The 71007-nt window shown below is 42.9% G+C and overlaps 1 protein-coding gene across 1 annotated transcript; it reads right to left on the bottom strand.

The window, feature by feature from the left end:
• Nucleotides 1–18319: 18319 nt before the first annotated feature.
• LOC108552103 (GATA-binding factor 2) lies at nt 18320–40776 on the bottom strand. Its single transcript, XM_017906507.1, has 4 exons — nt 40367–40776; nt 35356–35810; nt 23498–24745; nt 18320–18477 (listed from the first exon to the last, which is right to left on the bottom strand). Exons 2-4 carry the CDS (start codon nt 35537–35539, stop codon nt 18320–18322), a joined length of 1590 nt encoding a protein of 529 aa, XP_017761996.1. The 5' UTR covers nt 35540–35810; nt 40367–40776.
• Nucleotides 40777–71007: the final 30231 nt, after the last annotated feature.

Genomic DNA, 71007 nt, shown 5'->3' with positions numbered 1-71007 from the left:
TTTTCGTTTCTTACAGTTTCCTTCGTTTCTTATGGTTTCGTTTAAAGAGAATAGTGAATGGGGAGTTAGCATGATTTGAGAAATTTATTTATTTTTGCTTTTTGTTTCCTGTTTGCGAGGACGATTGAGATCCTGATGAAGGCCGCAGGATCTCTGCGAATGACGAGCTTTCGATCACTGCAAACTTCATGGATAAGTATTAGGGTGTCCCAAAAGTTTCTTCCTTTTTTTTGATACGAAATTAATAGACAATATTTGTTGTTTAAGGTTGATTTATGCCTGTATGGTATAATTATATACATTATGGTATGATGCCATAAATGGAGAATTGATAATCCTGCATGTTTACAAACATAGTCTGCTCGAGGACATACATAGCGTGACATGGAAAGAACTTATGGGACAACCTAATATATCAAAATTGACTTATGGTTTTTCTTTCAAAAATTCTTATGGTTTCGTTAAAAGAGAATAGTGGATTGGGGAGTTTGTGGCAATGGTTACATAGAGTTTGAAATATATATGTATTGGAATGAGTGGAACAAGTATGCATGGGATGGAAATATCTAACGAATTCAGGTTATTGTGATAAATAAGTATGCGTGTAATGATCGAGGTGTTAGGTGAATTGTGTATGTTAATGTAATGTATGAAAGAAGACAGAAGAAAAAGAGTTATTTGGAATATGTCCATTGCAATTGAGTATTAATAGTGAGAAGACGTGTGAGCATGTGATAGTGATAAGAATTATTATATTTCAACCCAATATTTGTGTTTGATAATCTTTGTGATTAAATAAATTATTGTTCTTATTGTTATTAAATTTCATCTACCACTAACTGAGTTAATATGGTTTGAGAAATTTCTTTATTTTTGTTTTCTGCTCCCTGTTTGCGAGGACGATTGAGATCCTGATGAAGACCGCAGGGTCTCTGCGAATGACGAGCTTTCGATCAATGCAAGCTTCGTGGATAATTATTTCAAAATTAACTTATGGTTTTTCGTTTCTTATGGTTTCGTTTACAGAGAATAGTGGATGAGAGGTTAGCATGATTTGAGAAATTTCTGTATTGTGGATAACTGTTCCAGGATTGACTTATGGTTCTTCGTTCTTTATAGTTTCCTTTGTTTCATATGGTTTCGTGAAAAGAGAATACCGAATGAATCATCTCTGCGAATGACGAGCTTTCGATCAATGCAAGCTTCGTGGATAATTATTTCAAAATTAACTTATGGTTTTTCGTTTCTTAAAGTTTCCTTCGTGGTATGATGCCATAAATGGAGAATTGATAATCCTGCATGTTTACAAACATAGTCTGCTCGAGGACATACATAGCGTGACATGGAAAGAACTTATGGGACAACCTAATATATCAAAATTGACTTATGGTTTTTCTTTCAAAAATTCTTATGGTTTCGTTAAAAGAGAATAGTGGATTGGGGAGTTTGTGGCAATGGTTACATAGAGTTTGAAATATATATGTATTGGAATGAGTGGAATAAGTATGCATGGGATGGAAATATCTAACGAATTCAGGTTATTGTGATAAATAAGTATGCGTGTAATGATCGAGGTGTTAGGTGAATTGTGTATGTTAATGTAATGTATGAAAGAAGACAGAAGAAAAAGAGTTATTTGGAATATGTCCATTGCAATTGAGTATTAATAGTGAGAAGACGTGTGAGCATGTGATAGTGATAAGAATTATTATATTTCAACCCAATATTTGTGTTTGATAATCTTTGTGATTAAATAAATTATTGTTCTCATTGTTATTAAATTTCATCTACCACTAACAGAGTTAATATGGTTTGAGAAATTTCTTTATTTTTGTTTTCTGCTCCCTGTTTGCGAGGATGACTGAGATCCTGATGAAGACCGCAGGGTCTCTGCGAATGACGAGCTTTCGATCAATGCAAGCTTCGTGGATAATTATTTCAAAATTAACTTATGGTTTTTCGTTTCTTATGGTTTCGTTTACAGAGAATAGTGGATGAGAAGTTAGCATGATTTGAGAAATTTCTTTATTGTGGATAACTGTTCCAGGATTGACTTATGGTTCTTCGTTCCTTATAGTTTCCTTTGTTTCTTATGGTTTCGTGAAAAGAGAATACTAAATGGGGAGTTACCATGATTTGAGAAATTTCTTCGTTTTGTTTTCTGCTCGCTGTTTGCGAGGAAGATTGAGATCCTGATGAAGATTTCAGAGTCTGGTTACAGAGCTCGAATATAAGCTTGATACTGGTAACTGGCAATTGCGAGGTCTCTGATTAGAGAAGCGGGTATGTGTGCGTTGAGAGCGTGTGTGTGACGAGTATGATTGTTTGGAGGGAGTGTGTTCAGTTAGGTTCTGATTGTGCATTTTAAGAGCAGATGATCACTGGATGTTTGTATTATTTGGTGGAATAAAGACAGATCTGATATGTATAGACAGATTGAACATAAATTCGATATTAATTTGGTGGAAATGGTTGTTTAACATATTAGAAGGAAGAAGTATGTTATATTGGGTCAGTATGATTGAAGATTTGAAGGGAAGAGGGTTTAAAGGGGTGATAATAATTTTTCCTTTCTCGAAGCCAGGTTTTGGTTTGAAAAATTTTTGAATGAGATTCTTTTATGTGGAAATGATTGCGAATTTTAAGAATAAGAGGTTAAAAGAAATTTCGGGTCTTCTAGATGGAAATTTCAAGATAAATTGGGAAATTTTCAAAGGGATAATTTTATACGATAAGAATAAATGGAAATTTTTGGAAAAATAATAAAAATTCATGAAAATAGTCAATTTTCCTTGTTCGAAATTTTTAGGTCAGTTTTTGATTCGAGTATTTCTTGAAATGAAGCAGAAATTAAAGGTTTGTGGGGATTTTTATGTTCTTTATTGGAAATTCTAGAGTTAGGCTTTAGTACAAGGACTTGGAATAAAATGTTTAAAATAAAAATTAGTCGATGAAAATTTCAATTCTTTTCAATCGAAATTTCAAGATCTTAAGGTTTTGATTAGAGGAATTCTTAGAACGAAGCATCTTAAGTCAAAATTCAAGCAAATATTAGAGAAAGGAAATTAAATGTGTGAGAAAATTTAATTTTCTTTGGAAAATTTACAACCCAGAGATTGGTTCAAGAAAAACGAATCCTTTTGAACAAGTATTTCAAATAAATATTGCAGATAAAACATAGGGGTCTATGAAAATTTCAACTTCCTAGCATTAGAGCTTCAAACTCGAACATTAGTTCAATAAACTCAGAAAATAAATGTCTCACAAAAATTCCAACAAATTTCATGGAAAACAGGTATAGAAACCTATGCAAATCTCAACTTCCTTCCACTAAATCTCCAAACGTAGGTTCAAGAAACTTCAAAAACATATCTCCCACATAAGTCCCACAGAGAAAGGTTCCACAGATCCACGAAAATCTCTGCTATCCCTAGATCAACATATCAAATCCAAAAAATTGGTTCACGAAATCTCTAAAACGAATCATTTCACATAGAAATCCCATCAAATTTCACAGAAAAGCGATACAGAACAAACATCAAAAACAAACGCCACTTTCATTCGATCGAGATATCAATCTCAAACATTTGGAGTGTCATAAAACTCCAAAAAATATATCACGTAAAAATCCCAGTAACTTTCACAAACAACTTGTTCGAATACCCAGAAATATCTGCACGGAAACATTACCACAAGAAATCCACCAAAAAACACGATATTGGGAAAATAAAAATACAATTATTTCTAATCAGAAACACAACTTTCCCACCAAAAATTTAAATCCTTCGAAAAAGGCGACACCTAAAATCCAAAATCCAAAACACCGTAAAACAGGACCATATGAAATCCTGCACAACACATTTTCCCACAATATTAGCAAAATAAAAATAGAATTATTCCTAACCACAAATATAATCGTCTCGCCGAAAATTTAAATCCTTCGAATAAGACGTCACTCAAAATCCGAAATCCAAAACACCGTAAAACAGGGCCCCAAGAGATCCTTCTAAAAACAAACATTTTCCCACGATATTAGCAAAATAAAAATACAATTGTTCCTAATCACAAATATAATCTTCTCACCGAAAATTTAAATTCTTCGAATAAGACGTCAGCCAAAACGCAAAAGCGAGGAAAATCCGTAATTTTCCGCGAACGGAAATTCGAAGACCATTACGTCTATTTCCGCGGAGAGGATCGAGAGGGCAGGCCGGTCTTGTTCGGGGAAAAAATTCCTCCGGGTGGATTAACGGGTCCCGCGAGGGACGCTGGCGCTTCTGTTGCCACTGGAATGTCCAGGAACGCCCGGAGGACCGTAACTCGACGAGCAACGCTCGGCGTTGCACGGCGTGGCATGGCGCGCGATAAGGATCTCTCCCGCCCCTGTTGCGTCTCCGCCAAACACACTCACTCTCTCTCTCTCTCTCTCTCACACACACACACATCAAACCGGAATAACAAAAAAAAAAAAAAATAAAAAATGAAAAAATCTACACAAGCAAAATGGAGGGGGAAAAAAGAAGTTCCCAGCTGTTCCAGCCTATCTCCGCGAGGAATCAAAGATGGCGGCGGGTCGGTTGAGCGGCGCGCAGCGACGGAGAAGGGTTTCAACCCTTGCTATCTGGCCCATCGGGGCTTTCGAGCACGTCAGACCGTGGCCCGTTCATAATAACGCTCGGCTGGAATTTCCGTGGAAGAGACACGTCGGCACAATGCGTTTTCACGTGGCCCCGATATGTGCCACGACTTTATTATTTCGCCGACGGGGAGCGAGAGGGGTTGGCTGCATACCTGGTGGTGGCCGCCCTTTGTTTCGCTGATCGTATCGGGCGACCCTCTTTCTCTCCTCTCGTCACATCTGCGACCGGATTCGCTCCCATGGCTCTGCCCCGTAAAAACGCGACATACTGCGCGAAAAGCATATGGCTCCTCCTATCTCTACCCCCTTTGCACCGTAGGGGGGTCGTTCGTTCCGGGCGGAAATTAGAGAAATTCGAGAAATTTCCTCCATCTTTGTTATCGATTGTATTTATGGCAGCCTGATTTTAATTTCGCGAATTTTTATATGCATGAAAACAGCAGAATGGAATTTTTATTTTTAATTTCACGAATTTTGAGAATAATTCGGAATTTTTATATCTCGCGGCTACAGGTCTCGCGGACTTATCCGTAGGCTGCCAAATTTTTCCGGAACACGAGTACTTTAAGGCTTTTATATCGTTCCTTAGTAAGGCCTATACTGGAATACGGTAGCATAATCTGGGCACCTTACTTTAAATCGCGAATTAGCTCTTTGGAAAAAGTGCAACACCAGTTCCTACGTTTAGCTTCGCGACATATTGGACAATCTGAGTCAGTTACCTCTCGTAACTATGAATTCATACTCCCATCGCTTAATTTAACAACGTTAGAAAGAAGGAGAGAAATCTCTGATATTCTTTTCGTATATAAAGTGCTCGATGGTCTTATAAATTGTTCCGATATATTAGAAAAATTCTCAATCAACGTTCCAACTTTTCATTCAAGACGATACAACTTTCTTCATATACAACGACGTAAAACCGTATTTGCATACCACTCTGGTATCAACCCTTTGCGGTCGATGTCCCCGCAGCGGGGACATTCGCAAGTGGAAAAATACGGAAAACTACAGAAAATTAGGGAAATTAAAAATTTGGTATATTTGCGTATTATAAGTAGTATTAAACACAAATCAGTTGCAGCAAATTCTGTGCGTTTTAATATCCATATATCGACTTTAAATCCTGTACAGAAAAGCAACTGCGAAACGCTAAATTTGCTCTGTTAACGTAACAGTGTGCGAAATATCGAAATCGAGTAATTCCGTGTATTAATTATTACACAATTTGTTATTTACTGCTCAAAAAAGTATCGTCAACTTTATAGCAGAAAATGTTTGGACTCCTACTCTTCGTTAACCAAAAAATCGTCGAGTGAAAAGGAGAGTGCAACTCGAGAGGCCCACTAGCTTAGGGATTTTGCAATTTTGCGTTACCACTCGGCGCCAAAAATATATTTGGTAAGCCTGACAGTTTAGTTTTATTCTATATATATCAGTCAATATTGTACGTAGCAAAAAGTGTGTATTCTGTGCTTCGTTTCTATACAACAAGCGAACAAATTCGAAACTCGCGCGTAAGTTGAACGGAACAGAATTATCATATTCGAAGCATTATATTTTTGATTTGGTTTTTATATTACAATAAAATACCGTACATAAATATGTAATTTAGAGGTTACAGTAACGATTTGTTACTTACTCGGTCTTTTGTTTTTTATTAAAATGATTTTATTGATCATTTTATAACGATACCCAGTCTGGGACTTCATCAAAAATGTCAAATATTTTCGAAACAAAACGTAATTCGAATATAATTATACTGTTACGCAACCCATTGTGCATATACATAACTTATCCAGCCAAAAATTTCGGAAAAGGAAATTTGGCAGTTAATGATTTTAAAGACGGATGTTAATTGGCCACGTTGGTCATATATGAACGGCTACACGGTTTCTCCTGTGACGCCACATTGGTCATCGGTTTGAGCTACTTCAATATTACAATTGTGAAAATTGAAGGAAAATTGACAGTTGGTGCATCGTAAATATAAGGGCTAATTAGAAGACACTTTAAAATAAAAAGTGCCACATTGAACGATTAAAAATTTTTATTAGAACATCGATCAAAAGAATATTGGAACAAATCTTGCATCCAGGGGTGCACTCCAGTGGCGTCCTGAGCGAAACACGTGATTTCAGCGTGGCAGTGAAAGGGTTAACTCGTCATTGCACTTGCACTATCTGTTTCAATTTATGAAACCCAGGGCGATATAGAATATTGCGTGTGAAAGTGATTTTGAAGATTGGATTACAAAATAATAGCTATTGACATGACAGTTTCTGTGTAAAATTGCCGGTCAACAGAGTGTTAACCCTTTGCACTCGAGAGGTGAGCTTCAGTCACCATTTCATAAAATTTGGAAGATCGGTATTAATTAATATACGTGATTTCGGCGTGGCAGTCAAAGGGTTAATAAATACCCGAATTCTATTTCGGATTCGATCGTTCGAATTGTTCCATTTCGTCTGTCATAGAACCCGAAGAAGTCAACGAGGAGAACGAACTGGAGGACGCACCTCTGCCTAACTCCGACGCAGAAGGGAACACTCAAGTGTCCAGTGCCAAGGCTCCAGCTAACTCCGAAAGACAGACACGTGATAGTGCTGAAGAATACGACGAAGACGAGGTTAGTTTTGTCGAAATCACGTGTTCAAATACCTATAATTCGTTTAAAGAAACAAGGTAGGGGAGACTGGAGTTAAAAGCTGCGATTTTGAGAAAATACAAAAGGTGACTAAGAAATAATGTAATTATTCTTCTCCCCATTAGCTAATTCGTTAATAAATTTATTGTATTTAAGGTTTTAAGCTAATATTTAACAAGTTGTTGACCGGTGACGAGTTAACTCGCCATTGCACTTGCATTATCTACTTTGATTTACGAAATTCAGGACGATATGGAATATTGAGTGTGATAGTGATTTTGGAAATTGGATTACAAAATAATAACCGGAGACATGAAAGTTTCTGTGTAAAATTGCCGATCAAGGAAGTGTTAATATATCAAATTTACAATTATCCAACGATGCGTGGAATATCGAAGTAAAATAATTCTACGTCTTAATTTGCATACGATTTCTTATTTATCGTTTTAGAAATATTGTCGATTTTATGGCGGAAAGGCTACGAATTACTATTTTTCTGTAACGAAAAAATTGCCGAAAGCAAAAGACTAAAAATGTCTCACCATGCATTACGGTGTATCAAAAAGGTGGAACAGTTTTAATCCCAGCGTGCCCCAAAGAGTTAAATGGAATTATCAAAATTATTGATTTCTGATCACTTTCTCTCTGGAGGAAATTCAAATTGGTTGAACGTGATCGTGGTGTATATATCTTTATGGTGTAATTTTATTATTATTATTATCCATAATTAAGTGTAATTTTATTATGTGCGATTTTAATTATTAATTTTAATTATGGTATCTATACACATATATATAATTATTTCTATATATATATATATGGTGTCATGATAATTATTTATCGCGTATTATTTTTCTTTTTCTTATTTCTATTTTTTACGGAATTACCATGCTTCCTGTGTAATACAAATTTCCGTAATTATCTTCAGACATATTGGTTTTGATCGCCATCTTCTTGGAAATCGTACGAACCTATCTACGTATTTTTCTCATTTTCCTATCACCTAGTAATCGACTGTACGATTTAATTTCGCTAGAATTAATATTCCTTTATTACAGCATTTTCTGTTTTCATTTAGTTTGGGGTGGATGTGGCAATTATCGCGTGCGCTCAGGGCCGTAGCCGATCGCGCGAGTACCCGGGACCAGAGGCTTCGCGACGGATTATTAAAAATATTCGGAGGGGGCCCGAAATTACAGCGTTGGGGCCCGCAAATGTGACACGCGTGCCGGTGATAAAGCGACGCCTACCGGTTTAAACCGATACATATTTTATTGGAAGCCTCGGACCGATGCCCGGTTGAGTGATAGTTGGGCGTGCGCTGTCATAATGTTTCAGCTGACGTCGTTGGCCGCGTTTCCGGGAAAGTCGAGGGTGGCAAGAGGAGTAATTAGAGGCGCGGGTGCGAGCGAGGTGAAAAAGCTTGAATGCGATCAGCTTTGCTCTATCGCGCACGGGAGAAAGCGCAAGAGAGGGATAGTGAAACGTCATCGGCCGGCTATGCGCTTTTGCATCCGCGGAATGCGGTCCAGAGTCTTCCAACGCTGGCTTCGCGGCACCTGGTCTGAGAGGAGGAACTGGGCACTTTCCCTCTGGAGCGGACGTGGTGCACGGCTGGTTCAAAATCGAGAAGGCTCGCGGAATGTAGTCGGGATCATCGCGAGAGAAGTCTTGATCGGAGCTTGATTATGGTGGTTGCCGCGGATGGAAGAGCGAGAAGTCGGGGATGTTTGCATTCGCGGAATGCAGCCGGGATTCCTTCATACAAACTGCCATCTTTCTTCTTGGACCGAGTATGATGCTTGGTTCAGTTGACGAAGAGAAGTTTCGTGGAAGATTCGGGGAATTGTGCATTCTTCGAATGGAGTTAGGGTCCCTTTGGTTAGAGTATGAGTTTTGACACTGAGTTGACTATAAAGGTTGGTCCATTTGACATACCCAAAGTTCGTTGGAGGATTGGTAAAATTGTGCATCCTTGGAATGGAGTTAGAGTTCCTTTGATCAGAGTATGAACTTTGACACTGAATTGACTGTAAAGATTGGCTCATTTGACATAACGAAAATTCGTTAGAGGATTCGAGGAATTGGGCATTCTTAGAGTGCCTTTATGATCATTTGACGTAGAGAAGTTACATGGAAGATTCAGGAAATTGTGCATTTTGAAATGGAGTTAGAGCTCCTTTGATCAGAGTATGAACTTTGACACTGAATTGACTGTAAATGTTGTCTTATTTGGCATAGCGAAAATTCGTTGGAGGATTTGAGGAATTGGGCATTCTTACAGTGTGGCAAGGATCATTTGACATAACGAAAATTCGTAGAAGATTCGTAAAATTGTGGGTCTTTGGAATAGAGCTAGGGTTCCTTTGGTCAAAGTATGAACTTTGACACTGAGTTGACTGTAAAGATTGGTCCATTTGACATTGCAAAAGTTCGTTGGAGGATTGGTAAAATTGTGCATCCTTGAAATGGAGTTAGAGTTCCTTTGATCAGAGTATGAACTTTGACACTGAATTGACTGTAAAGATTGGCTCATTTGACATAACGAAAATTCGTTAGAGGATTCGAGGAATTGGGCATTCTTAGAGTGCCTTTATGATCATTTGACGTAGAGAAGTTACATGGAAGATTCAGGAAATTGTGCATTTTGAAATGGAGTTAGAGCTCCTTTGATCAGAGTATGAACTTTGACACTGAATTGGCTGTAAAGATTGGCTCATTTGACATAACGAAAATTCGTTAGAGGATTCAAGGAATTGGGCATTCTTACAGCGTGGTAAGGATCATCTGACGTAACGAAAATTCGTAAAATTGTGGATCTTTGGAATAGAGCTAGGGTTCCTTTGGTCAAAGTATGAACTTTGACACTAAGTTGACTGTAAAGATTGGTCCATTTGACATAGCCAAAGTTCATTGGAGGATTGGTAAAATTGTGCATCCTTGAAATGGAGTTAGAGTTTCTTTGATCAGAGTATGAACTTTGACACTGAATTGGCTGTAAAGATTGGCTCATTTGACATAACGAAAATTCGTTAGAGGATTCAAGGAACTGGGCATTCTTACAGCGTGGTAAGGATCATTTGACGTAACGAAAATTTGTAAAATTATGGATCTTTGGAATAGAGCTAGGGTTCCCTTGGTCAAAGTATGAACTTTGACACTGAGTTGACTGTAAAGATTGGCTCATTTGACAGGGCAAAAATTCGTTGGAGGATTTGAGGAATTGGGCATTCTTAGAGTGTGGTTAGGATCATTTGACGTAATGAAAATTCGTGGAAGATTCGTGGAATTATGCATCCTTGGAATGGAGTTAGGATTCCTTTGATCAGAGTATGAACTTTGACACTGAATTGATGGTAAATGTTGTCTCATTTGACACAACGAAATTTCGTGGAATTATATACATATCTTTGGAATATAGTTTATCCAAACTATGAGTTTTGGTTCTGAACTGGTTATAGTGATTGTCTCATTTAACATAGCGAAAATTCGTTGGCGGATTCGAGGAATTGCACATGCTTAGAATATAGTTAGGATTCTTGCATCCAAACTGGGGTCTTTCCTTCTGAACCAACTATAATATTTGTTTCATTTGACATGGCGAAAATGGGTAGAAAATTCGTAGAATTATGCATCCACAGAATGCACTGACAATTTCTTCATCCAAACTATAATCTTTCTTCGTAACTAACCATAAAGGCTGTCTCATTTCACACTGTTGAAGAAACAGAAAACCAACAGCCACGGTCAGTAGAAACCTATTGTCATCCATATTTCCGCGTCGATCAGTCAGTCGATTATGACAATCCAGTATACACTTGTCCATTTTAAAAATAAATCTGTGATTTCCTAGTATCGTACTAACCTGCGTTAGTTTATTATCCGATTTCAACAGACATAGCGAAAATTCGTGGAAAATTCGTGAAATTATGCATCCTTAGAATGTAATTAGAATTCCTTTATCCAATCTATGAGTTATCCAAACTATGAACTTTAGCTCTGAACTGAACATAAACTCACTCTGTACTGCTATAATTGAGCATTATCTTATTCGACATAGCGAAAATTCGTGGAAAATTTGTGGAATTATGCATCTTTAAAATATAGTTAAGATTCTTTAATCCAAACTGTCAATTATAACTTTGAACTGATCACAAAAGTTATTATACATCCTTAAGGTATAGTTAAAATTCTTTCATCCGAACTGTGATTTTTCCTTCTAAATTGATCATAAATGTTATCTTATTTGACACGACGAAAATTCGTGAAATTATAGTTGTCTCTTTTGCCATAGCAAAAATTCGTGAAATTATGGTTGCCTCTTCTGCCATAGCAAAAATTCGTGAAATTATAGTTGTCTCTTTTGACAAAGCAAAAATTCGTGAAATTGTGGTTGCCTCTTCTACCATAGCAAAAATTCGTGAAATTATAGTTGTCCCTTTGACACCGCAAAAATTCGTGAAATTATGGTTGCCTCTTCTACCATAGCAAAAATTCGTGAAATTATAGTTGTCCCTTTGACACCGCAAAAATTCGTGAAATTATGGTTGCCTCTTCTACCATAGCAAAAATTCGTGAAATTATAGTTGTCCCTTTGACACCGCAAAAATTCGTGAAATTATGGTTGCCTCTTCTACCATAGCAAAAATTCGTGAAATTATAGTTGTCCCTTTGACACAGCAAAAATTCGTGAAATTATGGTTGCCTCTTCTACCATAGCAAAAATTCGTGAAATTATAGTTGTCCCTTTGACACCGCAAAAATTCGTGAAATTATAGTTGTCTCTTTTGCCATAGCAAAAATTCGTGAAATTATGGTTGCCTCTTCTGCCATAGCAAAAATTCGTGAAATTATAGTTGTCTCTTTTGACATAGCAAAAATTCGTGAAATTGTGGTTGCCTTTTCTGCCATAGCAAAAATTCGTGAAATTATAGTTGCCTCTTCTGCCATAGCAAAAATTCGTGAAATTATGGTTGTTTCTTTTGCCATAGCGAAAATTCGTGAAATTATGGTTGCCTTTTCTACCATAGCAAAAATTCGTCAAATTATAGTTGTCTCTTTTGACATAGCAAAAATTCGTGAAATTGTGGTTGCCTTTTCTGCCATAGCAAAAATTCGTGAAATTATAGTTGTCCCTTTGACACCGCAAAAATTCGTGAAATTATGGTTGCCTTTTCTACCATAGCAAAAATTCGTGAAATTATAGTTGTCTCTTTTGACAAAGCAAAAATTCGTGAAATTATGGTTGCCTTTTCTACCATAGCAAAAATTCGTGAAATTATAGTTGTCTCTTTTGACAAAGCAAAAATTCGTGAAATTGTGGTTGCCTCTTCTACCATAGCAAAAATTCGTGAAATTATAGTTGTCCCTTTGACACCGCAAAAATTCGTGAAATTATGGTTGCCTCTTCTACCATAGCAAAAATTCGTGAAATTATAGTTGTCCCTTTGACACCGCAAAAATTCGTGAAATTATAGTTGTCTCTTTTGCCATAGCAAAAATTCGTGAAATTATGGTTGCCTCTTCTGCCATAGCAAAAATTCGTGAAATTATAGTTGCCTCTTCTGCCATAGCAAAAATTCGTGAAATTATAGTTGTCTCTTTTGCCATAGCAAAAATTCGTGAAAAATTCGTAGAATTTTGCGTGCCTGGAATATACTTAAAAATTCCTTCATCCAAACTATGAACCCCTTTCCTGACCTAGCTATAAAATATATATCTCTTTCAAAATCAGGAAGATTCGTGAAATGTTATAATCACGCAATCATAAGCACCTGGTGTGGTCCTTCTAACTATGCTGGTACCAGCAGAACTGACCACGATTACCTGACATATTAAACCCAGCGAGAATTTATGGAAGATTCGTGGAAATTTGCATGCAAGGAAAGCAGTCAGACTCTTTCACCGTGATTCCCATAAACACTCGATCTGATCGGCCGATCTGAATACTTTCTCCTTGAACCGAGCTTGATAGTCGTCTATCCATCCATCAACGAGACATGTCAGGAATGAGAAACAAACCTCCAACTGACGAAGCAGATAAAACATCGATATTCACAGTCGTCGAATAAAGACAGATTCTAACTCGTCTCATTAAGCAAACCGCAATTCAAAGTCGGAAGATTCATAGACGTTCACCGAGACTCTTCCACTTTGATCACCAGGAACACCTGGTCTCAACGTTCAAACTGCACATTTTCTGTTTATATTAATCACGGTGCACGTCTAGTTCAAAATAGCGAAGGTTCGCGAATGATTCATAGCGATTCGTAGATATTCAGTCAAATTCTGTCACTCTGATCTCCAGGAACACCTGGTCTCTACGTCCAAACTGGACACTTTCCGTGTAAATTGATTACGAGACACGTCTACTTCAAAATCGTGAAGATATGACAATGATTTATAGTGATTTATAGAGATTCAGACAGACTATTTCACTTTGATCTTCATGAACAACCGGATTTGAACGTTCAAATTGGACATTTTCTGTTTAAATTGATCATGGGACACGTCTACTTCAAAATGGTGAGGATTCGCGAATGATTCATAGCGATTCATAGTGATGCATAGACATTTAGTCAAACTTTGGTCTCTAGGAATACCTGGTCTCTTCTGTGTAAATTAACAGCCAGGACACATCTACTTCAAAATCGCGAAGATTCGCGAATGATTTATGGAAATGCTGTCAAACTCTGTCAATTTAAATCTCACGAACACCTACTTTGATTATCCAAACTATGAACTTTCAGTTTGAAGAAATCACAGTACATGTTTAATTCTAAATCACAAAGATTCGTGAAAAATATCTAGAAGCTCCGTGGAATTTTGCATCCTCAAAACACTGTCAGACTCTTCTACTTTCATCCTCATGAACGCCTGGTCTGATTATCCAAACTATGAACTTTCAGTTTGAAGAAATCACAGTACACGTTTAATTCTAAATCACAAAAATTCGCGAAAAATTCCTGGAAGATTCATAAAACTTTGCATTCACTAAACACAGTCAGACTCTTCTACTTCGATCCTTATAAACACCTAGTCTAGGCTTCTAAACCAAGGATTTTGCATTTAAATCGATCACGATGCACGTTTACTTTAAAATCATGAAGATACGTGAAAGATTCGTAAAATATTCGTAAAATATTCCTGGAAGATTCATCAAATCTGCAATTTACAAAACACAGTCAGACTCTTCTATTTCGATCATCATGAACACCTGGTCTGATCATCCAATCAGTTTGAAGTAATTATAGTACACATGTAGTTCAAAATCATAAAGATTCGCAAATAATTCATGGAAATGCTGTCAAACTCTGTCAATCTGATCCTCATGAACACCTGATCTGATTATCCAAACTATGGACCTTCAATTTCAAGAAATTATAGTACGCGTTTATTTCAAAATCGCGAAAATTCGCTAATAATTCATGCAAATGCTGCCAAACTCTGTCAAATCTGATCCTCATGAACTCCTGATCTGATTATCCAATCTATAGGCTTTCAGTTTGAAGTAATTATTGCACACGTCTAGTTCAAAATCACGAAGATTCGCTAATAATTCATGCAAATGCTGTCAAACTCTGTCAATTTGATCCTCGTGAATACCTGATCTCATTATTCAAACTATGGACTTTCAATTTGAAGAAATTATAGTATACGTCTAATTAAAAATCACGAAAATTCGTAAATGATTTATGGAAATGCTGTCAAAATCTGTCAATTTAAATCTGACGAATACCTACTCTGATTATCCAAACTATGAACTTTCAGTTTGAAGAAATAACAGTACACGTTTAATTCTAAATCACAAAAATCCTAATGATTTATGGAAATGCTGTCAAACTCTGTCAATTTAAATCTCACGAACACCTACTTTGATTATCCAAACTATGAACTTTCAGTTTGAAGAAATCACAGTACATGTTTAATTCTAAATCACAAAGATTCGTGAAAAATATCTAGAAGCTCCGTGGAATTTTGCATCCTCAAAACACTGTCAGACTCTTCTACTTTCATCCTCATGAACGCCTGGTCTGATTATCCAAACTATGAACTTTCAGTTTGAAGAAATCACAGTACAAGTTTAATTCTAAATCACAAAAATTTGATTTATGGAAATGCTGTCAAAATCTGTCAATTTAAATCTGACGAATACCTACTCTGATTATCCAAACTATGAACTTTCAGTTTGAAGAAATAACAGTACACGTTTAATTCTAAATCACAAAAATCCGCGAAAAATTCCTGGAAGATTCATAAAACTTTGCATTCACTAAACACAGTCAGACTCTTCTACTTCGATCCTTATAAACACCTAGTCTAGGCTTCTAAACCAAGGATTTTGCATTTAAATCGATCACGATGCACGTTTACTTTAAAATCATGAAGATACGTGAAAGATTCGTAAAATATTCGTAAAATATTCCTGGAAGATTCATCAAATCTGCAATTTACAAAACACAGTCAGACTCTTCTATTTCGATCATCATGAACACCTGGTCTGATCATCCAATCACTTTGAAGTAATTATAGTACACATGTAGTTCAAAATCATAAAGATTCGCAAATAATTCATGGAAATGCTGTCAAACTCTGTCAATCTGATCCTCATGAATACCTGATCTGATTATCCAAACTATGGACCTTCAATTTCAAGAAATTATAGTACGCGTTTATTTCAAAATCGCGAAAATTCGCTAATAATTCATGCAAATGCTGTCAAACTCTGTCAAATCTGATCCTCATGAACTCCTGATCTGATTATCCAATCTATAGGCTTTCAGTTTGAAGTAATTATTGCACACGTCTAGTTCAAAATCACAAAGATTCGCTAATAATTCATGCAAATGCTGTCAAACTCTGTCAATTTGATCCTCATGAACACGTGACCGGATTATCCAAATTGTAAACATTCGGAATAAAGAAATTATAGTACTCTACTGGTTTAAAATCGCGAGGACTCGCTAAAAATTCCTGAAAGCTCCATAAAATTTTGCATTCTCAAAACACTGTCAAACTCTTCTATTTCGATCCTCACGAACACCAGATCTGAACGTCTAAATCGTGCACTTTCCGTTCGAATCGATCATGCTACTCGACTAGTTCGAAATCGCGAAGATTCCTTCAAGATTCCTGCGAGATACCTGGCAGACTTGGGACATTCGGCTTAAACCTGCCGAGGATTTATGAATCCAGGGAGCGAACGCGAGGGAAGACGAGTCAGATATCGAGTTTCGCGACTAGAGCCATTCGGTCTGCGTAGGTGCCAGTCTGCTCGACGAAAATAGATCGAATTCACACGAGCTGTACGAGCCGATCGCACGAAAGCCCCGGCTACCCTTCGCGCTATCGATCCTCCGCTGTCCTACCGATACCCCTAATCCTGAATTTCCATTTCTAACCCGTTCCACCACTCTTCCGCTAATTCCTCATACTATTTCCGTATTCCCAAAACACGCAAAAATTCCCAATTATGCCTCCCTTTCTCCCATTTTCTGTCAAATTAAATCACACACTTTGGACGCAATAAGATTCTTCCATTTGGTGCCCACATTTTGGGACTTATTGGGTCACCTACGTCTCGAGTATAACAGGACCGATGAGAGATAAGAAAATGGTCGCGAATTGGAAATTAGCTCGCCTTTTACATATATTCCAGCGATTAGAATTCGCTCCCGAACGTGGTCCACGTATGTTGACACCGTTTGGCCTATTTGCGATCCAAACGAAACGGAATCGATCACAGATAAGACAGACAAGGACGCAATAGTACATTAATAGTCGAGTGAACGAAATTAGGCGAGTTTCCATCACCTCCATTACGAAATATATCAATTCCAGGAGTGGATCACGCTTCCAGAAAATTATTTCGTCCCTTCGCATACCCTAGGAGCTAAAAATCGCTTCGTTTCTACCGGGACCCGGTGTTTCGAGATTATTGCGATTATCCGTGACTCACGCGCATGGCAGAATCGATTATAAATACGACGGACAAGGACAGAACGGCGTATGTTAATGATCTTGTGTAATTTCTGTACACTCGATCAATCGAACACCGTTCCGTTCACTTTTCCAAACAATCCTCGGTTTTCGCGTCTATCGGGTCGTTTGCGGTAACCACGGCTCGCACACGTGTGCGCAGATGGTCACGAAAGTGACCCGCGTCGCGCACGTTCCCTTTCGAATCGTGATAAATCAAAATTGCACACTCGATCTTGCGACTATTAATCTTGCATATCTCGATAGAGGACTAATTTATCATTGCAAATTGTTAACTAATTTGCTAATTTATTGTTAACTAATTTATCTTCTTATTATCCTAAATATACTTTGGATTATCGTCCCAAAAATTAGAGAACCCCTCGTTCCAATTATTTATCAGAGAATTAACCTACTCGTGATTCGAATATACCAGGTGGACCAAAAAATTTGGTGTCCTAACACGACCAGCGGTGGCCATTTTCTAAAATTTGGTAAATCGATATTAATTGATATCAATTGATTTTTATCGATGGCCCAAAATCGAAATAACGAGGTAAAATAATCCCAGGCTACAATTCCTTACGGGAGCAATTATAATCCATTTTGAGGTTAGGTTTGCCGAGGGTTAAAGAACCGTGCTAGATCTCCTGGATCGTCTGTGACCCAGGCAGGAGAGGCTCGATCACGGATACGCGCGCGACAGAGAACGTTAACAGGAAATTATCTTGGCCTTGTTTTATCTTGCATTCTGATGACTGCATCTGCGTATCGCGAGAAACACATAACTCCGTTGCACCGGCAGCGCGTATTAATTAAGCGGCGAGGAAACGATCAAGGACACGGTTTTACGAGCCAGACAGGTGCACTAGCTTCTCGGCCGAGTCATCGGTTTCCTGCACGAGCGAGGAACGAGAGGAAGATTCTACTTCTTCTTCTTCTTCTTCTTCTCCTTCTTCTTCGTCTTCTTCCTCTCGCCGAATCGCGTGTTCGATCCTCGCGCCGGATCGAAGAAGTACACCGAATCGGGGTACAGGACGCGAGTGGTACTCAGCTTAGGTACTTACCAGGCGTCGTTTCGGCTTGATGAGAGGTCGGTTCTGGCCGTTCATCTTGTAGTAGAGTCCACAGGCGTTGCAGAGGTAGTGGCCGGTCCCGTCCCGTCTCCACAGAGGCGTCGAGGTTGCGCCGCAGTTCACGCACTCGCGGCCCTCTATGGGATCGCACCGTGGAAACCACGAACAGATTAATCTCTCGATAATCCAAGCGTTGACGTTTCGAGAGAAGCTAGTAAGTCGGGTGATACCGGTCCAACCGCGCGTCGAATTCTCCTCGGATCTTGACAGTTCTTGACAGCGTTTAGCTCGTTCGTGCAAAGAACGCGCGTGTTTACATCCCCACGGCTGATTAACTCCACTGACACGCATAATCACAGGCAGTGACAACGACTATTGACCGAATATAGCGAATTTACTCCATTGACATTCATACGCAATGACAGCTGTTAGCCAAAAAACGGTGAAAACGATCATCAGTGATGATGCCGAGGACAATGGAGTGTCAGAGAAGTTGATCAGCAGCGAGAATGCGAAAATACTGTGACTTGTTTATTCCAATGCACAGTGCTTTGTTCATTTATGCCATGTTCTACGCTTTATGCCCTAATCTGGAGAATTCGACGTGGTTTGACCGACACCTGGGTTGAAAGAAGCTCGAACACGCTGGCTCCTGGATGTTGCTCACCAGGCAGAGTGAAATAGAGATATTTAGAGAGAGATCGGGAGAATTGAACGATCTCGATGCAGACAGGAGGTGGGTTCGAGGAGCCAGCGTGCCCGACGCGGACACCAAGTCACGAAGATCGGTGATGGAAGTCGCATGCAGTTGCAGACATACCATATCAAGCGATTACCAGAGCAAAAGCAGAGTCTCTTTAGGACCGTGGCCGTTCGAAGGACTCGTGGATCGAACACGATCGTCCGATTGCGGCTTGTTAATAGCGGGACGACGAGTTGAGTTGGAGAGGTAGGGAAGAAGACGTGGTACCATTATCATTAGTTCTAACCCCAGCGGACGGTAGAGGGACAGAGACAGAGAGGGGCAAGGTGTCGGGAGGGGAAGGATATGGGTTCTGATCCGATGAAGGGACAAGAATTTTCCTCGAACCGTGAAATCCGCGTCTCTCGAAGTGGTCCCTCGAGCTGCATCCTCCTCGAGATTGGACCGAGCGTTCGCCATGACTGGAAAAGATGCCAAGACTGCGTTCCTCCGCGTCGAATCTCGCGCGACCGACGTGGCCAAGGATTCGAGAACTCGTCGGCGTGAGACTTGGGGCAGATTATTTTGAAAAAGAAAAAAAAAAAAAGAGAGAGAGGAAAGAAAAATGTTCACGTTGGATCTATAGCGTCGGGGGGGCAAAGGGGTACCGCGTGGAGGCTACCACTCGGGCTGCTTTTAATCGCGAACGTGGATCGTTAACGTCTCGGTGCCGAGGAAATTACGTTTACGAGAAAGAGGCGGTTTATTTCGACGAAAAGCCGAGCTCTGCCGGGGGAACGAGAACGAAGGAAGCCGGCTGCCTCGTGCCACTTTTGCCATAAACGGATGAATTATGATCCAGGACGAGGAAACCGGCGTTCCGTCACGAATTTGGCCCGGTCTTCTTTTCTTTTTCCCCCACCCTTCGTCCTCCTCGCGAGCTTCGAATTTTTCGACGAAACCCACCGGGATCAAACGGTTCCCTCTCTGACGAGAGGTGAGAGAAAGAGAGAGAGAGAGAGAGAGAGAGAGAGAAAAAAATGAGGGAAAAAGGCGCGAATCGCGTGTGTGGGAGAAAAGCAAGAAGAAGATGGCGGCCAGGCGAGCTAATTGGAATTTTCACTTGCGGCAAAAACACGCGTCTTCGTTAACGATTAATTAATAAAACCATCAACGGCAGAGAGATCTGGCCGGCTATTAGCAAGAAGAAACGTTCTAACGAAGATGAAAATTATACGTACGAGGTAACATCGACGCGTGACTCTCGCGAATTAGAAATGCTAAATTTTTACTTTCGACGATAATTTCGCGGCAGGGAAAAAAAGAAAGAGAGACAGAGAGAGAGAGAGAGAGAAATGGAAAAGAAAGGGGGCTCGCGCGGCGAGAGAAGGCGAGGATTAAGCAGGCCGAGATCCACGGATTCGTCTGGCCTCACCGTCGTCGAGGCCTGGCGCGCCGTGTGTGTCGTAAGTCGATTTAATTAGCGGACTTCCACGCCGCGAAGTCGGGCCATTGTTCCCGGAATTAGGATTTTTACCACGCCGTCCTCGCCGCAGACCGGCTATTATTACCGCAATCAACGTATCCGGCATTTTTCAACCGTTTCATTCCCATTCCCCTACCCCGCCCCCACTCCCGGCCGCCCCTACGACCGACACCGACGACCCACATTCGTCCTTTTCCCCGATTTTCCGCCGATTTTCATACCGATCTTTTACCGATTTTTGCCGATTTTTTACCGATTTTTTGCCGATTTCTTTACCGATTCCGAGCAGTAACCTCGTCAAGCTTCGAATGACAATAATCCCGAGAGTATTCCCGTTCGAGTGGCCGAGCGACGAGTAAAAGCACCGGTTGATCGGTCGGACTAATGCCTTCGAGTCGGGAGAAAAATCGCGAGAGAAAACGCGACTACTGGGGGAGGGGGGTCCGTAGACTCTTCTCGAGAGGGAGATTTGATGCTAGTGAGAAGAAAAAAAAACCAAAAAAAAAAGAAACGAAAAAAGTATAGGGAAAAACGGTAGCATGTAAGTAGCCACACCACATCGAGATAGAGAGAGACAGAGAGATAAGAATGAACGAAAACAAGGTACGTGTGTGCTGGATCGCCCGCGCGTGTGTGTACACGTTGTGTGTCTTACACCTGTGTATTTATAAAAATATAGATCTATACAGAGAGAAGGGAACCGGGGAGAGGGACGCGTCTGACGAAAAATCTTGTCCTCGACAGTGATTGGACGTGCAAAATTTATAAAATTTGAAAAACTGACAAGACTTCGACAAGTTTGCGAGAATATAGGAGGGAGCGTCCAGACGCCCCCCGTAACCCCGGTGTCCCGCCCTGTGCTTCGTCGAAAAATGGTCAATCAGGTGTGGTGCTGTTCACGCTCGACGTCTCGCGGGTGCCACTCAAAAAACACATGGGTGAGGCAAAAATACAAAAATACACGTCGGTGTAGTCTCCCTCTCGCCGACAATACTCGGCTCGTTTCGAGAAACAGTAACCAAAGGAAAAGAAAAATAAATATATATATATATATATAAATATACGTGTTCTTCGTTTTCACGAACTGTAAGCGAAAGACGACCGCCACCAAAAGCTCGTCGGGGATGATAAACTAAACGAAACGAAACGAAACGAAAGGAAACCGAAAGAACGAAAAAGAAGACCCTCGGTTCCTCTGCCCCCGAGTTCCTCCTGTTCCCATATTCCAGGAACGAGTGCCGGAGGAATATCGATTGGCGCGAGGAACTTGGAGCGTGGAAAAAACCAAGGGAAAAATACCGGGTGTGACAAAAGTGAAAGCAAACGTAGGAATATAGGAACTCAAAGCGAAAAACGCGACAAGCAAACTTAAGGGGAAAAAACGAAAAGCGTTAGTACCAAAACCAAACAGGGGAAAAGGGAAAAAGAAAGAACCCGAAACCAGAGGTGTACCAAAACAAAGAAAGGAAGATTAACCCTTTTCAGTCCCAAACAGCGCCATCGCGCTCTTGAGGTTTTGCATCGAAAAATCCCAGTACATTTCGAGAACTATGGACAACTCACGGTGCTACGACTGATTGTTGAAATGGCGCGCTCAACTTTGCTGATGCACGTAAGTAAGTAACAAGCGCTATGGGGATTGGGATTTTTCGACGTAAAATTAAACAGGCGCCATCGCGCTGCTCGGCGCTTTTCGACCGTGATCTTTTAACCCTTTCACTACGAAAGACGTATATATACGTCTTCACAAGTCTGTCACTAAATACGAAAGACGTATATATACGTCATCACAAATTTATCAATATACAGGAAAGACGTGTATATACGTCCTCACAAATTTGTAAATATATACGAAAGACGTATATATACGTCCTCGCAAATTTATTAACCCTTTGCACTGGACGATTTTTTGGCTAGAGAAGAGTGAAGATTCAAAGATTCTGTACTAACAAACTGACGATACTTTTTTGAGCAGTAGATAGAGAATCGTATAATAATATAGAATATGAATTGTAGAATTATTTGACTTCGATACTTCGCACACTGTTACGTTACATTAAATTTGATATGTTAATTAATATCGATCTTCCGATTTTATGAAATGGTGACTGATGATGACTGACTCTCCAGTGCAAAGGGTTAATATATACGAAAGACGTATATATACGTTCTCGCAAGTTTATCAATATACATAGGAAAGACGTATATATACGTCCACGCAAATTTATGAATATACAACGGAAAGACGTATATATACGTCCTCGAAAATTTATCAATATATAGGAAAGACGTATATATACGTCCTCGTAAATTTATCAGGATATAGGAAAGACGTATATATACGTCCACGCAAATTTATGAATATACAAAGGAAAGACGTATATATACGTCCTCGCAAATTTATCAATATATAGGAAAGACGTATATATACGTCCTTGTAAATTTATCAGGATATAGGAAAGACGTATATATACGTCCTCGTAAATTTATCAGGATATAGGAAAGACGTATATATACGTCCTCGCGAGTTTATCATTATACGCGAAAGGCGTATATACACGCTTTCACAAGTCTATCAATGTATACGAAAGACGTAAATACACGGCTCCCTACATTTTTCTTACACTTTTGCAATTTTACCAATTGATTCCACCTGAAATATAACATAGCAATTGATCCGTGAATGGTGAAACATCGCGCGTTCTGTACGGATGATGTACCGCGGTGAAAGGGTCGAAAGCCTGTGGGACTGAAAGGGTTAACGGAAAAACCGGAAAAGACTGGTGCAAGCTTGTCCCCTGCCTGGCGACGTTAGCGGTCTCGTGGAACGAGAGCCGGACGACGGCCGGGAGAAGAGGGACAAGGCAGACACACGGTGCTCGAAAACCGGGATACCGACAGATAGAAGGCGAAACGAAAAGGGAAAAGAAAGAAAAGGTAAAGAGAAAAGAAAAAAGTAAAGGGAAAGGTTGGTAGGCGTGCCGCTTACCGGCGGACGTCCTCGACTTGTTCCTGGGCTTTTGCTGCTGCTGCTGCTGCGCGGAAGGCGAGCTCGGCGTGTTGGCGTGCGCGTGACCGACCAACAACTTCGAGTCGACGTTAACGCCGGCCACGCCGGACGCGTTGCCGGCCCCGGCGGCGGCGGCGGCGGCGTGATGCCCGAAAATACCGGAAACCGCGGTCCCGTTGTGCGGATTGTGGGACGAAGACGAAGAAGACGACGAGGAGGCGCCGTGATGATGGTGATGGTGATGGTGGTGGGTACTACTAGGATACGGCAGGTGCTGGTACATGTTATACGCGCTGGTTGCCGGGTCGTACTGGGATCCGGAGGTGGCATGGTGGGTGTTGGAGGCAGCCGCGGCCGCGGCTGCGGCGGCGGCGGCGGCTGCGGCCGCGTAACTGTCCCTGCAGGTCGGCGAGCTCGCACCACCGCCACCACCGCCACCACCGGCCGCCACTTGGTTTCCCTGATACGCAGCCTCTTGTTGCTGCTGCTGCTGCTGCTGCTGCTGCTGTTGCTGCTGCTGCTGTTGCTGTTGCGCGGTGCTCGCCTGTTGGCTGCCGGACACGCTGCCCGACTGGTTATTACCTTCGCGCTGCTTCACCTGTCCGCTCGCCCCGCCGCCATTCGTCCCGTTCCCGGCGTTCCCGCCGTTCGTCGTCCCGTTGTGTTGTTGGTGCGGCGGCGACGGCGCTCCGTGATGGTGGCCCAGCATCACGCTAGGCTTCACGTCGCACGAGCTCGCACCCCCGGCACCCAACGCGTCCTGATGGTGCATGAACGCGCCCATCACCGCCGCGTGGGCCACCGCCGCCTGGTACTCGCTGCTCGCCCCGCCACCCAGGCCCGACAGCGGGTTCCCGTTGTTGTTGTTGTTCCCGCTGCTGCTGTTGTTGTTCGTCGTGCTGGAGGTGGTGCTCGCGGTGATGCTGTCCGGGGTCGCGTCCTTGGGCGGCGTCGGCGGGAACGAGAAGAGATGATGGCCGGCACCGGCGCCGCCGTGACTCGACAGGCTGCCGGTGCTCGGAGGCAGGGACGAGCCTAGAGGGCTCTGCGGTTTGTCGTCGCTCACCGCGCCGCCGGTCGAGCCGGTCGTCGTCGGGAATCCCCAGGGTGTCTTCGAGGTGTCCGCCCCGCTCCCGGACAGCCACGGGTGCAGCACCGAACTGTGAAAGTGCGGCCGACAGACCTGGCTCACCGGGCCGCTCGTCACGCCGCTGCTCGACATCCTTGCTGGAAGAACGCACGGAAAGACGGACTGGTTAGACGATCCATTGCCATTCCATTTATATCCCCCGATTACATTTATCCCGGACACGTTCCGCGGCCGGCAAGCGGGAAGAAAGCCACAGGGATAGAGAGAAACAGAGAGAGAAAGAGAGAGAAAGAGAGAGAGAGAGAGAAGGCGCAAAATCTCCTAACGACGATCGTTCACCACGGTTGAAATGGAAGAACCTGATTCGTGCGTGCGCGGAATGATCGGGTTTTACGCCGGATCGTAAAGGCAGCTAATTGCCGGGGACATCTTAATTACGCGCGAGGCCCGCTCTCGCTTGACACGCGCTATCATCGCGATGCTTTTTCTCTCTCTCTCTCTCTCTCTCTCTCTCTCTCTCTCTTTCTCGTGCTTCCTTCCTCCCTTCCGTCCCTCTTTCTTTTTTCCCTCCCCCTGACGCGCAATCGTTCACCCTTGGATCGCCTTGTACGCGCGCGGCTAGACTCCGCCTTCTGGCCGCGTAATTAGCCGTTCATTAACGATCCGCGACGCCGTTCCAGGCGCCTGCCTATCCAGGATTCGCTCGCGTTTCCCCGAACCATCGCGTTCCGCGAAAAGGAATCGTTCCGAGCGCGAATTCGTGACTTCGGGGGTGGCGCGCGCGCGATTCCTGCTTACGTGCTGGTTTCGAAGCGAGAGTCGTACGGGGAGCTTGCGATCGATATATCGAATGGTTCTTGCCGGCGTTGCTCCGCCACCTCGGCGGCATACGCTGATAACGAGCGAATGTTTTGCCAAACTCCACCCCCATCCGCCCGCGCGCCGCGCCGCTGAATTACGAGCATTAATTCGAGCTTCGAGTCGCCGTCACGCTCCGTATTCCTCGCCAAACTTATGGCTCCTGACTCACCGTTGCTTATGCCTATGCCTAACCTCGGCCATCTACGAATTTTCCCCGGCACTCCTGCTCGTCTTTAATTTTCCCGCGAGACGCGCTCGTTAATCGAGATTCTCGCGAGCGTAGCGAAGAGGATTGAAGCGGATTGGCGAGGAGAGGAGCGGAGAGAAGGAATATATCGCGGAAAACGGTCTAAATTTAGGAGCGTGAAACGTAATATCGCGAGGGAGAACGGGACGAGCAGCTGCAGCGTCATGCAATTAATCGAATGCAGCGATGCCCCGCCTGTAATTGGATCTGCTGCATTAGACCGACGGGAAGTAAACAAGAGAGAGAGAGAGAGAGAGAGAGAGAGAAAGAGAGAGACGCGAGCGGCGCGAAAGCTCGACGAACGATTTCGCAAGAAGCACGCGCGCGCGGAGCTTTTAATTCTCGCGATGTGTCCAGTTGGCGCTTCGCAGGCTTGGTAAAAACCGGCGTGCTAAGGGATATTTATCATCCTGCTACCTCGCTGCTGCCCCCTCGACCGCGACTTTGCTCTTTTTCCGCCGCTTCCCGGCCACTTCTCGCCTCTTTTTGCCAGCCGTCTCGCAAGCTGCGACCGCCTCTCGTTATCCCGACGGTAGCCCCATCTTCCACCCACGATCCTCTCGCCACACGGTTCCCCTCTCGGAATCTGCCCCGCCGATCTATCGGCAGATTTCGGCGCAGGATCGGCGAGCGATGGTCGCGACGCCGACGGGAGAAAGGAGAAAAAGGCTCGGAGAGCTAGAGGTCTCGTTAAGGCGGTCTCGAGGAGCTCCTTAGGCGTCGATTCCCAAGGCGGTCGTTTCGAAACAGGTCGCCTCTAATATGGCGCCGCTTTTCCACCTCGCGCTGCCTTTTTTCGCTTTTCCCTATCCTCCGCTTCCACCTATTCCGATGTTAACGAATTTTTTCCCCCGCCATGCTCGCGCATCGGGCAACTGGAAACCTCGGACGAGAAAAACGGGGGACGGGGAAAAAATCGCGACAGAATATCGAGGAAGGACGAGGAAAATATGATCGGTTTCGCGACGGTGAAACCAGTTCTCGCGGAAGGAATTCGACGGAAATCTCGATTTCCGAGACCCGACGTCCTCGAGTGTCTCCGCGCGAGCCGCGATCGAGCGACGATAACGCGGCCGAGATCTACGCGCGATCTAGATCGGACGCATTAATCGCTTACTCGATCGCGACGACTCCAGACTACGCCTACGCCGGCTGGAAATATTCGAGTCGATAAGTCACACCGGTCGGGACACGACATTCCCGCTGTTAATACGATAATCCACTCGTCGGCTGAATATCCGTTATGGCGATCGGCTCGAGGCGGGAAAATTCGCTGGCCGTGCTCGAGCGCCAGGCCATTTTCCGTCCCAGCACATTTTTCCACGCGCCGCTCTTCATCCGCGCCTCTCCATGGTCCGCGCGCGGCTGCGGCGCATGCTAATTCGAGGTTAGAACCGTCGCTTTCGCTCCCGTTTCGACTCTCCGTCTTCCTGGCCGAGGATTCTACGCTCCGAGATAACCAACGAATTTCGTATTCCACCCGTGTCTCCGTTTCTGCGTCCTTTAACGCGGACTCGATAAGTACGTAACGGGACGAGCCCCGGCTTCCGCCATTTTCTACGCCCACGGTCGGTAAATAATTGCAGCGACCATCCTTCTCACCCTCGCCGATAGATGGATTCCTAGTTGATCGAGCTTCCAGCACTTTCTCGCAAGTGCTCGGTCCACACTCCACCTCGTATATATACAAGTTCCTACGCTATCCAATTATCCCTTGTTTAAGGTCGGGCCTACTAAGAATCTTTACTTTAACGAGTCCAATGAAGGCCCAGGGACGGAAAACGCATCATATATATCATATAGTACACAACGACCCAAGGAAACGATCCCCCCCCCCCCCGATCATCATGTCGCAAACCCTGTGGCGGGGATCCCACGTAATAAAATTCGGACTATCTTTGCCGATCGCGTCGGGGAAAGGGAGAGGGGATCCATTCGCGAATTGCGACGTCCATCCGCGCGATTGGACCTTGTTACGCTACGAATTTGTTAAGTTGATGCGCCAAGAGTGGGGGATGAAAAAGAAGCGGGATGAGCCTATGAACCGTGGTTTTGAGAGGCGCGAAATTTCCTCGGGTAGGACGATTTATCCGGTGAATGGAAAGTCGCGCGCGACACATGTGATATCTCCGTTTGGGTCAGCATTCGACATCAAAGCAGCCACTCCAAATAATTAGCCGCCCCGAGCGTGGCCGCCGACTCTGCTTTTGTGCACAGGCGTCGAGAACGCGTTCAAAGGCTCGAAAGGATTCAAAGAGTCGGGCCGCTTTCAAAGGACGAGCCTTTTTCCCTATCGACGTGTTCCGAGCGACGATGTACAGAGAGAGAAAGAGAGGCTAATGAAGAATGAAAAAGGGAAGAGAGGGGGGAAGGAGAGTGGGGGCGAATTCCGGGCCCGTGCTAATTCCAAGACCGGGTGAAACGGATAGAAATTGATTTGAACGGCGGCCATTTCGCGTTTTCCATTCAGCCGAGATCGCCGTTGATAACGCGGCGGCCGGGGTTTCATTCACGGTGAAAATCGCGCCGGGAAAGGAAATCGCGCGAATTATGCGCGATATCTCGTTGGTATTCCGTGGAAGCAACGCGTCGCCTCGACGTTTCCAGCCACGTTTCTAGAGCTCCGGCTAATTATTCCCTCGTTACGTCGCCTGCTGCCACGATCGCGAACCGTCCATCGGATTGAGCCATCCGTCACCCTGCGCGTTTCTAACCTCTCTCCCGGGAGGTAAACGACCCGTCCTCGCGCGGTCGTCCATCGGATCCACGCGATCACGGGCCCCGGGGTTCGGGTGTCCGGCAGGGCCCGGCCGGGGGTTCTCGGGTTCATCGAACGCTACCGACCAAACGCGCGACTCATCTCCCGTCATTAAAGACACGTAAAGACGAAGGATAGTTATTTTCGCGAAAATACTTCGGCACGGCACGTCGTAAATCGTCGAATTACGATGGGAAATAAAAGGGGAAAAAGGAAAGGAGGGCGAGGAGGTGGAGGATCGCCGTGGAAGACCGCGCCTCTGCCGCTCGTAATAAGATTCACCGGCGTGTACGAAATTCCAGGAGAAAATAACGTCTCATTTCGTCGACCGCCACTAGCGGCTTTCTCGTAATAACATGCAATTTCACCCCGTACGCTTCTCCCCCGTCGCTCTATCGATTCTTTTTTCCTCGCCGCGAGCCCTCGTACGCGTTCAGCCCGATTATTCGCCAACCTCTCGTGTCTCCCCGGTCACCGAAACAGGGTTAAATCGCCCTCTCCATCCCCCTATCCATCCCCCTCTCTCCCGCCCCCTTTCTCCTCTTGGTCCCGAGTCCCACGAGCCGGGTAAAAAGGACCGAAATCCCATGGCGATGAAACAAAGCGGGATCCAGGGGTCCAGGAAACTGGCTGACCTCTGGGTAAAAAGCGCGCTGGAGGCAGAGGGCGCGCGTGACACCGAGAGGGGGCTACCGACGAGACTCCGGCTCCGGAGGAACCGTCCTCGTGCGACGGAGGCGAACGGAGAGAGACAAAGAGAGACGAGGAGAGACAAAGAGAGAGAGAGAGAGAGAGAGAGAGAGACGGAACGGCAACAACGAGGAGGAAGATTGATCGCGGCGAGGCTGCATCGCGAGTTGCATCTGCCTCGCGCGAGACTCTCCTCTCTCCGGGGGAGAGAGAGGCTGGCAAGACGAACGCGAGCGGGAAAGAGAGAAAGAGAGAGCCAGGGAGAGGCTCCGCCTTCGGTTGGCGTGTGCATTTGCGCAAGATGGCGGCGGTCGCGCGTTTTGCACGACCTGTGCGCCGCGTCCTCTCGCTCTCGTCTTCTCTCCGCGTTCCTCTCCTCTCCTCTTCTCTCCTCTTCTCTCCTCTCCTCTCCTCTCCTCTTCGCGGCGTCGAAACGCGAACCTTCGCGGTTCGTGCACGGGCGAAACTTTCGCCAGAGGGGGTTCGCGCTGCGCCTCGAGGGGGTAAATAGAGCAATTAAGCAGTCGCGGGTTCGACGAGTGTGTGTGTGTGAGAGAGAGAGAGAGAGAGAGGGGAGAGAGGGATAGGAAAAATGCGGAGAGACGGAGCGGGTAGACGGGAAAAACGCGGCGCAACGCGAGGCAGATAAAACGGGCGAGATAAACACGCACGAGGAGAGGATGGCCGCGCGGAGAGGGGAGGGTAACCTACAAAAGCAGCGCCTCCCGCGTGGCCTGCAATTACGTATGCACCTCTCCGAGAGCCCGTGGGCTTCGCGGTTGGCTGCGCTTCCTTCCTGTCTGCCGCAACCACTGTGCGTATTATGCATCCCGGGGAGCGCGCGCGCGAGCGCCCGAGCGTCCGCCTGTCTTGTTTATTTTTTACCCGCCACCCTGCACGCCCCCGATCCGCGTGGCACTTTCGTCGATCGATCACTCGCCGACAGAAACATCCTTAGGGAACCGCGCGTCTAACGAGTCCCCATGTCGCGCCCGTTCCGAGCAACTCCAAATTTTTTAACACTTTCCCTCCCGTATATTCCTCATATATGACCGGCCACGGTTTCTCCACCGACGCCACGGTGAGCATTGGTCAACAAAGGCGCTTGAATTACTTGCAATTGTAAAAATTCAATGAAAATTCACAGTTGGAGTCCATTTTCAACCGTTACCATGGCGCCATGGTGATCATTGGTGACCCAAAGCAGTTCAATTGCTTGCAATTGCAAAAATTGAATGAGAATTGACAGTTAGTGTCAATTTTAACCGTCTCCAAGGTGCCACGGTGGTCATTGATGACCGAAGGTGCTCCAAGTAGTTATAATTGTAAAAATTGAATGAAAATTGACAGTTACTGTGCAATTTTGATCATTACCAAGGAGCCACGGTGGTCACTGGTGACTAAAAGCGTTTAAATTGTTTACAATTGCAAGAATTCAATGAAAATTGACAGTTGGAGTCCATTTTCAACCGTTACTAAGACGCCACGGTGGTGATTGGTGACCAAAGGTGTCCCAAATTGTAAAAATTGAATGAAAATTGACAGTTGGTGTCAATTTTGATCATTACCAAGGAGCCACGGTGGTTACTGGTGACCAAAGGCGTTTCAATTGCTTACTATTGCAAAAATTGAATGAAAATTGGCAGTTACTGTCAATTTCAACCGTTACCAAGGCGCCATGGTGACCGAAAGCGCACCAACTGTTTACAATTGCAAAAATTGAATGAAAATTGTCACTTACTGTCAATTGTCAACCGTCACCAAGGCGCACCAACTACTTACAATCGTAAAAATGGAATGAAAATTGACAATTACTGTCAACTGTCAACCGTTACCAAGGCGCCACGGTGGTCACTAATAATCAAAGATGCTCCAACTGTTTACAATTGCAACAATTCAATGAAAATTGGCAGATACTGTCACTTGCAACCGTTACCAAGGCGCAGCAACTACTTACAATCGTAAGAATGGAATGAAAATTGACAATTACTGTCAACTGTCAACCGTTACCAAGGCGCCACGGTGGTCACTAATAACCGAAGGCGCTCCAACTGTTTACAATTGCAAAAATTGAATGAAAATTGGCAGATATTGTCACTTGCAACCGTTACCAAGGCGCACCAACTACTTACAATCGTAAAAATGGAATGAAAATTGACAATTACTGTCAACTGTCAACCGTTACCAAGGCGCCACGATGGTCACTAATAACCAAAGACGCTCCAACTGTTTACAATTGCAACAATTCAATGAAAATTGGCAGATACTGTCACTTGCAACCGTTACCAAGGCGCCACGGCGGTCATTGGTCAACGGTACGCTCCAACTACTTACAATTGTAAAAGTTCAATTGGCAACCGTTACCAAGGCGCCACGGTGGTCACCCGTGACCGCCAATAAGATAAACGCTTCATTGGCTAAGAATGTCGTCTTATATCACCAATTTATTATCACTCTGCCATTATATGCTTCGAATAATAAAAATACTCCCGTGACATCCTCGGAGAAACACGTGATTTCGGCGTGACAGTCAGACTTGTCACATTGCGTACCGCGCCATCTGTTATGCACCCTGAATGTCAACGCAGTGTCTTGTCAAAACGTGCAGTCCCTGGCGTATGTGTTACACATTTCTACGTGTCAATTACGATCTGCCAACCTCGAGTATACTTTCCTGAACGTTTTTCGACCTGGGACAGCCTAATCGATTAGTCTACTATTGACAATCTCGCGTTTTCGCGTTAGAGCGGACTTGGACTCGAAGCTTTCGTGGATAGTCAAAGACGAAGACAAGGATGCAGAGTAAATGTGATTCGAGGGAGACAGAATTGTGGACGTTTGAATCAATGGCGATAAGGAGAGATTACACGGTGTGGAAGATCTCGCGTGTGGAAACTCGGTAGGTTCTCACAGGGCGAGGAATTCCTGAGGACCGTCGGTGTCAGAGGGTCAAGCACCGCGGCCGGAGCAAGGCTAAGAAAGAAGGAGGGTAAAGGAGAGGGGAGAAGTCGTAAAGAAGTCGCAGGGATTCCGGGCAGCCGCGGTCCCAGCGACAGATAGAGATTTGATTCCGATTAGGGCGCTGGTTTTTTAGCGCAGCACGAGTTAACAGAGGGCCGAGTATGATCCATGCACGTCGGCAAGAATCAGGGATATCGCGTTCCAGGGCCTCAAGATCCGACCGGCTGTATCGAGTTTCGTGCCTCCTCGCCCACTTTTTCGCCCCTTTTTCGATCCTGGCTCCGGCCCGGTCTCATGCTAGGCTCCTTCCTCGCTTTTTCATGCTTGGCCAGCGACGGAGAACCGAGAGCTATCGGCGTTACCTAGGCCGTACGCGCTGTCGCTCCTCGGGCCTTCGAATCCGCCGCGCCAAACCGACGAGAAAATGGTGGACCGTGGCGAGCGCGCCGCTACAAACGTACAGTCATTTGCCAAAGGTGTCGAGAGGACTGAAAATACCGCGGAGAGTGTGCGCGCGTGCGCTCGCGTGCTCCAAAGTGGATAATCGAGGCTCGATTGTCGGGCCCCGGCTTCGAGGTTAAGAAGCGCCGTGTTAGTTTTCAATCGCCCCTAATTCCAGGCCTGCATCGACTTCCGCTCGCAACGGACTCTCGATCGGTAAGGCAGATCGTCGGGGAACCAGCGTTATCTGGAGCAGGTCTGCGCAGTGAGCTAACAGGCCAGGGACGGGGTTCGTGCAGGCTGGCTGATGTTTCGCGAAATTTCCGGCAATTTTTTTGCTGCCCCTCAGGGCAGCCTGGACACGACGACATAATTAAATATCCCAGAGGTAATTAACGAGCTAGACCAAGACGCCATTAGCCGATCGTTGAACCGAGTCACGAGAGACACGCGAAAAACCAGCTCGATACGCGTACGCCATCTTTGGCCCCGTTTCAGCCTGGCTTTGCTGCTGTTCGGGAGTTACTGCAACACCCGGCAATTGGAAAATTCGTCCAATACTGAGAGATAAGATACAACTACCTGTCTTCCACTCTATTTGCCTAGGTAAACACCGCGATATCTTATCTACCGGGTCCTCCAGCGTCACGGACAATCTTCCGACGAGAAACCCAACCACGCCTTGTCTTGTGGTAACTTCTAACGAAATCGATTACGAATATTTAGGACCCAGTTTTCCAGGGAAAATGTGGATTCGTTTTATCCTTTACTTAGTTCGTCTTTTCCTTGATCGATTTTTTCCTGACAAATGCGTGAAGTCTGGAGAACAGTCTAGTTTTTGAGAAGGCAACTTTGGAAGTGGGTACATGTACCAGTGACAGGGGTTTCGAATCGTTTAAATTAGGCGAAAGCAAGAATTAGACGATGTAGATTAATTTCTGGGATCCGAGATTATCGATTTTTCCACTTTTCCGAGTCGCGACACGGAAATTTAAGATGGAGGGAACCCTTATTCAAGGAGACGAGTTTGCGAGACGGACATTCGCTCTATTCTTGCAACATGGGATATGGAAAATTTTTAAATACTGTAACGACACGGATTTGGAATCGCTTAAACTATGCGAAAGCAAGAATTGGACTTTGTGATTCGAGAGGTCGCCGAGTTTTCCACTTTTCCGAGTCGCGACACGGAAACCTACGTTCACTGGAACCCCTGTCCAACGACACCAGTTCGCAAGAGGTATGGTCCGTCCCTGTAACCAGGGATTCTCCAAATTTCAAAAATAATCAGAGGGATTTCGAATCGCTTGAAAATCCGATTTTTCCACTCTTCCGACGTTACGACCCGGAAATCCATGTTCACTAAGACTAATTCGCAAGAGGTATACCGTATTCCTGTAGCTAGAGATTCTCCAAATTTGAAAACGCTGTAATCACAAGGATTTCAAATCGCTAAATCTCCCCGAAAGCAAAAATAAATCAGCATAATGCAAAAGCTCGCCGATTTTTGCACTATTCTGTCGTCACGACCCGGAATTCTACGTCCTATAGAACCCCTATCCAACGAAGTGAGTACTCAAGAGGTGTATTCCCTCCGATATTACAATTAGGAGTTCGCCAAATTTTCGAACGCTTTAAAAACAGGGGTTTCGAATAGCCTAAGCTACTTAAAAGTGAGAATCGATTCGCATAATCCGAGAGGTCGCCGATTTTCGTACTGTTCCGACGTTGCGACGCGGAAATCTACGATCAATGAAACCCCTATCCAACGACAGGAGTTCGCAAGAGGTCCTTGCAACTAGGGGTACGCCAATATCAAAACGCTGTAACCACAGGGGTTTCGAATCGTTTAACTTATTCAAAAGCAAAAATCGATTTGCATAATTCGAGAGGTTGCCAATATTCAGAATATTCCGACATTGCGACACGGAAATCTGCGTTCGATGGAACCCCTATTCAATGACACCAGTCTTACAATTAGGGATTCTCAAAATTCCAAAATGCTGTAACAACACGAGTTTCGAATCTCTTAAAGTCCCTAAAAGCAAGAATCGATTCGCATAATCCGAGAGATCGCCGATTTTCGTACTGTTCCGACGTCGCGACCCGGAAATTTACGTTTGATGGATCCCCTATCCAACGAGACGAGTTCGCAAGAGCTATATGCCCTCCGTCCTTGCAACTAGGAATATAGAAAATTTCAAAACGCCGTAACAACGTGGGTCTGTAATCGCTTAACCTCCCCGAAAGCAAAATTAAATCCGCATAATGCAAAAGGTCGCAGATTTTTGCACTGTTCCGTCGTCACGACCCGAAAATCTACGTCCGCTAAAACCCCTATCCGACGAAACCAGTCTTACAACTAGAGCTTCCCAAAATTTCAAAACGTGGTAACGACACGAGTTTCGAATCGCTTAACCCCCCAAAAGCAAAATTAAATCCGCATAGTCCAAGAAACCACCGATTTTCGCACCGCCCCGGCGTCGCGACCCGGAAATTTACGTTCGATGGATCCCCTATCCATCGACACGAGTTCGCAATAGTTAATATTCCCTCCGTCCTCGCAATTAGGTATTCGCCAAATTTCAAAACGCTCTAAGGGTTTCGAATAACCTAAACTCCTCGAAAGTGAGTATTGATTCGCGTGATCCAAGAGGTCGTCGATTTTCGCACCGACCCGACGTCGCGACACGGAATTCACGAACCCGAACGGAACTCGTAATCGGAACGAAATCGCGAGATATACGAAAATAGTTAACGGAAGATAGAGAAAAATTCGTGGTACTTACTGTGAGCATAGTGCGCGGCGGCTGCGGGGTGATGGGCGGTTGGTCCAGCGTGGGGGTAGTAACCCCTGTAATCGGAGGGGTTGCCGACGACTCCGGCGACTCCTGCGCCCCCCGAGGGCGGCTCCAGCGTGGACCTAGGGGGCTCGTACCACCTAGCCGCGCTCGACTCGCTGCTCATATCCATCCTGTCGAAAATCGTCCTCTTGCGACGCACTGGAGGGGTGAAAGGTCGGCGGTGGTTTCCTTCAGAGGGGGTTGCTCCAACAGAAGGAGAACCAGGAGCCACGGGGTTTCGAGCAGGACACGAGGGAGGGAGATGGAAAGGGGATTAGGAACGGTGCCAAAAACGCCTCTCTGCCGGAAGCGTGGTCCTGCTGAGGACGCTCGGGGAGATCATAGGTAATCCTGGCGCTTGCTTCACGATCACGAGCAAAATCTGTCTCTGACCCCGCCTTCTGCAACCAGAAAACAAAACGTCCCGGGGTTAGACCGGTCTGTCACATGCCCAACTGTCAATCGCTGATCGCGCAACCACGGGATCGCAAGCAGAGGGCACACCGACGGGAACTCGGGGCCAGAATTATGCCAATTTTTCTCTCCGCTTTCCTCACGGTTCCGGGTATTTTCAACGAATTTCTTCGCGCAGAGATAAGCCGCGGGACACTAGGCCCGACCCAAGCCGATGTCAATCGGTTGCCGTCGCGTTCCCGTCGATCGAGCAATTTCGACGGATCTTTCCTTCCGGCCCCGGCTGCCAGAGATCGATCTCTATTCGAGATCCACGATAATCGCGCGAACAAACTAAGAAACTCGCGGCCAAGACTCACCAGTCCGCGATCACGATAACCGATCGGTCCGAAAGATCTCGGTTAATTAGCTCCCGATCTGCGCGCTTCGGCCAGGCGACACTGTTGCCTGGGCCACTCGACCATCGAGTGCCTCCGAATGATTTATCAATCGCCTCGGACACACAGTCGATGATCAAGGTCATCGATGACGCAACCCAAGGGACTCGATCCACCGATACCGATAGGGACACCGATCCACGGCAAATCGTGGCAATTTATTTTTATCCATCCAGAGAAAGCACAATCTTTTAGCTACCTTCGGAGACCATAAGGAGCTTTCGATGACGAAAAATTCGCTGAGAATTCACGTACGGGAACGAGTACAACGGTGTTAAATGCTGCTCGATGGCCGAAAAGATTCCTAGAAACGTGCGCGTGTGTCTGTACACACGCGTGGTCCGCGACAGAGACGGACACTCCGAAAATTATATGTCCAGAGCAAATAAAATACTCGAGAACAAGATCCGATAAGATATACACAAAATGCCCGCAGATAAGATTAAACGGAATCGGCCAGTTCCACCAATTTTTCACGAATCCGACTCTGTCCGCTGTCATAGACCTTCCACACGACCCTATTCGCGACTGTTTATATGAACAGTGGTTGTAGTATGTTCAAAATTCTTCATCCATTCCTTCGATCCTCTAATTTCGTCCTATTCTACCGAACTCTGTCAAGTTTCGAGCGAAACCCAGGAACGAGCTGTCAAATTTCCCACAGTGACGTGTCAAAGTGTAGGAAAAGCGTGTTTCATATATTCGGGAAATGTAAAAATGGAGGATACGGAGGAGATTATAATTTCAGGCCGATTACTCCATCGATTCGTGAGGCCCCGGGCTGAGATAAGCGGCCTCGGGGCCCGATAAGCCGAAACTATGGCAGGATTCACAGCGATCGAGAAATTTCACGATTCTTGGCATTGGTAACGACGAGATTATCCGTGGCGAAGGGATTGGGTGGGGAGTGAAACCGGGAAATCCGTGAGACGTCGGGAACCGAGAGTTCAGAGTCTAAACTCTGCCATACTCGAAAGATCGTTATCAGGCGATTCGGGACAACAACGATACCCCGATAAATCGTGGGTACGCGGGGTAACGAGGCCTATCTCGGGCTTATCGACGCCGCGAGATAAAATTTCGAAAGCTGTGAACCGGCCGGCCACCTTCGCGATGTTTCACGATTTATTCGCGAGTGGTGACGGCGTTACGTCACCGCGGCGAAAAAAACACCTCCATCGCGGCCAGCCGGCCGATCACGTATCGCAGCGGCTAATCTTATCGGGATTCGTTAATCTTGTTCCGCCCGAAAACGACGCCGTGTTGCACGTGCGGTCAAAATCGGCGCCGATCCCGTCGCACGCAGCGTCTTCGAGCAAAGTCCACGGTGCGTGGAAAAATATTTCGGCCGACTTGACAGCCTAACCCCTGCCAAACTTGGTAAGGCATCGAGGATTCCGAGATGGAGGATACAGGATGGAAAATTTCGAAGAGGAACACGTTGCCGTCGGATCCGGCTGAAGCCTCGGGAAACACGATCCCGGAGACCTTGGTGCGAAGGACGATGAGGCTCCCGGAGGCGGAAGCCTCCTCTCGTCTCCGAGAGAATTTCTCGAACTCGTAATTTATATGGAACAATCGGGGAATACCAGATCCGTGGGTTTCCGACGAACAGGGGCACGCGTGGATTCCTCGAGGACGCGTTACCGAGAAGCCGCGCAGGGATCCGACTCGCGATCCGGCCAATAACTTGATTACTCGCAGACAATGGCGGACATCGTAATTTCCCTCGCGATCGGCCGCGCGATTAATCTTCGATGACAGAGTCGATTTTCCGAGCGAGCTATCGCTCGGCCATCGCGGTCCGAGACGAGGAGGCATGGGGGCGAAAAAATTCCAGGTGAAAAATGAAGCAGCAAGAAGGGAAAAATCGGATGCATGCTCGCGCTAATAAGCGGAGGCATTTCGCGGCTAATAAACGAAAACAGAACCGGCGGCCGTTTATTATACTTGCAAATTAGCAATTATAGGCTGCTCCCGCTGGTCCTCCCTCCCTTCTGCAAGGGGGGAAGCACCCCGTCGATTTTCCCTTCGCGGATCGTACGAATAAAACCATTTTTCTTCGGATTCTCCGACCGTCGCTGTGTTGACAGCGAGTAGCCCAATTCCTGTTCCCCTTTCGAGACTGACCGCGAAATTTCGTGGAGTTGCGAATGGATTACTACCCTGATACTACGAGGATCGGTTCTACCATTGCAGATGCTACGAATAAGACGATTTTTCTGGAGATTTTTCGCCAGTCGCTGAGTTGACAGCGAATAGAACGTTTCCTGTTCTTGCTTCGAGACTGACCGTGAGATTTCATAGAGTTGTCAACGGATTACTACCCTAGTTCATGAAGGATCAGTTTTCCCTTCGAATATGCTACGAATAAGATTTTTCTTGAGATTTTTCGCCCGTTGCTGTGTTGACAGCGAATAGCCCAATTCCTATTCCTCTTTCGAGAGTAACTGAGAGATTTCGCGGAACTGCTAACGGATTGCTACCCTGGTACGATGGAGATCGCTTTTCCCATTGCAGATGCTCCGAATAAAACGATTTTTCTTCAGATTTTTCGATCGTCGCTGTGTTGACAGCGAATAGCCCAATTTCTGTTCCTGTTTCGAGACTAACCGCGAGATTCCGTGGAGTTGCTAACGGATAGCTACCCTGGCACGATGGGGATCGCTTTTCCCATTGTAAATGCTAGGAATAAGACGATTTTTCTTGAAATTCTCCGCCCGTCGTAGTATTGACAGCGAATAGACCAATTCCTATTCCTCTTTCGAAACTGATCGCGAAATTTCGTGAACTTGCGAACCGATTACTACCCTAACTCGTAAGGGACCACTTTTCCAATCGCAGATGCTACGAATAAGGCGATTTTTCTCGAGATTCCTCACCCGTCGCTGTATTGACAGCGAATAGCCCAATTCCAATTCCTCTTCCGAAACTAACCTCGAGATTCTGTGAAGACTCTGTCAAGACTCCGACCTAAGGGCTACCAAGCTGAGGATTACCACCCTGACTCGAGGTGGCTCGCTTTTCCAGCGGTTCTGAATCATTGCGATGACGTCATCGGCCGATCGATCGTCCTTCGCTGAGGACGAGGAGGGAAAAAATATCGGAGAGACAATGGCGCGCGATTTTTGCCGAGGAACTCGTTCGCAGCGTACCTGCGACACCTCCGGAGAGAGGCCCCAGAAACACCTCTGACTTTCCGCGTCAATGGATTTTACTACGGGCCAGGCAAAACGCGAGAAGAACAAAGGAAAACGCTGGAAAGCCCTGACTCACGACGCGTTCCACCCGGGGATCCTTCCGGTGAATCGGCCGATCTACCTGCGCCGTCGGGATCCGATCTGCGCTCTCCAGTTTCCGTGGAAATCCAGGCGTTACGCAATCGACCGTAACCAGTTGTTATTCGCCCGTCAGGTCTCCGATTTCTCGTGGAAAGCCGGGTAATCCGATCGATCGGAAAAACTGGACGCGCCGTTTTCTCCATCGCGTCGTCCCGGCCGACCCGACGAAATGGAAAGGATTACACGTCTCTAGGATCGATTTACACGATTGCGTCAGTAACGACCAAGTGTTCGCGGAAAATGGAGGATGGAATTGGGAATACTACCTATTCGCCAAGATCATAATTGGTTCTAGGTGCTGACAAGGGTAAGCAGACTGAAGATAAACAGAACGGAGAGCGGAACTCGATCACCGTCGGCGCCATCTTTCCGTCCCACTGGCCAGGACAAACAACGAATTTCTTCGACCTCTGGATGGACCCGTGAGTCGATGACCCTTGACCATAGGAACACGCAGTTTTGAGGTACGACACACGCGCCTGGCACCGAGTGACACCGAACTGCGATCCTATTAGCTCGCGATTCAAACTTCTTCTCGATAATCGGATTAGTCCTATGTCCTGACCTCTGTGACACCAATCTTGCTCGAGTTTGAATACTCCTACTGCGAGACTCGTAAGCTAACTGTTTGGACGATCGCGATACGGAGGAGGTGTTCACTTGGGAAATGTAACAGGGTCCGTTGTAAGTCCGAGTTGTGCACACTCGCGAGGGTATCGAGGCGGCGCTAGAGGAAAGGTCGGTTGGCGACCCTGGCAGGCTTACCTTAATCGTTATCAATCCCGAGTTGGCGCGATAAGTCGCCGCGCGGCGTCTCGTCGCTGGTGGGCGTGTTTGAAAATCGTTATCACTAAGTTAGCACCAAGAAGACACTGCACTGTACACACACAAAGCACATCGTGGCGTTCGGATGGTTCCCCGCGTGGCGAGCTGGGCCCTCAGTGTGACGCGCGCGTCGTCCCGCGCGTGAAAACCAAGAGCGGCGACGTGGCCAACGTCGGAGAAGGTCGTAGCGCGGAAAATCGTGCGGGGAAATGATGGGCGCACCAGTGTGGCCGGATCGTGGTATCAGGCTCGCGTGTCTCCGTGTTCCCCTGCTTTCCTTCTGCCGTCTGTTTTTCTCTCGCTCGACTACCCGGTCCGCGTAGTGAGGGGAGACAGAGAGGGAGAGAGAGATAGAAAGAGAGAGAAAGATTTTTGGAAGCACGCGCGCGCGCGCACGTAAACTCGAGTCGATGCGACTGTCGTGGCACCCGGCGCGGAACTAAGGCAAACGAAAACACCGGCCTCGGTGGACCCCTTGCGTTCACCGGCGCTCGTGCGCGTCCGCCGACGCTCGGCCGACTCCGTCCACGCTCGGCCACGCCCACCGCGCCGGACCAACCTACTAGCGGGCGTTTACTCCACCCCCACCACCGCTGCTGAGAGAACGACCCAGCCGCGTTCGTGTTGCTTCTCCTGTCAACACTCGCCCTCTCCCTTCCTCCTTCGCAACGGCCCTAGCCGCGCTCCTTCTTCCTACCACGCCGAACCCCTTGTTTTTTCCGACCGCCGCCGACTCTGTTCTCTCCTCTTCCCTTTTCCTTTTCCTTTTCCTTTTCCTTTTCCTTTTCCTTTTCCTTTTCCTTTTCCTTTTCCTTTTCCTTTTCCTTTTCCTTTTCCTTTTCCTTTTCCTTTTCCTTTTCCTTTTCCTTTTCCTTTTCCTTTTCCTTTTCCTTTTCCTTTTCCTTTTCCTTTTCCTTTTCCTTTTCCTTTTCCTTTTCCGCCTTCTTTTTCCACCGCTGCTGTTTTTCCACGCGAGCCTTTCCGATCGAACGTGCCGAGAATTCGGCGATTGCCAGTTAATTTTCTTCCATATAACGACTCGGGCCCCGTTTCCCGCTCCCCCTCCTCCATCCCGCGTCCACCAATTTCTATCCCGCTGAACGACAGCGCCGAGCAGGAGGTCGGTTAACGGAGCAAATTTTTCAGTCAGATTACGCGCGATAGTGTGCGTGAAAGCGTCTATCCGGCCGGTGATCTTCGCGCGGGGCACGCGCCGTGGCCTCCCGTTTTCCTCGATCCGATCTAAATTTCGGTCGGCCGATCGCGGAAGGCATCTCTTTCATTGCTACACGCGCGCACGCACACCTGCGTACAGGCACGCGGCCCGCACACGCGCGCCGCGTAGGAGAGAACGATGAAATCAGCGCGCTGATCCGACGGAATTATTCAACACCTCCCTGACTAGCCGCCGCATCTAGATAATATTCGGCCGTTCGATAAGCTCCATTTCACCGGGGGACATCTTTACGGGACTTGCAAAGTCGCTGCAAACCGCCAACCCGCGAGGGTACCGCTCCTTCGATGCTTCCTCCGTGTTTTCCTCTATTTCTCTTTTGCTTGCGTGCTATATGCTAAATTGTTCTTAGGAGACGCGTCATTAACGGGGATTTCAATGTTTGCGTGGCAGAATGAGAGATTATTAGGTGCTGGATTTAAGTTGGAGGCAGATTAGAGGATGTGCTTTGACGAATTAGGAAGTTGTGCAAGTATGCTCTACTGGTAGGGAATCAACACTCCGTTCATATAACCTAACTCGTAGTTGTTATACGAATGTAGTAGGTCTATCTATTTTGTCCTTTATCGGTATAAGAAGTTAGTATAACTTGACCCCTTGCATTACAGAGAATTTTTAAAAATTTTGTGCAATTTTGTCATCTGTGGAATAGGCATATGGAGATTGACTAGAGTTAAATACTACCCTAATGTATCTGATTTTAGAATTAAATAGCACAACTTAACCTTTTGCGTCAGAGTGTTCGACTCGTGTCGAATCTCATAACTGTAATTATATTTTGCACAAAATTAGGAGAATTTTCAAAATTTTTGTACAATTTTGTCACCTATGGAAGACTCGTATAGTGATTAACTAGAGTCGAATACTACCTCGATGCATCATTTTCATAAATTAAATAGTATATAATTTAACCCTATGCATTGGAGAGTCCTACTCGTGTCAAGCCTTCTAATTGTAATTATATTTTGCACAAAATTCGGAGAATTTTCAAAATTTTTGTACCAACTTATCACCGTTAACTATAATTTTAATCGAATATAATTTTTTGGAATTAAATCATAGTACAGGGGGTTAAGGTTAATGAATAAAATTCGTCGAACCTTGTTTCGAATTTGTCGTGAAAACTGGATTTGAAGATCCTCGAGCTGTGGTCCTCGAAGAATCTATTTACTATATATATGCACCCATCATGCATCACTCATGGGGAAGAGGTCTGGGCCTTTTTGACGGCTTGCAAACATTGTCGCAGGCCACTTACTGTTCCTCCACTCCACTATATATTTTGTTGCACCGATACATTGTATGGACCGGCAAAATAAAGCTTCTTAGCCGACAAAGAGTATTCAGTGTCCCCTCTAAGTATCCCTTCTAAAGGTATACACGCGCTATACTGTGAACAAATTCGTGTAACCAGGAAATTTTGAAAATTTCAATGAAAATCTATGTACATGAAGCAACTGTTCTATACACGAGAATTCTTTTTAAGGAAGCCTAACAGATATCCTTTTACACTCCCGTTATGATACTAGGATTTAGGATTATTTTAGGTTGGGGCGATTGGAAATTAAAAGTTGAATATATTTCGTGTAAAGAGTTTCTCTGTATCTGGTACTATTACGAAATTATACTTAAAAAGTTAAAGAAAGAAGAGAATTGCTGATTTCATGTACTCAGAGCAATGTTATGTATATAATATATTGTGGTATACATATTCGTGGAATTTTATCGAATTTTCTACTTTTATAGTAATCCTGATCGTAAATTAGAATTGTAATTCTAAATTCTAAGAATCAACTCATTGAAAAAGAATCTAATTATACTTATTCATCAATGTTTAGGATATACTCGAATTGTGCTGACGTTAAGACTCAACCTAGTGTCAATTTCGACACTGTCAAGTTCGACAGCTTCAAAACGGGCCTAATCGAAGCTAATCGGAACAGGAGGCATCGCCGATTGGCCTAATCGAACCTAATCCGAACAGTAGGCATCGCGAATGGCGTAATCGTGGAATTATCTCTGCGACAGCTAGAAACTTGGCTAAAAACCGGGAAAGAAGCGGAGGTCCGAGGTGGAAAATATGGCGGAATATTTAGAACGGGCAAACATTTGTAAATTTTCGCCGCGTGCCATTGTAAAGCACTTTGCACGTTACGTTAGACGCGCGTTTATCGGGGATCTACGCAAATTTGTCGTGCAAATATTCCGAGTCGCCGGGGGTTATTAATGTATTCAAAGCAGGCCGTACGAGCATATGGTACGTGCACGGTCTGATGGAACGATTTGGCAGCGTCGAGCCGCGGTATCTGCCAATCGGTGGTGAGAACTGCATTAAATTCGCTCGGGAACATTGAATTTTCCACTGGCTCCCGTTCTATCGCCGCGGATATTCGCCGTGGACCTATATAATTGCCCCGATGCCCGTGCGAAATCCAAGAAACTCGAACATAACCTCGAAATCCCGACTTCCGAACCGGCTCCACCCTAACACACGCGCGTGCACGCGTTTCCGTCAGCCGATCTCGATGCCTGCGGCCTATCTAGATGAGATACGACGATTAAGATACACGCCCTACCCCGAAATCCAAGGACCGGAAAGCAACAAGAGATGCGGCGACAAGAGCGCACCGACCGGCGTTACAAGTTGGCCCAGGTCGGGCGATCCGATAGCGCGGCTGACTTTTCCGATCCGGCTCTATCGCGATAACGTCGCCGAATGGCGTTAACGAGCAACCGATCGACCCTCGCGATCGATATCCGACTCGGCAATCGGCCTTCTTCCCACCGCGAATCGATCCGAAATAATCCCGTGGAAACGCGAAATTCGTCGACCACGAGTCGGGAAAAACAACGAGTCGGTAGTGAAAGAGAAAGAGAAAGAGAGAGAGAGAGAGGAAGACGGGATTCTGGAAGGAAGAAGGATTCACGAATGGAATGGAATGGAATGGAATCGAGTCGGAATCGAGTCGAGCGGAGTCGATTCGATCGGATCCCGTGGCGGGAAGGACGCGTGTCTCGCTTTCACGGCGTTGCGGGTCGGTGGTGGGGGCAGGAGCGCGGTGTGCGTGTGGCGGTGGTGGGGGAAAGGGCCGTGGACGGGTTGGCGGCGTTGCCGGGTCGCCGGGTGGCTGGAGTACCGACGGAGAGTACAACCGAACAATCTGTAGAAGCTTGTTCGGGACGAGAGAAGTCCGTAGATCAGCCAATCAGATAGGCATACCCCCCCTCTCGTCCATTGTCACAAAATGGCGGCCCTAAATCAGCCTGACTCCGCCTATCGCGACCCCCACCCTCCGGCGCCTCTAGCGCCGCGTCGTGAAAAACTCCGCCTATCGATTCATTTTTACCGCTCTTGTTTCCCCTCTGCTCCACTCCTCTCCTCGCCCAACGCTCCGCGGAGCCGCCTGTCGCGCCCTCTCTCTCTCCTCCGCGATCTCGTCCTAACATACGGACCCGTGCATCCCGATTTCCCCGCTGCTGTTCGTCCTGGAAAATCCATGGAAAATATAATCGAGGTTATGTTTTCGAGGGTTAGGCTCTCGCTTAGGCGAACCGAAGGCAAAGTATGAGTTACCTCGAGTTACCCTTCGTTTACCCTCTAATTGCTTCTCCGATCCCTAATCCCGTCGCCTAATTTTCAAGGCTGCCTCGCGGAGACTGCCGCTTAAATATTCGGCCCGCGTGCACTCGCTTTCGTCCGGGATAATAAATCGGCGTCGATATCTCGGCTCCCGGAAGACTCGCGTAGCCGCTTCACGTGCCACCGTTCTTCCGACTTTTGTCCGCGAGACGAATGAAAATCAGCGGTGAAAAATGGCTGGAAAGCGCGGGCCGGCGCGCGAGATGGCGCGCTCTCGCACCGATACCATATAATTTTCCGTCTCTGTACGCGCGTGACCTTAGGTTCATCGGGTTGCCGCGTTATCGCTCTGGGCTACTTGCACTTTCACCGGCCGCGTATTTTAACCGGCCCGTTTATCCAGATTTAGCGAAAGCAGCCTTCGGAATAAGCGGCGCGCGAAATAATCCCGCCTCTCGCCGGGTCGAAGCTCATTATCGTTAAACGCGTTCCGAAACTCATTCGGGGAATAAAGTTCCATCGAATTATTCGTCCACGTTTGGTGAGAGAGAGCATTCGAGCTGGCCGTTAAATCACACCTCTAACGATTGCTCTATTGACTCTGCGCGTCGCCCTAATCACCCTGCCGCGCGATCCACTGCGCTCCGGATAATTCGCTAACCCGCTAGGGACTTTTCTAGGGATCCCTAGATACCCGGAGCAGGAACCGTAGGTGAGATCGGGTTTTTCGAGTGTGAACGGGGTTGTTGGACCGGGGGGAGATGATCGAGGTGTATATTTGGACAAACGAAGCGAGGGATCTGGCAATAAAGAGGCCGCGGATTTGCGGCGGAGAGCAATGGCCGTCTCGTTTGTCCCGCAGGCCAGGTACAAAGCCGTCGTAAAGCATTTCCCGGCCCGTTTTTCTCTCCACCGCCATGGGAAATGTCGATTTTTTTGTCGGGGAAAGCTTTCAGTGGCTAATTCGAGGGATATTGCTCCACTAGTCGGAGAATCCGAGGCATAACGAGCTCGGGCTAATCGCCTCTGATGACTCACTGACTCGCCCTGCCAGGAGTCATTAGCGAAATCACGAAACGCTTTAAAGCGGTGGCCTGTTAATGCATCGCTTTCGAGGTATTTAACTGTTCCTTTCTCCAATATGACCCCCAATAAGCGAGCTACCCTGATTGCAAGTATAGTCTTCGGCAAGTAATAGCTTCCGGGATGGAACGGTAATCCTACGACCTAAACGAGCATTAACGAAATCTTCGTTAAAAGTTACGTATTTCGTGTTGCTTTTATGTGTTGGCTTTGTATGTGCGTGTTGAAAATGTGATACGTCTTAACGTATCGAATATACAAAAATATAATCTATGATCTATCTTTAAACTATGCGTCGAAGAAGTTCCGGGAACGCGTGAAGTGTTTATTTCACGCGTTAGATTTATTAATAAATATTTAATTAATATTTCATTATTAATTAAATTAACCAATTTTTGGGGACCAGGACGAGGTCGAATATCGTGGCGAGCCAATTTTTTTTACATAAATAAGAGAGGGAAATGCTATTGAATTGTTATAGCCATTTCAATTCTAACAGGTTTTCACTGAAAAATTCAATTTTATTGACATTTTCGACTAATATCGTGGTGAGCTAATTTTTTGACATAAATAAGAGAGGAAAATCCTATTGAATCGTATACCCTTTTTCTTCGCTCTAGTTTCGACTCTCTACAGTCGGAATACTTGAGATATACCACCCTTAGGAGAGAATAAAGGTAATTATTCCTTTTTACCCATAATCCCAATTGTGTGAATGCGAATGAGGTTTGTTAGAACAGCTAGTAAATGTAAACAAGGTATCGGTATGGTAGGGAACGATAGTTGCGTAATTAGGCTGATTAGATGCAAATGACATCTATGTAGAATCATTGTGACTATTTTTATTATTCTAGTTATTATTCTCTCAGAAGAATTCATAAGAAATCTCCTATTAGAATAATAATTATTGTTATGTATAACTAACATATATATAACTTATATATAACTAATAAAAATAGTTATTATTCTCTTCCAGGTGTCAATGGCTCATCCTAGCTATGTAAGTCAGTGGTTTAATCCTCTGCTTGAGGATTAAATTGAGAGGCGCCCTCCAGTCGCCATTTGCAAAAATTTCGAAGCTCGATATTAATTAATATGTCAAATTCCGAATAATGTAATAGCGTGCGAGGTATCGAAATCAAATAATTCTACGTGTTAACCCTTCGCGCTCGGCGTACTTTTGGTTACAGAAACACAGCAATTCGAGGACTTTCTGCCATAAAGTCGAGTATATTTTCGAAACGGTAAAGAAGAATTAATGCAAATTAATTGTAAGACGTAGAATTATTTTACCTCGATATACCACGCATCGTTGGGTAATTTTAAATTGCAGATATTAATTAACAATGATCTTTAGAATCTGATTAAATGGCGACTGAGAGTCACCTCAGTTAGGGTTAATTATCATACGACTTCTTATTCACTGCTCAGAAAAATATCGTCAGCTTTGTGACGGAAAATCTTTGAACTCCTATTCTTCTTTAGCCAAAAACTCGTCGAGTGCAAAGGGTTAACATACTTAGCAAACAGATTCCTATCACAGTTAATCACAATTGGTCAACATATTAACATACTTAACCCTTTGCACTCGACGACTTTTGGCTAAAGAAGAGTAGAAATTCAAAGATTCTCTACTAAAAAACTGACGATACTTTTCTGAGCAGTAAATAAAGAGTTGTATAATAATAGAATTGTAGAATTATTTGATTTCGATACCTCGCACACTGTTACACTGCAATAAATTTGATATATTAATTAATACCGATCTTCCAAATTTTATGAAATGGTGACTGAAGCTCACCTCTCGAGTGCAAAGGGTTAACACTTTGTTGACCGGCAATTTTACACAGAAACTGTCATGTCAATGGCTATTATTTTGTAATCCAATCTTCAAAGTCACTTTCACACGCAATATTCTATATCGCCCTGGGTTTCATAAATTGAAACAGATAATGCAAGTGCAATGACGAGTTAACCCTTTCACTGCCACGATGAAATCACGTGTTTCGCTCAGGACGCCACTGGAGTGCACCCCTGGATGCAAGATTTGTTCTAATATTCTTTTGATCGATGTTCTAATAAAAATTTTTAATCGTTCAATGTGGCACTTTTTATTTTAAAGTGTCTTCTAATTAGCCCTTATATTTACGATGCACCAACTGTCAATTTTCCTTCAATTTTCACAATTGTAATATTGAAGTAGCTCAAACCGATGACCAACGTGGCGTCACAGGAGAAACCGTGTGATCCGTCATATATGACCAACGTGGCCAATTAACATCCGCCTTTAAAATCAGATTAACCCAGGCTCAATCAGTTAGTCAACGTATTAACATACTTAACAAACAGATTCCTATCATAGTTAATCACAATTAGTCAACATATTAACATACTTAATAAACAGATTCCGATCACAGTTAGTCAACGTATTAACATAATTAACAAACAGATTCCTATCATAGTTAATCGTAATTAATCAACATATTCTGTACAAAGAAGGATTGTTAAATCATGCTACCCAAAGTTGTAGTATAACTATAACCCTAACCGTGACTGCCACACCGAAATCACGTGTTTTCCTCAGAACGTCATAGAAGTGCACCTCTAGATGCAAGATTTGTTCTAATATTTCTTCGATGTTCTGATAAAAATTTTTAATCGTTCAATGGGGCACTTTTCATTTCAAAGTATCTTCTAATTAGCGGTTATATTCAAAATGCACTAACTGCCAATTTTCATTCAATGTTGCTCAATGTAGTTCGAGTAGTTCCAGTCACAGATGACCACCATGGCGTCACAGGGAAACCGTGGATGGTCATATATGACCCCGACGTGGCAGTCAAAGTGTTAAGAGGGTATTGTAACACTAGAATCTTCAGAAAATCAAATTCTTTTATTTCATTTTTTGAATGAGGCTTGCCTTTGAAAATATTTCTACCAGTGGATATCGTTGGATTTGAAAGACTGACGAAGTTACTAGCGTTTGTTCATAGCGTGCAACGTGTATACATATTCGTATGAAGTAACACTGAACCTACTATAGTCTAAATCACCGATTTCCAAACTTTCATTAAAAATTAACAAGTGTTATTACTTTAATTATTCGTCTTCGCGATTTTTGTTACAATATACTATCTATAATCATTCTCTCAATGTCTCCCATTAATCCATTTCCTTGAAGCTTCTGCTTCTGTTCCATTCACCGATTATGGTAAATTTGGCGTTAAATGCGTTTTTCATGAAACCATATTTTTCCAAATGGTTGCGAGCCTAATTTAATAAGGTTCGTTTTATAAATATGTACATACCAATCCACTGTATCGTTATTTTAATAAAATTATGACAAGTAAGTTGAATAAGTGAAACTCATTTGCGATGATATAAATAAATGTAAATGTAAAAGTGATTTATTCTAAACTAAAACTTATTCTAAGCGCTAAGTATATGTACCTACTTCGTAAGACAATTACTGAAACGTAGAAACTATTTTTGAGAAAATTCACAGAATTATACAGGACGAAGAAATATTCGACGATAATAGGAACTAAAGGCAAAGCAGGATTATGCTGATAAAGAGAATAAGAAGTTTCCCATCGACTAGACGAAACAGAGTGTACACCATGTACCTGGAATAATTATATCATAGTCAAAGACTTTAAATGAGTTCATAATATTATGTTATATATGTATAATTGGAGCAATTAATATATATATGCAGGAATGTAGGGTGGGCAACAGAATAAGCAATGACGAGAGTATAAAAATGATTTATTTTAAACTAAAACGTATTATACTCGTTAATGACTCTCGGCTGACTCTCACTCGCTGTCTCTCAAAACTCTAAGACTGACTTTAACCCTTTGCACTCGAGAAGCGACTCTCAGTTGCTGTTTAATTAGATTCTAAAGATCGATGTTAATTAATACATCATATTTAAAATTACCTAACGACGCGTGCAATGTCGAAGTAAAATAATTCTACGTCTTAATTTGCATGCGATTTCTTATTTACCGTTTTAAAAATATCCTCGACTTCGTGACAGAAAGTTTTCGAATTACTATTTTTCTGTAACGAAAAAATCGTCGAGTGCAAAGGGTTAAAACACTCTGGCACGCTTTGACACTCTCTGACTCTAAAACGCATACTCTCTCTGACTTTAAGACACTCTGACTCTTCCGCGACCTTGCGCTGTTATTTAAACCCTGCACTCTGTCTTCTTTTCTACTCATGTTCTCTTTGTCAATCGGTGGGTCATGTATCGTAAACACTTAGACGCATTCATAAACTTGCACCTGTTTATCGCATTCGGCTCTGTCATAAACATCCCTTACATTCGATCCCCTTGCACGCAGTCACTTTCGTCCTAACCCCAAACACTCTTGATATTCTTTCAGAGCCGTGCTTATTCCTTTTTTACAAATATAATATGTACGAGTGCAGTCTAGTATGAACGATGTTTGGAAAAATATTTAGAAAAATATGCCAGAATAAAACAGTTATGTGAGAATCGTCAAAGAGGAAACATGGGTATGTAACTGTTAATAAGAGTGAGATAGAGAGAGAAGGATTTTATAGAAAGTGTCAATCAATTTTTCGTTTAAAATAGTTTATTGCGAGTTGTTTTCGTTATTTAAATATTTTTATCTAAATATACTAATGTGTTAACTAAACTGAATAAAGGTAGAAGATATTGGTGTCCATTTTTATCCACGCAACTATGGTTGCTTTGTAATGTCCCAAAATTTTTAAAAATACCTTCCCGGTTACCTGGTCTCAACCCTATCGAGAATCTCTGGGGTGAAATAAAATTTAGCACGAAGAAGTACGATTTTTAAAATTTGGAAGATTTCTATCCACAATTTCTTTGATTACTCGTTTTCGAGATTTTTCTTTTTCATGAGAATGTAAATAATTTTTCAAATTTTTCCCTTTTTTATGTATATATTTTCTCCTTCTTCCTTTTGAGGATCTTTCATTGTTAATTGACAGATTATGGTAAATTTAATATTAATATCCTTATCGTTAAGTTAAATTATTTTCTGCCGGACGATAAATGGAAATTTAAATTATACTTTTGCTTCGTAGCTAATTGATTTGACAGTCCGTTTTATGCTCGTGTGTCATATCATTCCGCGACGAAAATGTTAATTCTGGGTAATTTCGTATTATCGTGTGTGAACGAAAAATTTTCGTCACTGGTGGTAATAGATTTAATTATGTTAGCAGTTTTCGAAAATGTTGCTGTGATTAATTATAGTCAGAATTGACATTGCTTTACTAATTTTTCGGATACGATATTAATAACGACAGGTTAGTAATTGAAAGTTAGTTGTAAATGTAAATGTAATTAATTGACAAGTAATTGACAGTTTTACGAAGTGAATTTTGTTTCGATTCGAGTTCTCTGACTTGCGTATTCGATTATACGATGCGTATATAAAATATATTTATATTACAAACCATGGCTCTGCTGCCATGTAAGTTCATTAAAAATCAACACTCTGCAACCACCAACACTACCCCATTAAATAATTTCCAAGATATTAAGAAAATTAAGTTTTCCATCCTAATTTTATTGACAGTTTCCAAAAACATTTTACAAAATCTCAAACTCAATTCCTACACACAAAATTTACTTTCACATCGAATAATCCCCAAGATATAAAGGAAAATAATTTTTACCCTAATCTTAGGGACTGTTTTCACAAACATTTCATAAAATTCAAGACGTAATTAAATTTATCACAAAATGTATATAATTCTTACATATAATATTTATTTTCCTATTGAATAATCTCCAAGATATTAAGGAAATTATGTTATTGTTATATTTATTATTAATTCCATCCTAATTTTATTGTTTGTTTCCAAAAACATTTTACAAAATCTCAAACACAATTCTTATACATAAAATTTACTTTCACATCGAATAACCCAGCAGATATTAAGGAAAATAATTTTTACCCTAATCTTATTTCCACATGGAATAATTTCTAAAATTTTAATTACGTTTTCCACCCTAATTTTAGAGACTGTTTCCAAAAACATTTTACAAAATCTCAATCACAATTCCTACACACAAAATTTACTTTCACATCGAATAATCCCCAAGATATTAAGGAAAATAATTTTTACCCTAATCTTATTTCCACATGGAATAATTTCTCAAATTTTAATTACGTTTTCCACCCTAATTTTAGAGACTGTTTTTAGAAACATTTTCCAAAACCTGAAACACAATTCTTACACAAAAAATTTACTTCCACATCGAATAACCCAGAAGATATTAAGGAAAATAATTTTCACCCTAATCTTAGGGACAGTTTCCACAAGCATTTCATAAAAATCGAAGACGTAATTAAATTTGTCACAAAATGTGTATAATTCTAACACACAGTATTTACTTCCACATGGAATAATTTCCAAAATTTTAATTACGTTTTCCACCCTAATTTTAGAGACTGTTTTTAGAAACATTTCCAAAACCTGAAACACAATTCTTACACGCAAAATTTACTTCCACATGGAATAATCTCCAAAATGTTAACGAAATCACATTTCTCACCCCAATTTCAAGATCATTTCCACCCCGAAAAACATAAACAACGCCAAACAAAATCAAACCCCTGTCAAATCTGCTTCCAAAACCTACCCCTTCTACGAGTCTCACAAAAATCGGTTATTGACATACGTGAAAGCGCTCTTGGCATAATAAATACACAATGGCAGGAGGAAGCATCCTGGTAAACAAATTCCCCGGAAAGTTTGGTCGCGAGATAGTCCCCGGCGTAGGGGTTGGAAAAGTTATTATCGGCGAGAATTCGACTTGCGGGAGGTCAGCTGGCGAAGAAAAAGAAGTGGCGCTATCTGAAAGGAGACCCGGGAGAGTGTCTCCCCTTTTTCCCTCTATTCCCGCCGTTTGATACCGCTTTTTCCCGGCCGCAGTCGCGCGACTACTGCGAACGTCCTTTATCCGACAGGACTCTCTTATCGACCGGCTGCTTTTTTCCCCCAGAAACTCCCTAGGTCCGAGTGCGTCTCCCCGGACTTCTCGATTCCGCGGAGGAACCGTTCGCAGGGGTGTAATCCGCGGGGCTATCGTTCACGGACTCTTCATTGCGTTGAGAAACCTGGAAAGTCGAGTCCGGGGGGCCGGATAAACAAACAATGGCGGAGAAAGGTGCCGCTCCCTCGGGAGAAAGGGCAGGAAAAAAACAACGTGGACCTCTCTACCCTCGGTTCGGTTAATTTACGACGTTTGCTTTTCCACTGGCATCCGACTTATTCTCTACATTGTGTAACCTGGACTCGTAAAACACAGACACCTTGGCCTGGGCCGTGACCGCGAGATCCGAGGATCCTCGTTAGAGGGACATCGATATCCCGGCTAGGAGACAACCGTCCTGACCAGGTAACGGGATACAGAGGAAGCAGAGGGGAAAAAAAGGGAAGAATAGACCCCTTTGTTTTTCGCGGGATTCGAAAGGAGTTTTTCCACGCGAGCAGCTTGATTTAGGGCACCTCTTGCCGGTCAGTCTTGCTAGAGAGGATTTCGTTTCACGGGGGGCTCCCACGCGGCGCGTTCCAAATGGGGTTAGAGCTCGTAACGAATGGAACGATCTTCCGTGGCAGTTAGCGAGGAAAAAAGGCGAGGTCCTCTTGTTCTACGCGAGTGGATTCCGCTTGGACGGTTAATTAAAGAGGACAAAATTGGCCATTTTCCCGGGCATCGATTCGAGCCCGGGCCCGGTGGAACTTTAGCGCTTCTTCAGAAGTTGCTGGCAGATTTACCGCCGGCCAGAGCAATCCTTTTTATCGCTTCACCACCGTCGCGATAATGCACCCCCTCGGATTCGTCGCGCAATTAAATCCGGGCCGATCTCCGTTCCGTCCATCGAGCATCCACCGTCTGATTTGTCGAGCTGAAAACGATAGCGGCTTCTGGCCTCACGATCGCGCCGATAATCGCGGAGATAAGGGGAGGAGCGCGGAGAGGAGAGAGAGAGAGCGGCGAAATATCATGTCGGCTTTCAGCCCACAAAAATCGAATTCCTGCACAGTCACAGCCCGCCTCTGTGTACAGAGCGTTTCCAAAGTGATTCCAAGCTTTGAGCTTCTATCCTTTGTCTGTGCAGTTTTGGATCTAGGAAATTCCACGTTTGTCGCTGTTCTGAATGATGGGGTTCTTATTGCGGAGTGTATTTTTGTATGAAGTACAGGGATGTTAGGTTTGGGTTAGATGTCTGTGCATTTTTGCAGCAACAACAGCTGTGTCAGTGTATTTATGCAACAAATACTGTGATGTCAGTGTATTTTTGCAACAAATATAGTGGTGTTAATGTATTTTTGTTACAAATATAGTGGTGTCAATGTATTTGTGTAACAAATATAGTAGTGCCAGTGTATTTTGTAACAAATAAAGTGACGCCAGTGTACTTTTGTAACAGATACACTAGTGGCAGTGTATTTCTGTAACAAATGTAGCGGTGTTAGTGTATTTTTGTAACAAATACAGTAGTGTCAGTGTGTTTATGCTACAAATATTGTGATGTCAGTGTATTTTTGCAACAAATATAGCGACGTCAGAGTATTTTTGCAACAAATATAGTAGTATCACTGTATTTGTGTAACAAATATAGTGACGTCAGTGTACTTGTGTAACAGATAAAGTCGTGTCAGTGTATTTTTGTAACAAATGTAGCGGCGTTAGTGTATTTTTGTAACAAATACAGTAGTGTCGGTGTATTTTTGCAACAAATATCGTAATGTCGGTGTATTATTGCAACAAATATCGCGATGTCGGTGTATTTTTGCAACAAATATAGTGATGTCGGTGTATTTTTGCAACAAATATAGTGATGTCGGTGTATTTTTGCAACAAATATAGCGATGCCAGAGTATTTTTGCAACAAATATAGTAGTACCACTGTATTTGTGTAACAAATATAGTGACGTCAGTGTACTTTTGTAACAGATAAAATCGTGTCAGTGTATTTTTGTAACAAACACAGTGGTATCACTGTGTTTTTTCAGCAATTATAGGAGTACCAGTGTATTTTTGTAGTAATTAGAAGTGTGTCAGTATACTTTTATATCTATTTTGGGGTTGTCAGTGTATTTTTGTAGAAATTGTAGCGGTGTCAGTGTATTTTGTTGCAATTATAGGGGCACCAGTGTATTTATGTAACAATTACAGGACTGTTAGTGTATTTTTGTAGCAATTATAGGGGTGACAATATATTTTTCTAGCAATTATAGTGGTGACAGTGTATTTGTGTAACAATTACAGTAACGTGAGTGTATTTTTGTAAGAATTATAACGGTGTGAATATACTTTTCTAGCAACAACAGTGGTGTCAGTGTATTTTTCTAACAACCCCTGTGGTATCAGTGTACTATTGTAACAAATACAGTGATGTCAGTGCATTCTTCTAACAAATATAATAGTGTCACTGTATTTCTGTAGCAATTATAGCAGTAACAATGTATATTTGTAACATCTACATTGAGAAATTTATTGTAGAAAGTGTCATACTCCAACGCTTAGATGTGTCACGTTCAAAAGCTGAAATGTAACTGATAAATTCGAATATTCAATATGATATGCTGCACATAGTAAATCGGAAACCTCCAGGTCGCGTTGGTAAAATTAAAAAATGATTCACCGGTATTTACCCTAGTTAGAACACATTCGTTGGAGTTACGGGTCGCGGTGGCGCTAGTGAGTTAAATGTAAAACCCTCTTAAGGCTGTCATAACCAACAAAACACTATAAATACACTGTTGAAGCTCTTGCTCTTCTCTTAACGACACTTTTCAATAATATTACATATATCTCTCTATTATTCTTCGTAATCAACCAATCGAACAAGTTTGAAGAACAATTAATATACCATAAATTTTAAACAAATTGTCAAATTATTTTTTGATTTCAATCTTATATAATCTTGATACTATTTTCTTGCCAAATGCGTCATTATCGTTTCAAATATTTCAATCAAATCAACGTGTATATATACATCATCTATTAAGGTTGGTACGTGGACATTTAAGCGAGCAGATTTACGGATACTTAAGTGGGCAGTGATGTATTTATCGTGACAAATTAAACAGAAAACAAATGGACAATATTTTCTACTCTTACTTCATATGTACTCCCCTCTCTCTCTATCTCTCTCTCTCTCTCTCTCGATACTACATCAGACTAATTAGTCTATTTCAGAAATCGACAGACAGATGTCGCGATTGAGTTACTGCGTTACTCTCGCACGGTGGGTAATCTGCGATAACTAGGATTTACGTCCTCGACATATTATGCTGGATGGATTTACGAGAGATGGACGGCGGAATTTTGAGGAGACCCTGTAGACGTTTTCGGCGAGTCGACGCAGCAGATTCGAGGCGAGAAGCTGAGTAGGTGGACCGATTATGGTATATAGACGCGTGTCAGGAACGCGTTGCATCGACCGGATGGAAGGCACCCGGAATGTTCAAGGCGGACACGAAAAAAGGAGAAGAAAAAAGGACGGCCCACTGGGTCTCTGTGATTACGCTAATGCACCGACCACGAGGATGCTTTCTACGCGCGATACTTCCTTCACCTGCACCTCCGAATCTCCCAACTCGTGCTGCTAAAGGGGGTCGAAAAAAAGGTCGCTTTTGGGAATTCTTTTCGAAAAAACCACGAGAGTCTTTGACACGAGTGTTTAGCCATCCTTTTACCCCGTCCTTAGACTGTGTGAGAGAATTTTTTCAGCAAGAGAAAATGAAAATTGGGGAAGATACTGTGCGATAACAACGCAGGCTGGTTTTATATAGGTATCAAGATTCCTCACGTGATTCCGACTGTCATATTCACTTGAAAAAGCTGAACCACGAGTCAATTTGTTAAATAAGGGTGAAATTATAGTCTGAACTAAAAAGAAATTAAATAGATCCAGATTTAAGAAAATGGCGACGTCTTAAAGTTGAAATATAGATTTTAGTCGATTTTTTTGATCTTTCAAGATTGGAAAAAAAATAGAAAAACATATGGTAATTTGAAAATTCTTATTGCAATTATAGAGACAAGTATCCTGAAGATACTAGTCAAATTTGAAGCAAATCCGTTCGTTAGAACCTGAGTTATACCGTCAGATAGTTTGAAAAACGTGGTTTCGGGAGAAGCACAGATGTAAAATTCTAGATACACAGTGTCATAAATATTCGCGAGCTATGAAAGAACATTATATATGTCATCTATTGTTCCAAATTCCCTGAAACGACCTGGGAAACATACTTTCGCAGATCCAACCTGTGACACTAGACCAAGTACCATAATTGATACTGCACTACAATGACGACTTCTTCGTGTCCAATCTGACAACCATAATCACATTTGATATATTCTAACAGACCCAACATTCGAAGAACCCCTAGTCCTAAGATTTAAAATTCAACAGCGAGTTTCCAGTACGTAAGCAGAACTGCCGAGCCTTTCAGCCATTCCAGGGCTCAGCAAATCTGTCATAAATTGTACTAATCGCGTCATACTTAAGTGGGGCACATCAAAGAATCATGGACGTGACACGTGGTGTTCATATTTGGCCCGACCAACGTATCACGTTCCAAGCTCGTGATAATCAATTTTAACCCGACCGATGAACCACGTACCAGACCCGTGATAGTCAATTTTAGCCCGACCGAAGAACCACGTGCCAGACTCGTGATAATCAGTTTCGACCCGAAACCCAGACCACGAGTCTCACACGTGGTCATAGTTCAAAGGGTTAATAAACGAGATAAGCAGATGCTATCGTATATACCGTCATCCGAGCTAACCTGTCCCCCAAAAATTGCGCAAACAAAAGCAAATGGCGGACGCAACTCCACGACAGACTGCCGATCTTCTCGATCGATCTATCGATCGCCGGGTACAAAGAGCCCCGTCGATCTGTTTGCGTACAAATCGTAACAGTTCGTGCCTCCCCTTTGTCCCCTGACAATAGAGAGCGCTGCTCGGGAAACGTGTGCTTGCACTCTTTTCCTTCGGGTCCAAGGATTTCCGTGGCTTTCTTCCACCTGCCAGATAGCATCTCCCACTCTTGGGATCCGGCATCGACGGAATGCTTCAGATTCAGGGAAAAAATTCGAGCACTGGGCGAGCTGCGAGGGAAGCAACAGCTGCGGCGCAGCTCGCGCGTTCTTGCGTGCGCGCGCGCGCGCAGGAGCGTGAGGCAGCGTAAAAAGAGGCGCAGAAACGCAGAGAAACTCCTTAAAGCTGGGATCTCGAAAAGGGCAAAACATAAAGCACGCGCACCGGCGTACAATATGTTCCCGTTGCTCGCGGAGCTCTTCGAGCGGGGAGAAGAGGAGGGAGAGAGAGAGGGAGAGAGGTCGACAGCGTTCTCTTGGAAGAAACACAAAGCCAGGCCGGAGTTATCTTGATGAACCCTAAGTACTACAAGACCTATTTGGAGGAGAGATAGGCCCGGTCGCGCAGGCGAGGGGGTGGCACGAGGAAAGGTGGACGAGGAAGGTGGACGAGGAAGGTAGAAAGGCGAGGGGTGAAGGGCAGCGTCCACCTTGGAAAAGAGATCTTTCACGGTTGTCGATGCCACGATGATAAGCGGACGGCATTCTCCATTGCTACTCTTTTTACTACCACTCGGGCCGCTATTGCGAGGCTGCTTCTGCAGCTTCGTGCAGGGCCAGCGCCGAAAATCGTTGCACAGGGTGCGGACAGGGTTGTAGTTGCTGGGATGCTTCGCAGAGACCCGTTACGGAGCACCTGGACACCAGGTTGCCGCGAGTGCAGGCGAGACAGCGCGGCCTGGCTGCGAGTAATTAACGATCCGGAGGTTAAGCCGACCCAGTCCGCCTCGGGACAATTACGCTGCGGCGACTCTGGCAGACCGACTCGTCTCAGGGCGTGACGATCTTCCCTTGTCAATGCGCCTCCGGTTCCCTAAAGGCAAGGGTTCACGTGCGGCCACGCGCGTGCATAAATCATCCCTGCGAATTTTCCGCCAACGATTTCCACGCGACTCTAAACTCGCTTGCCCAGTTTGCCCAGGTGCATTTTGATCGTTTCGCGGAAAATTTTCGTTGGAGGTGGTGTAACTGATGGGGAGAGGACTATGTGTCATTTGTTCGGGGTTCCTGGTGACAGTCATGGCGATTGAGAGGACGAAGAGACAGACGATGCGTTGTAGGATCATTTTTCGTGACAAAATTTAGGTCGCAAATATTCGACCATCGATTTTTCTGCAGTTCCAACCTCGTTTGACGAGTTTCCTAGTTGTCTTTCGATCATATTCGCGAAAACTTTGGGTTGCAAGTTTTCCACTGTCAATTTCTACGCGATTATGCGTCGTTTGGCGAGTTTTCCCAGGTGCGTTTTGATAATTTCGCGGAAAATTTTCGTTGGAGATGGTGTAACTGGTGGGGAAGGGACTATGTATCATTTGTTCGGGGTTCCTGGTGACAGTAATAGCGATTGAGAGGACGAAGAGACAGACGATGCGATGTAGGATCATTTTTCGTGACAAAATTTAGGTTGCAAATATACTACCACCGATTTTTCTGCAATTCCAACCTCGTTTGACGATTTTCCTGGTTGTCTTTCGATCGTGTTCGCGAAAACTTTGGGTTGTAAGTTTACCACTGTCAATTTCTACGCGATTATACGTCATTTAGCTAGTTTTCCCAGTTGCATTTCGATCGTATTCGCGGAAAATTTGGATTAGAGATAGTGTAACTGATGGAGAGGGACTATGTGTCATTTGTTTGGGGTTCCTGATGACATTAATGGCGATTGGCATGAGAAGGAGACTGAAACATTGCGTAAGGGTCATTTTCTGAGACAAAATTTGGGTTAGTTAACTGTTGGAAGGCAACCATGTGCCACTTGTTTATGGCTCCTGGTGCTCAACCTTGTTCGACCATTTTTCGTTACAATATTTCGATCGTCTTCATTTTCCACCATCGATTTCATCGCGATTCCAACCTCGCTTGGCCATTTTTCGAAGCAAAATTTGGATTAAGGATCGTGTAAATAACAACGATGTGCCATCATCGTTGCCATAAACCCTCACAATCCTACGCAAATCTCTTAGAATATCCAAGATCCTGTCAGAAACTTTCGGTTCCTAACTTCACCACTGTGAAATCACTCGAATCCGACCATAACCAGGAATTTCGACGCAACAGGGTCCAAAACACAAATTCGAATCCATCGTAACTTCATTAGACAATTTAATCCCAGTTGTTCTCACGAAATGCAGAAAGAATATCACAGGAATTTGGACGCAACAGAGTCCAAAACTACAATTCGAATCTATCATAACCTCAATCGAGAATATGGTCTCGGTTCCTACATGCAATGCGAAAAGAATGACAACACAGTCCAAAATTCAAATTCGGATCTATCATAATTTTGGTAGAAAATTTGGTCCCTAACCCTAGCACAAAATTCATAAAGAATGACATAGAAATTTCGACGCAACAGGGTCCAAAATTTAAACTCGAATCCATCGTAACTTCATCGAACAATTTAATCCCAGTTCCTGCACCGAACGCAAAAAGAACAGCAATAAAATCCCAAATCTAAACTCGGATCGATCACAACATGGACGAAGAATCTAGTCCTAATTGGCGACACGAAACGCAGTCAAAATGGCGGAAAATCTCGCGTCTAATTAGCCATGGTGGAGGGCAGGAAGTGAGCCGGTGCGAGAAGAAAGGCGAACGGGATGGAGAATTACGTGGATTCGATTGGAGGGGTTGTCAATCGCGGGTAACCGAGGATCGATCGGTATCCGAGAGCGAGATAACCGGTTTCCTCGTGAGAAACCGCTAGAAAATGAATACGATAAGCTGGCAGCGTCGACCGATGGACGGGCTGACGTTGGTATCCGAAGGAGATCGAGCGGGCCGGCCACTTATCTGCTGCTGGTCCCGGCCAGATAACCGCCGCGTGGTTTTACACGGTGTCGGGGCGTGTCGAAGATACATCCAGGGCCGGGCTCTTTCCTCGTTTGTTCGAAATTGAAGTTTATCGATGCGCCTGTTGTCCGTCGCCCTTATCTCCGAGGCGTGGCCGCTCGTGGCCGGGGCCTTTTACCGCCGACACGAGCCGGAAACACGTGTAATCTCGCCAATTCCGAACGGTTTCCTGCTGCACGCCGATTTTCCACCGGACCACCGATGAATTTTTTTAATGGATTTCGTGGTCACGGTGGTTAGGGGGATTATTCGGTGAGTTAATCATATCGAGGCGAAGACACTTGATCATGCATGCATTATTTTAGGTACACCTGGTGGTTGTTTTTGGAGTTAACACTTTGAGCGTCGAAGGCATACGAGACAGGGTTAACCCTCTGCACTCGAGAGGTGAGCTTCAGTCGCCATTTTATAAAATTTGGAAGACAATGCACGCTGAAACTAGATACAGGTCAGAGAGGACGTAGAATTCGCGCTTTAAATGCTTTTCATTAATTTATTCGTCGTAAATTTTATTATATTTCTTTCTACATATGGAGCGAAGAGAAAAACTGAATCTATAATATTTGAAGAAATAGTGCAATATCTGTGGGGTCAATATAAAGGACAGAGCCTGTACTTTAATTTCATCCAAGAATTAACCCTTTGCACTCGAGAGGTGAGCTTCAGTCGCCATTTTATAAAATTTGGAAGACAATGCACGCTGAAACTAGATACAGGTCAGAGAGGACGTAGAATTCGCGCTTTAAATGCTTTTCATTAATTTATTCGTGGTAAATTTTATTATATTTCTTTCTACATATGGAGCGAAGAGAAAAACTGAATCTATAATATTTGAAGAAATAGTGCAATATCTGTGGGGTCAATATAAAGGACAGAGCCTGTACTTTAATTTCATCCAAGAATTAACCCTTTGCACTCGAGAGGTGAGCTTCAGTCGCCATTTTATAAAATTTGGAAGATCGATATTAATTAATATATCAAATTTAACGTAATGCAACAGTGTGCGAAGTATCCAAGTCAAATAATTCTACAATTCTGTTATTATACAATTCTTTATTTACTGCTCAATGTGATCCCGATGATTCTAGTAATAGTGAAATGTCCACAGAATGACGAATATGCAATGAAGATATAGTACTTTAAGAAAATGTGTAAATTTGAAATATTTTCTTTAGATATTCATAGTTCGGAAGCAAACGAATGAGGCCGGAGCTCAATGTGTTAATTAGGGTGGTTTTGAGGTTTGGAGTGTCGATAAATTGATAAAATTTCGGAGATACTGGACTCTAGATGAATTTTTTTAAACGAATTCTGTTGGAATACCAAAGATACAAACCTTTCCTTTCTTCCCTAATTGCATTGAAAAATATATAATTCATATATTTACCTAACCTAACTTAACCTAACCTAACCTAACCTAACCTAACCTAACCGAACCTAACCTAACCTAACCTAACCTAACCTAACCTAACCTAACCTAACCTAACCTAACCTAACCTAATTCGAAAAATTGTCCGGTACACGACTCTTCCATATTTTAAACCGACTTGGTAAGAGTGACCTGAGTTCGGGCGACTCGATAAATTAATAAAATGGCGGAGAGACGGATCACGTCCGAATTTTTACAGTAAATTCAATAAATATTTTTAGAGAAAATTGGGGTGGTTTTCAATCCTTTAAACATATTAGATGAGAGTAATCTGAGTAATATTCCAACTATTTATGAGACTATAAATTAATAAAATGGTGGAGAGACGGATTACGAATGAATTTTTACAGTAAATTTAATAAATATTTTTAGAGAAAATTGGGGTGGTTTTTAGTTTTCTAAATATATTAGATAAGAGTAATTTGTATTTAGGAGACTCCATAAGTTAATAAAATGGCGGAGATCCGAACCCCAAACGAATCATTAAAATAATTCTATTTTTCAGAAAAATTGTTGCAATTCATACATAAAAAATTCTATCCCGAAAAATTCCGTGTCTTCAATGAAAACCACCCCGATTCTCCGTTTCCAAAAAACCCCCTTTCTTCCCTAATTGCATTGAAAAATATATAATTCATATATTTACCTAACCTAACCTAACCTAACCTAACCTAACCTAATTCGAAAAATTTCCTGGTACACGACTCTTCCATATTTTAAACCGACTTGGTAAGGGTGGTCTGAGTTCGGGCGACTCGATAAATTAATAAAATGGCGGAGAGACGGTCGGGGATATTGAATTTTATCGGGACGAAATTATTAAGAAAAAGTTCCGAGGCGAGGACGTCTCGTATTTTTATGCAAATTTCCTCCTGAAGGGCCGGGACACTTTCGAGAATGGTTTTAGGGTGAAAAGGGAGGCTTGGGTACATTGTAAACCAGGCGCCAGGCCTTGTAACCTCTAAATACTGTCTCCCATTCCTTCCTCGCCCGCGGCTCTTTTCTGCCCGGGGGTTAGTAAACCTCGATGGCTTCGTCTTACGCCGCAACACTCCTTTTCAACCACTGTCCCGTGTCGTTTACGATGTCTTTATATATTCACGTTCCACCGTGCTTTGTGCCACGCACAACACGTCTACGTGACTCCACATAATTCATTTTTCGCCCGTTTAATTGAATTACGCGGGGCACGTTTATTGGGACCAGTCTGACTGTCAGACTGAGATACGGGAATATTGAAAAAAAAAGAAAAAATTATAGAATATTATCACTTTCCCTTTTATTTTTTTTTTTTATTTGACAGGGTGGATGATTGAGAAGTTTGAAAATTAAAATTGAAAATTGAATTGAAAGAATATTTGAAATTTTAGAACATCAGGAGTGTTGGGAGTGGTGGTTCAAAGAGACGAATGTTTGGAAATTTTTTGGTTGAGAAAATTTAGAAAACTGGGAGTTTGGGAATTTAGAAAATTGAAAATTAGAAGGTTAAAATGTTTCCACGTAAAGATAAGTTTGTACGAAGAATGGGAAGTTTAAGAGGAAAACGATTGAAAATTATTCAAACCTAGTGTTTGAATGTATAAAAATAATTAAAAAAGTATGAATTGTAAAATCGAAATTAAAAAATTCGAAGCTTGAAGAATTTTTAATTTGGAAATTGTAAAATTTGGAATTCGAATATTAGAAAAATTACAAGTTCTAAAATTCCTGAATTACATATTCAACCATATGGAAATTCCAACGTCGAAAATCTCAGAATTCGAATATTTAAAATAATTATAGAAATTTCAGTATTGGAAAGAAATACTAAAAATTACAAACATCAAAAAATTATAATTTTGGAAATTTGAATATTTGAAAAGTAAGAACTTAAAAATTATTTGATTTGAAAATTTATTTACTATTAAATTCGGAATTCGAATATTAAAGAATTCTAAGTTCTAAAATTTTTAAATGATAAATTCCAAGTTGAAGAATCCAACCATTCAAAAATTCTAGCATCGAAAATCACAGAATTTGAATATTTAAAATAATTTTAAAAATTTCAATATTAGAAAGTCACATAGCCAAGAACTCACAATTTTTCAATTTTTAATCGGAAAATTATTAAATTTGGAATTCGAATGTCGAAGAATTGAAATTTCCAAAATTCCTAAACAAAGAATTGCAAGTTAAAGAATCTAATCATTTCAAAATTCCAGCGTCAAAAATCACAGAATTCGAATATTTAAAATAATTTTAAAAATTTCAATATTAGAAAGTCACATAGCCAAGAACTCGCAATTTTTCAATTTTTAATCGGAAAATTATTAAATTTGGAATTCGAATATCGAAGAATTGAAATTTCCAAAATTCCTAAACAAAGGATTGCAAGTTAAAGAGTCTAACCATTCCAAAATTCCAGCGTCAAAAATCACAGAATTCGAATATTTAAAATAATTAAAAGAATTTCAGTACTGGGAAGTCACATACTAGGCACCTCAACAATTTTTCAATTTTTAATCGGAAAATTATTAAATTTAGAATTCGAATGTCGAAGAATTGAAATTTCCAAAATTCTTAAACAAAGGATTGCAAGTTAAAGAGTGTAAGCAGTCGAAAATTGCAGCTTGAAGAATCACGGAATTGGAATATTCAAAAATTGAGGAACGTTTCAGCCAGGATTCCGTTGCACGCTCCTCGAGCACAATAACCTTCCCGCTCCGTTTCCCTTTATTTCCAACGTCCACGCGTTTACCTGCGACAACGGGCCGTCACGAGTAGGCTGAATGGAAATTCAACTAGAAGCTCGAGTATCCTGGCAGATACGACGAGACAGGGGTGACCCAGTTTCGCATTACCGATATTTACGATGACAGCAGGGGGTCCATGGCAAGGTGTACTGACCAAAGCCCGGTGAGACACTTACCTGGATCACCTGTGCTCCACAGACACGATTAGAAACGGACCTCTGTTGTCTCAGAAAATATTTTCGACCAACCTGTACTCTCCAAATTCTCAACAGCGTTCTGACACTATTGAGATCTACAAATACCATTCCTATATAAAGAACCTCTTTTGGAAACAAAAATAAAAATAAATTCAAACATTCCTTTTTAATATAACTATAGTGAGGAGTGAAATTAAATTGAAATTATACGACGAGACAGGGGTGACCCAGTTTCGCATTACCGATATTTACGATGACAGCAGGGGGTCCATGGCAAGGTGTACTGACCAAAGCCCGGTGAGACACTTACCTGGATCACCTGTGCTCCACAGACACGATTAGAAACGGACCTCTGTTGTCTCAGAAAATATTTTCGACCAACCTGTACTCTCCAAATTCTCAACAGCGTTCTGACACTATTGAGATCTACAAATACCATTCCTATATAAAGAACCTCTTTTGGAAACAAAAATAAAAATAAATTCAAACATTCCTTTTTAATATAACTATCGTGAGGAGTGAAATTGAATTGAAATAAAAATTTTCGACCAATGTGAAATCTCTAAATTCCCAACAGTTTATGGACACTATGAGATCTACAAACACCATTCCTGTATGAAGAACCTCTTTTGGAAACGAAAATAAAAATAAATTCAAACATTCCTTTTTAATATAACTATAGTGAGGATTGAAATTAAATTCAAATAAAAATTTTCAACCAATCTGAAATCTCCAAATTCTCACTCGTGTATTGACAGTACTGAGATCTACAAATATCATTCCTGTATGAAGAACCTCTTGGAAACGAAAATAAAAATAAATTCAAACATTCCTTTTTCATCTAATTATAGTGAAGAGTAAAATTGAATGTGCGATCAAAATTTTCGAAGAAGCAAGATTCAGCAATCGAGCCAAACTTAAACCTCACGTCTCTCAGACGAGACACGGCAATTGGGTCGAACTTAAATACCACGTCTGAGAGACGTTATTTAGACTACACACGACAAATAGTTACTAAACCCACAAAAATGTTTTTAAAAAGAATATTAAGCGTTGATGAGGACGTTGCAAGTTCCTATAACATCAACACAAACACATTTTAAATAACGATAGTGGCAGTAGCGATATTTTACTTTCTGCACGAAAACGTTGCAAGTAACTGGTTATCGAAGATTATACCGTCAATAAAGACCACGGTAATCAACAATCAGAGCCATAAATTTAAACAAAAAGAACTAAGAAATTAATAATCTGGAAATACACCAAGATGAGAAATAAATAAATCTCATAAATCTTCCCTGTATAGTAATCAATTGGTATTAATTATTTATGAAACACCTTTCAAAATAAAATTAATCACACTTTACACATGCAATTATGTACTTACATAGCAAAAGACTACATTTACATGTCGAATTTGGATTAGAATACTTTGAACTCTCAGCTACAACCGAAAATGCGAATCTGACTGTTCGAAAACCGATCTGCCTGCTGTTCATTTGGAACTTATTTGCTGATCTGACCGAAAATCGATCTAACTGCTGTTCATTTGGAACTTATTTGTCTGTGAAAGGTAGCAACTGTAACTAAACAACAACAAACAACTCTCGTAACCAAATATTGTGTATAGAAATGTGAATATGTGCGTGCGTGGATGAGCGGTGTGTGAGCTGAAGCGTGAATCATGGTGTTTTAGTATCTAAAGAAGCGAAGCAGAGACAAACACGTGTGCACTGTAAGGAATATTAACACTAGAAGATTAACACTCGTGAATTTAAAGGGTTACCCAATTATACAATGGTAATAGATTTAGTTAACTTATATTAAGACTGTTAATATACTATATAATTGTTTCTAAATTAAACTAATCGTTAAAAAGAAAGGCACGTGGTTTCATTTACCTGTCGATTTGACAGGTGTCCTTAGAAATAGGTATACAGATAGCGTCCGTAAACCTAGTATTAAATAAAAACCCTTACTTTAATCTAGGAAGTAGTAGAACGTAAATTCAAAATTTTTCGAACTTTGAAGTACAGAATTGGGGAAATTTTTCTAGATACATCTGTTGGACACAATTAGGTCAATTAATATCCTGGCTCAAGTCAGCACTGTTATTTTATTTCAGGAACTAATGGAACATAGTTTCAAAATTTGTAGTATCTTGAAGTAAACAGTTGACAAATCTTATTGCAGGTATGCATTGAATTTAATTAGATCAACTAATATCCTGGTTCAAATCAGAATCGTTATTGTATCTTAGAAACTAATACAGCATAATTCCAGAATTTTTCGAAATTTGAAGTGCAGAATTGGAGAAATTTGTCTAAATGCATCTATTAGACTCGATTATGTCAACTAATATCCTGGTTCAGGTCAGGACTGTTATTTTATTTTAGAAACTAATCGAACATAATTTCAGAATTTTTCGAACTTTGAAGTGCAGAATTGGAGAAATTTGTCTAGATGCATCTATTAGACTCGATTATGTCAACTAATATCATGGTTCAGGGCAGGACTGTTATTGTATCTTAGAAACTAATACAGCATAATTTCAGAATTTTTCGAAATGTTCAGGTCAGGACTGTTATTTTATTTTAGAAACTAATCGAACATAATTTCAGAATGTTAAAAACTCTGAAGTGCAAAATTGGAGAAATTTGTCTAGATACATCTATTGGGCTCAATTATGTCAGCTAATATCCTGGTTCAGTTCAGGACTGTTATTTTATTTTAGAAACTAATCGAACATAATTTCAGAATTTTTCGAACTTTGAAGTGCAGAATTGGAAAAATTTGTCTAGATGCATCTATTAGACCCGATTATGTCAACTAATATCCTGATCCAGGTCAGGACTGTTATTTTATTTTAGAAACTAATCGAACATAATTTCAGAATGTTAAAAACTCTGAAGTGCAGAATTGGAGAAATTTGTCTAGATACATCTATTGGGCTCAATTATGTCAGCTAATATCCTGGTTAGGTATACAGCTAACATAAACCTAGTGTTAAAACCAGCAAAAATCAAATAATATTTTTTATTAAAACCTAAAACCTCATCACTGTCGATCTGACCGAAAACCGACCTGACTGCTGTTCATTTGTGTCATAGAATTTAAGTCATTAATTGCGACATCTCTGTTTATATGTTATTACTAATGTAATTCATGTTTGTCCTCGTCATTTGTGTATCATTGCCTCAGTCCTCGTAGAGTCGTTACAATGTAAACACGTGCAGGCGAAAACCATTGTCCTATTATATCAAGTGTAATAAGAATATAAAATATACTAGTATTACAAGAACCACGTTCTACTGCCATATACGTTTCATTCTACAACCACCAACAATATGGAACTTAATTTGACGTTAAATCGCAAGGTAAGGGGTTAATCCACTCTTTCTCGACAATTTCTCCGGTGTTTCGCCAGAGTGTCCGTACTCGTACACCGAAATCCCAGCTCTGCCGATTCCTCCAGAGGGTGATAGCCGATTAGTCGGTGCAGCACTCTGATCCAGCTGAGCTCTCGCAGGTATGCACGAAGGTCCTCGAGCGTCTCTTGATCGTCGCCCCGAAATGTCGCAATGTCTTACGTGTCCAGGACCCATTGTCCTTGTCTCCGGCACCCTGCCTGCGCTCTCCCCTTCCGGCCCCCGCCTCCTCCGAGGACAGTCCCGGAGGAACAAGACGAGCTGTGCTTACTTCTGTATACCTTCGGCGCGAATACCACGGTTTTATGGTCGGTCGTAGCTGATTTATGGCCGGTGCGAACCCCGTAAAATGTAAAAAGCGTCTCGTGCTCACGTGAGCCCCATGCCAGCCCGTCCACCCTCGCGTCTCGCCCAGGCCACCACGATTTATTCGTCCATCTTTTTCATTAACGGGTTTTTCTTCCCTCGGCCAGACCAGGCTTTCTCTTTTCCAAATACCTTCTCCTCTCTTCATTTTCCCTTTCTCCAATTATTTACTCCTCTCTTGCAACCATTTTTGCCACATTTACTCACTGCATCCTAGGTACCGGGTTAGGTGAGCTTGTTAGGTATTAGAACAGCCTTGTATGCTTACTTCTGATCATTTTTGTTGGATTTAACCCTTTGCACTGGACGATTTTCTCGTTACAATTCGAAGACTTTCTGTCACGAAGTCGAGGATATTTTTAAAATGGTAAATAAGAAATCGCATGCAAATTAAGGCGTAGAATTATTTTACTTCGACATTCCACGCATCGTTTGGTAATTTCAAATTGGGTGTATTAATTGTTGGGATTATTGGAATAGTAAATAAATAAATACAATGTATATACGTAACGAAAAATATTTGATTATATTACTAGGTAAGTAATTATTTTGATGCCGACTAAATTAGCTCGAATATGTAATGACCTCTCACTGTCTATCGTTTGTGTACGTGAGGATGGCGTTGTTGTTCTTTTTCTTCCAATATTAATTAACATCCATCTTTAGAATCTGATTAAATGGCGACAGAGAGGCACCTCTCGAGTGCAAAAGGTTAAGTGTGTGTATCCTGAGCATCGTATGTGTGTCTGGTTTTATTATTCTGTATAAAGTAGGCTTGTTAAATTCTAAATATCTCTAGCGATAGTTGATATATCCGTTGATATGATACCAGTATTGCTATAGAATAAAGATGATCAGTGTGTAGATTAATACAATGGCTATAGTAACGTGTAGATGACTATACTCAGTACAGTATTGTCAACTGTCAATATTTCTATCGATAATATACACATCTATTGTTAATTCTAGAATTGCTGTAGAATCTGCGTGATCAATGAGCAGGTTATTACAATTGCTATAGTACTATGTAGATGGCTATACTCGGTACGTTATTGTCAGTTGTTAATACCTCCAGCGATAATTAATCTGCCTATTGATCATTTTAGAATTGCTATAAAATTGAAACTATCAAGGCTATAATTTATAATATATATATAATATAGTATATTATAATTTAATTTTTAACATATTTTTAACATCTAAAATTTAGATAATCCAAAGGCTATAGAACTGTGTAGATACTCATGCACAGTAAAGTTAATTATAGTTAATTGTTATTAATATAATTAATTAATGTATAGTAAATTATTAATATCCTTTGCAATAATGGATATATCCATTGATCGTTCTACAATTCTAACTGAATGTAGACAAACAGTGAATAGATTAATGAAATGGCTATATTATATGTGTAGATGGCCAATGTACTGTGAGGATGGCTATACTCAGTACTGTAATGTTAATTGTTAATATTTCTATCGATAATTTATCCATCTAATGATAATTCTGAAATTACTGTAGAATTTCGATAATCATCGTATATATCT

The sequence above is a fragment of the Eufriesea mexicana genome, unplaced genomic scaffold (genome assembly GCF_001483705.2).
Source record: "Eufriesea mexicana isolate 0111107269 unplaced genomic scaffold, ASM148370v2 scaffold5495, whole genome shotgun sequence".
NCBI classification, from domain to species: domain Eukaryota; kingdom Metazoa; phylum Arthropoda; class Insecta; order Hymenoptera; family Apidae; genus Eufriesea; species Eufriesea mexicana.
Note: the sequence above shows the minus strand (reverse complement) of the source record. Positions and strands in the feature narration are given on the sequence as shown.

Bases quoted from the DNA above. Each gene is read 5' to 3' on its own strand.
- LOC108552103 (XM_017906507.1), bottom strand. From the start codon at position 35,539: ATGGATATGAGCAGCGAGTCGAGCGCGGCTAGGTGGTACGAGCCCCCT. The intron at 24,746-35,355 runs GTAAGTACCACG...GCGTTCTTCCAG, and splicing joins CGCCGCGCACTATGCTCACA to CAAGGATGTCGAGCAGCGGC. The intron at 18,478-23,497 runs GTAAGCGGCACG...GCGATCCCATAG, and splicing joins CAAGTCGAGGACGTCCGCCG to AGGGCCGCGAGTGCGTGAAC.